The 72,089-nt window shown below is 41.2% G+C and overlaps 3 protein-coding genes and 1 long non-coding RNA gene across 6 annotated transcripts in view; 2 read left to right on the forward strand and 2 right to left on the reverse strand.

The window, feature by feature from the left end:
- The first annotated feature begins 12,643 nt into the window (after window positions 1-12,643).
- ppm1g (protein phosphatase, Mg2+/Mn2+ dependent, 1G) lies at window positions 12,644-28,180 on the forward strand. Of its 3 annotated transcripts, none has more exons than XM_084065804.1 (14): window positions 12,644-12,723; window positions 13,719-13,868; window positions 14,416-14,485; window positions 14,796-14,881; window positions 15,468-15,597; window positions 17,349-17,460; window positions 17,779-17,981; window positions 20,016-20,191; window positions 20,586-20,717; window positions 21,537-21,639; window positions 22,205-22,336; window positions 23,195-23,324; window positions 23,810-23,909; window positions 25,797-28,180. In XM_084065804.1, the coding sequence occupies exons 2-14, from the start codon at window positions 13,758-13,760 to the stop codon at window positions 25,995-25,997; spliced, it is 1,686 nt and encodes a 561-aa protein (XP_083921930.1). In that variant the 5' UTR covers window positions 12,644-12,723; window positions 13,719-13,757; the 3' UTR covers window positions 25,998-28,180. The 3 variants fall into 3 exon arrangements, with proteins under 3 accessions (XP_083921930.1, XP_083921931.1, XP_083921932.1); XM_084065805.1 differs by having other exon boundaries at window positions 12,658-12,787; XM_084065806.1 differs by lacking the exon at window positions 12,644-12,723 and adding an exon at window positions 13,402-13,616.
- Window positions 28,181-31,806: 3,626 nt separating this feature from the next.
- On the forward strand, window positions 31,807-34,763 carry mis12 (MIS12 kinetochore complex component). The gene is made up of 3 exons (XM_084056319.1): window positions 31,807-32,027; window positions 32,790-33,015; window positions 34,339-34,763. Exons 1-3 carry the CDS (start codon window positions 31,813-31,815, stop codon window positions 34,639-34,641), a joined length of 744 nt encoding a protein of 247 aa, XP_083912445.1. The 5' UTR covers window positions 31,807-31,812; the 3' UTR covers window positions 34,642-34,763.
- Window positions 34,764-36,883: 2,120 nt separating this feature from the next.
- Window positions 36,884-38,622, reverse strand: LOC311046301. The gene is made up of 3 exons (XR_014600863.1): window positions 38,538-38,622; window positions 37,768-37,861; window positions 36,884-37,282 (listed from the first exon to the last, which is right to left on the reverse strand). It is a non-coding gene; the product is annotated as an uncharacterized lncRNA (long non-coding RNA).
- Window positions 38,623-70,419: 31,797 nt separating this feature from the next.
- LOC311052205 (delta-like protein D) overlaps window positions 70,420-72,089 on the reverse strand; it is a 10,588-nt gene continuing 8,918 nt past the window's right edge. Inside the window, exon 12 of the mRNA XM_084067051.1 lies at window positions 70,420-72,089. This exon is cut by the window's right edge and continues 260 nt beyond it. The gene's annotated coding sequence lies outside the window, so the exon portion shown is untranslated.

Consider the following 72,089-nt stretch of genomic DNA (forward strand, 5'->3'; position numbering starts at 1 on the left):
GTTGCCTCAAGGCTCAATTTTGGCCTACCTTCTTTTGGCATACATACAATCTTTTCCAAACGTCACATCTTTCTACTGTTTTACTGACAAAGTCCAGATCTACTTGCTTGATTGACTAAAATATGTAAAATCCTGTATGGACCTATATCCTGAAAGTGGACCCAAATTCAGACACAGCGACAATGGAATTAATATAAAGGGGTTTTGCAGGGATAAAGGTACATGAGGGTGGCATGTAGGGCAGAGGGTAGAGGGGCTGAACTGGGTGGCTGAACTGAACAGGATAGGGGATAAATAACTGAGCTGAGTGTGTCTGGCTGGTTGGGGATAAGCTCTGGGATTTGGGAGGTGAGGTGAGGTGGCAGGCAGGGAGACCGGGGATCAGTGTTTACCACATAGAGCCCGCAACCCATTTTTGTCTTGTGGGTACTGAGTAAATGTAAATGTTTTTGCCCTTTCCCCAATTAAAAAAAATAAAATAATAATCATTCAACAAATTGAAATGAAAATGAAAATAGGGCTTACATGGTTAATTCATAATGTATTTTTGTAAGTTTGGGTTCCGAGGAGCGAGGACTAAGACACCAAATTTCTCTTTTGGGTCTTGAGCTGACAAAGTTTGGGAACCGCCGCTGAAGAGTATTATGAACTAAATATATAACAATATATAATAATGAAAATATTTGTTGAGCACAAAAGTTAAAGTTACAAAGTGCTTTACTTAAAAGGAAACAGAACAAAAACATGACAATGTGTGCAAAAAGTGTAGTGTGAAATAAAACCATTAAGATCATCAACAATAAAAGGTAAACTAAATTATGGAAAGGCCCTTTGATAAAAAAAAATAAGCAAGATTTACAACAGTAACCAAACAACACTCCTTGTGGAACCTCAATCGGGCTCACAAGAAAAACCCTTAATGGGGGAAAAAAAAGAGTAAGAAACCTTGGGAAGGCTCACAAAAGTTGTCCCTCAGGCAGACATCTGCTGCAAGAAAACATTAGAGGGGCTTCAAGCATTGGTAGAAACAAAGAAATGGAAATGGAGAAAACATTTTGTATATTTTATGCTTTGCTCAATTAATTTGACTTAGCCCGGATTGCATTTGCTTCCCTGCCAGTCATCAAGCTAGTCTTAAAAGGATGGAGTTCTATAAGACAAGGCTTTCACTTCTTATCACTTCAAATTAATTGCCCAATTTGCATTTTAACAATGACAGTATTTCAATATTGTGCCTCTGTTATGCCAACAAAGTTCAATTTTAAACAGATCAATCTCATGGGAACAGTTCTCCAGTCTGCCTCAGAGCCTTTTTATGAACAGGAAGCCTACAAAAAATAGAATCGTTTCTGTGTAAATCTGGTGAATAAGGCACAGGTGTCTGTGTATATTAATTAGCTCAGGCATTACTATGTAGAAAGACAGAGAAAGGCCAAGTTATTCCAACTAATTACCATATTATCTTCCTCACTCTTCTCTTATTGTTTCCTCAAATTGTCTCTAGTTTATTTTCTCCCCCTGTCACTCCCTCACTCTCTTTTTTTGTATCCCGCTCTTTCTTTGTGTCTCAATGCTCTTCTCTGTTAATCTTTCTATAACCTTTATAGGAGGCAGGGGGAAGATAAATACAGATAGTGGCAAATGCTTCACCCTCTGTGGTGTAATCATCACTGCCCAGAGGGAGAGCTCTGGCTCTCCAATATCTCCCTTTATAAACTCATCATGGGCCACTAGATGTCCAGATATTTCCAGAATGCCACTGTGTCACCACACCAATACAGTATAGTTACTGAAGGATACAGTTATTTCCATTGTTGTGTGTGCACCTGATTTTCCAGCCTACTGCTAAGGCATTCTTCCGGGTTAGCACCTCTTACACTTACAGCCTAACAAAGACACACGTGCGTCTTGCCAGTAAAAAAGAGAGAGAGATTCAACTCTGGTGGCATGGAGGCATGTGTCATGATAACATGACATACGAGGTTTACATGTCATCACTGGTCTGCTTTCTGTTCTCTGTGTGTGTGTGTGTGTGTGTGTGTGTGTGTGTGTGTGTGTGTGGGGGGGGGGGGGGTGGGGGTGTGGGTGCGCGTGTGCACGTGTTTCGGGCCCCTCATTGGTATGTCACCTTCTGTCCTTACCAAAACAATGGATGTGTCAGAAGCCATATATGGAACCAACGGTTCCATATATGGCTGAAAAAAATATTCTTTAAAGAACTCATGTATGTACATTGGTACATGTACATACAAAAGGAAGGGAACTGTGTTATTATCATTATGTGCCTCTAAGATAAGAGTAGAACCCAGTGGTGGAAAAAGTAAGTATTTTTTACTTCAGTAAAGTAGTCATGCAGTATGTCCCATTTCACAAGTTTGTCATGTATAAAAATCTTTTGAAAATAGCAGATCTACAAAATCCTACAATGCTAGTAGAGCTAGTAGATCTGTTATTTTCAAATAGCCAAAGTATATATACAGTAGGGTAGAAGTGGTTAATGTATGTTTTGTAATAATCTTCAAAATCTTCAAAATTACCATTAACTAAAGTGTTCAAATAATTGTAGTGGAGTAAAAAGTACAATATTTGTCTCTGAGATGTAATTGAGTAGAAGTAAGAGTAGCCTATTGAAAATTGGAAATACTTGTATTGTACTTAAGTACAGTAGGCCAGTGGTTCTCAACCTGTGGGTGGGGACCACCAGGGGGGTCCCCACATGATTTTGAGAGGTGTCCCAGATGACAGTGAAGAGACAATTTAAGAACTTTTAATACCCCAAAAGAAAGAAAAGAATAAGTCTGAATAGCTTTTGGTTCATGTAGGCCTGTTTTTTTCTCTTTTTTTTTCAACAAACTAGTATACAGGCTATGAAAATGGCATATTATCATCGTATCTGCTGCCATCTTCTGGACAAAAAGTATCATAACACCTAACAACAGAATAGTACGTATGCCTAGGTTTTCAGCCCAAGGTGCTTAAAAATGCAAGAGAGGAAATGTAATCAATTTACTTCTTCTAGTTTGTTTCCCCCTGTCTGTGATTATGGTGTGTGATGGTCTGTGATATAGTCTGTGATGGTCTGTGATGGTCTGTGATGGTCAGACAGTCACAGTGATGGTCTGTGGTGGTGTGTGATGGTCTGTGATGGTCAGACAGTGATGGTCTGTGACGGTGTGTGGTGGTGTGTGATGGTGTGATGGTGTGTGACGGTGTGTGGTGGTGTGTGATGGTGTTTTTCTTTTTCATGTCAAGGACCCCCAAATTGACACTTATTAGCCCGCGGACTCCCTTCAAAAGATATGCCAGGGACCCCCATAAGAGAAGATTTTTTACGGCTCTAGCAGTGATTCTCAACCATTTTAATTTCAAGGACCCCCAGTTTGACGTGCATTAGGGCTACAGACCTCCATTTAATGGCATTTGTATCTCTGGGACCTCAATTCATATTGTAAAATCAATGTTAATTGAACTCTGAGAGTGTACAAATGGAACCAAATGGACATGTTAGGGTCCATTTGGTTCCATTTGTACACTCTCAGAGTTACAGACCCATAAGGGTCCATTTGGTTCCTATAAATCATTTAGCTGGGGACCCCCTGGTATCCCCTCAAGTACCCCTGGGGGTCCCCGAACCCCACTTTGAGAAGGAGGCTGCTGAGGAGATATTTGGTCTCTTTGAAAGAGCTCTAGTTGACTATGAGGAAGAAGTGTCCCGTTCTAAACGGGAGATTGAACGCCAACGCAAGCTGCTGGCTGGAGGGAGAGGTAAAAGAAAAGTGTATTCTGTCCTTTTGTGTTCTGATTCTGAACAGTAGCGTTATGTTTATATGTTAGCTTCGAATTCAATGGTCACCAGTAGTCCCCCTACAAAGTATTTATCTATTTGGGAGGGTCAAGCCTGAGCTTGATATCTACATGCTCATTTGAAGCGTTGTAAGCTTGTAGATCTGCTGCTATTTTTTGAGCGATACTACACCATAATGACAGGTAAGCATCAAGGATGCTAAATGGCTGCTATAGTATTAGGTTTGAGAGGATTACATTACACAATAATGTTGCTTATTCTCTAACCTTACATACATGTGAACCTCTTAATATCAGTAAGTATAATTTGATTCCCAATCAAAATCTGATCTCCTTTTATAAAAGTTGAACCAAAAGGTTCAGTTGTCATTCAAACAATATAGATAGATAGATAGATAGATAGATAGATAGATAGATAGATAGATAGATAGATAGATAGATAGATAGATAGATAGATAGATAGATAGATAGATAGATAGATAGATATAGATATAGATATACTTTTAGCTGCTGTCTGAGACATACCAGCCCCTCCTCCCTGTACAAGAGTTACATTTGTTGTATCGAGACATGTTCCCCCCCAAACATAATAATTTCATTTAACATCAATAGTCGTATACAGAATAGTGGTATTGTGCAGAGCTTTTTCTGAAATAAAGTAATAAGTAGTCAATATTGCTGTATCCTTGTTGTTTCAGCATTCTACTCTTATGTATATGACTATAAAATTAAATGACTAGCCTATGGTTGGGGGTGAACACATCTCGATAAAACACCTGCAGGCAGTGAATGCCATCAGCAGCAGAGAGGAGGACAGGACAGCAGGAATGACTGATGTGTTCTTCACTCAGGAATATATTTATATTTTTTATTTACATTTATAGTAACTGCTGCTGTAAACATAATTGTTGCTGTTTTAGAAACATTTAGTTATGTTTGTATTATATTCCTGTTCTGAATTTATATACAGTATATGTTTTTAAATATACTTTTTAAAAGTAGATATGTAGTAATGAACAATAACTCATAAGAGTGTTGATAAAGGGCAGATAAGGAGTTTTAGGAGTAGTACTATCAATAAAATCATAATGATACCCATCCCTATTTCTGTCAAATGATGAAAAAGCAGTAGGCTGAAGGTCAGTTTTGTTTTGTTTTTTTGCTTTAAGGTATGCGATATCTGCAGAAGAATGCTGACACAGGTGTCCTGGAACGTGGCCTAAAGAACAAGTGGAGGTGGCAGTGGCTAGAAGAGACAGATTCACAAGAGCAGAGATATGATGTGTGGTTAGCAAAGGTAGACATCCCAGGTATGGCCTGGTGTAAGCTTTGTAATAGGAACATCGTGTATGCACAGAACGGCAAGAAGGTCTTTGCCAGGCATAATGGAGACCACCACCACAAAGAGATGGTCAACCAACCACAGCACACACAAACTCTGCCGTCCTAAAGGTTTGCAGGATTAAAATTAAATTAATTGAATTGATTATGCATTCTTGCTATAGAAGCAGCAAAAACCTTGGACACCAGCATAAATAAAAGAAGTTTGTTCAAAAATATTTGGAGGTGTATACCATCTGCTATACTAGACACCTGGCAGTGTGAAATCTCTCTAATTATTGCACCAATCTTTTATCTGAATCTGATAGCGCCACAGTGTCCTTTCGTTCACCTAAAGTCCTCTGGTCAATTTGGTTGCATTTGCACACACAAGAGTTAGACATGTATAAATTAACATTGAGCATTGAGGATTTTACTATCGTTAAGAAACCGACTTTGATACATTCTTTGGATTCTAGGTGTAAGTCAGTTTTACTTCAATAGAGCAGCTTTCTGCTGTCAATCAATGTTGACACACACAGCATTTGTAATTTCTTGCTAAGCTGCCAAGCACACAGCTAGTAAAATCCAGTCTGTCACTCAATTGGTCTGTCTGTCCAAGATTTCCATACATAAACCGAGAGCCGGCGGCAGCTGTTTATTTGTTCCTGTCACTTCCTTATTCAAAAGTTTAACTGTTAAACTTGAATTTCAGAGAGTGAAAGTGAAAAGCTTTTCGCCATGGCTTATTTTGCACATAATGCAAGTCTGCATGCCTTGACAGGGTGTCTACCTATATAAATCAATAGGAACAGGCATGCACATGCAATTTAGGAACATTTGGCATTCATCTTCCTCTGGTACACCTGTGGCATGTGCAAACATTGAGGGATGCTTCATGCTAGCCTGGTAAACCCTCCCTCCGGAAATCTCATTTGTCATTATGGAAATGAGATTTTCCGGAGGGAGGGGCTTTACCGGGCTAGCTTCATGCAACCCATACTGATTTTGTGTATGCTGTTTTCAACCAAATTAAGAAGAATTAAGAAATGTTTTGTGGATGAGGCCCAATAATTCTATGGTAGAATATTACAAAATTGTAATACATCTAACATATCCATGCCAAGTCAAAAGTTTTGCTCATCTTATCTTTACAAAGAGTTAAGAGATTAGAGCCTTTCTGTGGCTTTATAGTGACTATTTGAAACCTGTCAGTTACGGTTTAGGTTGGTATTTATTTTCATTGCTATGTAATGCTTCCCCCCCCCTAAATGGCCTATTGGCCTAATGCTTCATGTGTTTGATACTATGGTTACCAATGTTTTTGTAAACTTGGATTCAAATTACGAAATTCTAGGCCTGGGGCCTATTACACGAAAAGAGAATTAAATATGCCTGGATTTAAGTCAAATCTAGGTTTGACAAAGTCTGGTCCGTACAGCCTGGTTTATTCCGTTCCATGAACGCCAAGCCAGGCTGAAAATGAGCGACTTTGCCAGGATGGTAAAGCCAGGATTCACGTATTCCTATAAAAGACCATGAAAGTCGATAATCCTTGAATTTGACCAATCATGGAGCCCAAAACCAGAGCAGCGTTCCCAGGAATTACAGATTCTACTCCATACTCAGGGAAAAGTCTCGGGGGAAACAAGTTAACAACAACACTACACACACTGACTACAAAACTTAAAAACGTTAATAAAAACAATATGCAAGTATAATCAATCAATCAATTCTTCGGCGGTGGTCTCTTCATGTTGTAGTTTAGTAATGAATGGCTCAAGCTGCTCTCAAGAGCCCCTTTTATGCCAGGTGAGTACAGGTGATGGCCCACACCCCCACCCCTGGCACTCCTGGTACCCCAGGAAGACAAAGGCATACATTTGCATCACTATATAGGCGAGGGTCGCTCTGCTGAATGGATACGGTGGTGATTAGCTGTGTGCCCGTCTGAATGATAGTAATGATATCCTTACTACCATGAAAGTCAGAGACAAAAAGTGTTCTGACTATCATAAAAGTAGGATCAAACTTGCCAAAAGCTTCAATAAAGGTCTCGAATCCCACGTAGCGAAACTCAAAAAAGAGAAAAACATGCTAAGAAACAAGGTTAATGGCATGCTGTTGTTAGCAGAAAAAAGCTACCTCGATGGCAAAATTGAGGAAAATCAAAACAAACCACGTGAGCTCTGGAAGCTATTCAACAACCTACTAGGCTGCAGCAAGAAATTGAAAACCAGGTTTACAAACATAAACCTCAAGGTGAATGACACTCTCATTTCATCCAAACGGGAAGTGAGTAAAATCCTCAACATATTCTTCACGACCGTGGCCTCAGAGTTAGTTGAAAAACTACCCCCTCACTCTGGGAGTCATGGTGGAGAGTATGTCGATTCATTTTACGATAAACAGGGTGTACGCAAAGATGATTTTAAACTCTCCCCTGTGTCAACAGATGAGGTGTTTAAAAAATTGAGTGCACTCCAACAACACAGAGCCACAGGTCCCGACAACATCCCCGCTAAATTTATAAAAGACTCAGCCGCCTCCATTGCCCCAATCATTACCCACATAATAAACCTCTCCATCATACAGGGACGGGTCCCTAACGACTTCAAAAAAGCAAGAGTGACCCCTCTGTACAAAAAACCAATTAGACCCTGGCAACTACCGCCCTATTTCTATTCTTAGCTCCATCTCGAAAGTCATGGAAAAAATAGTCTATGAACAGGTTGAGAAGTACCTTGCCGAAAAAAATCTAATTTACGAATTCTAATCTGGTTTCAGAACAAACCACTCCACTGACACATGCCTTCTCTATTTGAACGACTCTATCAAACAAGATGTCGACAAGGGCAAATATTGCGGCATGGTCATGCTGGACCTCCAGAAGGCTTTTGACACCGTTAATCACCCAATTATGATCAATAAGCTCAAAGCAATAGGCTTTGATGACACGTCGGTGAACTGGATGAGATCCTACCTGGAAGGGAGGGAGCAAGTGGTGGAAGTAAACGGCACCCAGTCCCCTCCCCTCCCAGTGACTTGTGGTGTTCCTCAAGGAAGCATACTAGGACCACTACTGTTCCTGATATATGTGAATGATATGTCTTCAGCTTGCGACTGCAAACTGTTCCTGTTCGCAGATGACTCGGCTCTGCTGGTCTCGGACAGGGACAGGCTGCAGGTTGAGAAAACTCTCAGCACTGAACTCAACAAGATCTGCATCTGGCTCTCCGACAACAAACTCTCATTACACCTGGGTAAAACTGAATCCATCCTCTTTGGGTCCAACCCTAACCTTAGAAAGGCTGAGAGTTTCACGATCAAAGTGGGTGAAAATGTTTTCACAAGAAAGGAGGAAATTACCTACCTGGGTTCCATCTTGGAGGCAAACCTCTCAGGTGACAAAAACGCTGAAAAGACGATCAAAAAGGTCCACAAAATAACACGGAGGATGTGGAGACTTGTTCGTAAAGTCAGTAAGAATACTCTGAAGATTCTTGTAGGGGCCCTCATACAAGGTCATTATGATTATGCATGTACTTCATGGTATCACAACACCTCCAAGGCCCTAAAAACAAGGCTCCAAACATCCCAAAACAAACTTGTAAGGCTACTTCTTGGCCTCAATTACAAAACCCATCTAACCCCTGATCATTTTACTAGGCTTGGATGGCTTAGGGTTGAGGACAGAGTACAGCAACTTGCTATGGGCCTGGTCTTCAAGATACACCACAACATTGGGATCCCCCTGTATTTGTCAAAATACTTCCAAAATGTTAATCAAGTCCATGATCATAACACCAGAGGCAGCTCCACAAACCATGTTCAACCCAGATTTGGCACAACAAAGGGAATGAACTCTTTATCATGCTATTCATCTAAAATGTGGAATGCCCTACCAAAAAGAGTAAAGGAGTGTAAAACCCTACTCACTTTCAGAAATGCCCTAAAGATACACCTTCAGGAGGCTGCAATTCAAAAATGGCCCCTGTCCAAGTCCTAACCTACCCCATGTCCTAACCTAACCTACCCCCCCCCCCCCCCCTCTCTTTCTTTTTTGTACATATTTTTCACCCTTCATACCAGTAACCTGTAAACTGATTGTATGACATTCTGTATAGTAGTGTGTATATCTGTCTGTCTCTTATATGTCAACATGATTTGTGTGCATGGGGATCTCATCTTAAACAAGCTAAGTGCTTAATGAGCTATCCAGTTTAGTAGACCTTGTATTGCGAATTTGTACTTCCATGTACTGTTATGTACTGTCATGTACTGTTCTCATGTCTTACTAAATAAAGTACATCAATCAATCAATCAATCAATCAATCAATCAATCAATCAATGGACGAGGAGGCGGGCTAAAGTTCGACGGCCACTATTCTGTTTGGATTTTTTTCACTGTCTGTTTTTCAGTCAGTCTTTTACTTCATTTTCTAGAGGAGGCGAGAAAATCTTGAAAAGGTGTGCATATCTTTGAAATATATACATTTTTAAAGCCAACATTTTTAACTCAAATCTTTGCTTCTGGGGGTCCCTGGCACAAAACATGTCTCCCAGGGAGACATAAAATGTCTCTTTTGGGTCTTGAGTCCCAAAAGAGAAATTTGATGTACGGGAGCCGGGGTCTTGACTCTTTTTTCATGACTTTCAAAAAGCGTTAAGCATTAAGCCCAAAAAAACCGCAAAGCGCAACGACCAATATTTACAAGCAACTTTATAGAAAAACAAGCCCAAAGTCGCTTATAATAAGCGGACATGGCAACACTGTCTTCAGCGCGCAAAAGTGACGCATAACGTCATGACGTTGCATTAAGTACGTACGCCACGAACGCCCACCCCTCCCTCCCTTCTTCTACCCAAAATGTTGTTTCTTTCTGATATGAATAAGCAAACATAATTCGTTTTATCTAATGAGTTATATCAGTAATATGTTTTGCTAAATGTAATGTACAAAAATCTAAACTCATCGTCAATGAAAATGTAACTGTAAACAGACAGTAGGCCTACATTTAAACCAAAGTATTTGTAACTCAAAAAATAAGAAAGGTGCAAAAGCTGTCCATCATTAAGTTGTTTAATTTTTTTCTCAAATGTCGTATTATTTTGCCCTTGTCGTATTATTTACAAGTTTGTAGATCTGCTAATTTAGCTACATGTAAGAAAATAAATACATGTTTTACAAAATAGGGATTGGTTGAAAGTGGTTTAATTGTTGTTTAATGCTCTTTTCATAGCTGTATGGTTTAATGCAGTATATATGTATACATATACTAAGTACATTTACTCAAGTAGCCTACTGTACTTAGTACAATTTTGCGTTGTTTTTTACTTTACATGGAGTATTTACAATTTTCAATACTTTTACTTCTACTCCACTACATCTCAGAGACAAATATTGTACTTTTTACTCCACTACAATTGTTTGAAAACTTTAGTCACTAGTTACTTTGAAGATGTTATTATTATTATTACAAAACATACTAACCACTTCATCCCTATATACTTGGCTATTGATAGCCAATCTAAAAGCCATGTAGTTGTAGACCTGCTATTTTCAAAATATAGTCTCTATATGCCACACTTGTGACATAGGACATACATAATGATACTGCATAATGAATACTTTTTTGGTACGTTTGCTCAAGTAAACTTTTAATACCAAACTTGTACTTGTAACAGACTATGTATTGATAAGTACTTCTTCCATCACTGGTTTAATGTCTTCTTATGTTTGTAAGTGTTTTCCTTATTGTCAATAAAGATGTATTTAAAAAGAAGAAAAAAAGAGGCATGCGCGCGCGTTCTTCAAGCCTGTAGATTTATGAGAATAGCAGCAGATCTACAAGCTCACAACCCGTAGTGGACGCAACGCGAAATGAGCTTGTAGATCTGCTATTCTCGTCGCGCGAGACGAACATAGTTGAATCGGGCTTCACTTCACATACGGTGTTGCCATGTCCGCTTATTATAAGCGACTTTGGGCTTGTTTTTCTGTAAAGTTGCTTGTAAAATATTATAGTTGCGGGTTTGTGTTTTTTTAGGCTTCTTTCTAAAGTGTAGTAGCTTATTTGGGCTACTTTCCTAAATGCTGTGGTTCTCAAACATGTTCATTAAGGAAACCCCAAAATGAATGTATTTGTCCACGGACCCCCATCTGAAAACATTTTGTGCCAGGGACCCTCGTACCAGATGTGTTGTTAAAATATTCCACTTTTTCTTTAAGATTTTTTTTTTAAATGGCAGATCTACAAGCAACGCACGCGACACATTGTGAGTTTGTAGATCTGCCATTTTCAAAAAGCTGATAAAGGGCTCATGTAGGCTAGTCGCTTCTTTTGGGCTTGTTTTCATACACCTGGTTGCTTATTGTTTCCAGTAACTAAAGTACAATTTTGACACTTTACTGGAGTATTTCCAATTTGCAATACTTTTACTTCTACTCCACTACATCTCAGAGGCAAATATTATAATATTACTCCACTACAATTATATGAAAGATGCATTGTGAGCTTGTAGATCTGCTATTTTCGAAAGATTTGAAATGAGCCAAAAAAAGAAGTACATTTTGATACCAACACTTTTGTACTTTTACTCAAGTACATTTTTAATTCTGGACTTTTACTTGTAACAGAGTATTTCTACATTACAGTATTGATATTTTACTTACCGTAAGTAAAACAAAACATGTCACAGTGTCACTGAAGACTAAACTTCAAACCTCCCAAAACAAACTGATTTGACTACTTCTCGGACTGGGGCCCATGTCCACCTCTCTCCCACTCACTTTGCCAGCCTAGGCTGGCTCAGGGTGAAAGACAGGGTTAAACAACTAAAAATGGGACTGGTCTTCAAAATTGTAAATGCAGATTTGCCCGAAATGCCCCCTATACCCGCATATCTGTATAAATACCTCGAAAAAGTTAGTGACACCCACAGTCACGAAACTAGAAGGAGCGTAAACAACAATCTGGTACCACCCACCCATAAAACAAACATGGGCAAATTCTCCTCCTACAGCACAGCCACCAAGGTATGGAATAGTCTAACCCCATCCCTCAAAAAATGCAGTTCGCTGGGCCCATTCAAAACAGCCCTAAAAACTCATCTTTCTGGAGGCCAAAAGAGGAGCTAGTACCAGTACCAGTTTCCCTGTAGACAGACGACCCCGCCCCCCTACCCTTTTTGTATATATATTTTTATTTTTCATGCTTTTTTTTTTTGTACATAGTGGTATTTTCTCTCTGTATTTTTATGTTGATATTTGAACTGTTTGGTTGCTACTATATATGTCTATGAAATTAATTCAAGGACCCCAACGGAAACAAGTCCGCAAGAACTTTTTTGGTCGGACCTTTTACACAAAAGTATTATAAATTTAACTGTGTTGTTTTACATTCTTTTGCCTAATAAACATTTCAATCAATCAATCAATCAATGTGAGTACTTTTCCCACCACTGCCTGGTTGCTTGTTTCTCTCGCAAAATCTGGCAACACTGTTCACTTCCTCCTCCTCCTCTAGGGGCTCCGAGGTTCTGTTTTAGAAGCTCAGTGTGTTGAACCGCTGCTTTCACACGTGCAACCGTGTCTAGGTAATAATATCACACTCGGGAACTATACATCTATAAACTCTGGGGCCGGTGGTTCGTTACATTGGTAAAGTAACGGCCTGGGTTATTATTATCGACGTATTTTTATTTATTTATTTATTTAACAATAACATTGTGATCCGTGGCGCACGCGCTTTTTTCTTTTTGCATGAGAGGAGGAGGAGGGAACGACTTGGAACTTTAGCCTGTACCGGGTTAGCATTTTTTTAAGCTAGCTTGGTAGTTGGCTAGCCTAGGATCGATACCATTTTCTGGTTCCTGATCCGGTCTGGATCGGAAACAACTGAACGTCATCAGGTGGCCGGAAACTTTCAACCGGAATTTCTGGTGCCGTGCACCTCCTAAATAATTCCCCTAGTTTAAAATTGGTGTAAATCGGTACAATCGTTTCGTTTCTTTTGGTATAACAATGGTTTGGTGTGTCCATCTTTTATTTTAACTCGTGGCGCGACTAGCGAGGCTAAACTAATGCATTCGCATTATGTGGGGGAACGAAAACAATGCGACGCCAACCGGTACCAACCACCGGATCCACCATGATTTAGTTGTTTTTTTAAACCGGATCACACGGCTCAGTTTAGAATGAAAAGCAGGCTTTCCTCCGCGATGGAAAGTCTGGTGATGATGCGAGGTTAGTAGTTAGCTAGTAGTCACTGTCTGCTCTGCCGCGTCCACTTTGTTGATGTGTCGCTAACAACGCCATTTAGCAGCAACACTGTGCTAAAGCTAACGAAACGCAGTCCATTGTCAAAACAATACTGAGCTAGTATAAAGGGTGATTTGGTACTTTAGGTGTTCGCCGGTGTCGCGCAAACTAAAGTATAACGGGGGGCTTTTTATGTAAGCAACGTTTAGCGTGGAAGGAAGATAGAAAGGTGGGCTGCTGCTGGTGGTGTTGTTGTCTGTCTCTGCCTCTTTGTGGAAAGAAGATTAAAAGTCCAGTGTTTTTCCTTTTCTTGTCACCTCCTCCTTGCCAGGTTGAAAGCCATAGAAGCCGGACCACCACCACCACCACCATGGGGGCTTATCTGTCGCAACCCAACACGGCCAAAACATCTGCCGATGGTGCCGGCAGCCACATGAGCTACGGCTTCTCTGCTATGCAGGGCTGGAGGGTCTCCATGGAGGTGAATGAATGAGCTGATCTGATGATCTAAAGCAGTGGTTCTCAAACTTTTTATATTTAAGGACCCCTATAACTCTTGAGAGTGTACAAATGGAACCAAATGGACCCGTAAGGGTCCATTTGGTTCCATTTGTACACTCTCAGAGGTACAGACCTGTAAGGGTCCATTTGGAACCCCCTCAAGGAACCCAGATAGTCCCAGGACCCCACTTTGAGAACCACTGATCTAAAGTGACTCATGAAACATCGCTGCAGACATTGTTGATTGATTGTTTGTGCACAAGTTAAGTTACTACACATCAAGGCATGTGCACTTTTTTTGTCAGGAGTGAATGACGTATGTTTGTTAATTTTTAATTCTCATAACAGAATAATAACCGCATGGTTACAGTGGGAGGTTATTTCCGAAAATGCAACCAAAGGCATTTTTAGACGTCTGCAGTAACACAAGGCTCATGAGCATTACTGTTATACTGTTATATATATATATAGTTACAACTAACTTGACTGTACGTTAAAGTTAACAGATTTGTGTTTGTGTCCAACAGGATGCTCATAACTGTATCCCAGAGCTTGATGAGGAGACGGCTATGTTTTCTGTGTATGATGGCCATGGAGGTAAAATAGCCACACATGCACGTGTCTTGTGTTATATTGTACTTAAAAAATGTTCCATTAACTGCATTCTAAAAGTTGTTCCGACTAAACCTAACACTAACCCTGGTCTCTGACGTAACCCTTTCCAATAAGTGGGGAGGAAATGATCAATATTTTATAAAAAGGATATGATACAATCTGTCCATTTCAATGATGGGTTAGAATCGGCCTACATTTAGTGTCCAACATATACGCAACACTGGTCCACAGAAATACAAGTTCACATGTACTGGGGGTTCACTACTACAACTTTTGTTTCTGCCCTCTAAAGGCGAGGAGGTGGCTTTGTACTGTTCCAAGTACCTTCCTGACATCATCAAGGAGCAGAAGACCTACAAGGATGGCAAACTGCAAAAGGTGAAATGCCATTGAAGGCAATCTGAGTTTGACACGGGTGGCTGTTTTCCTTATGCACACATGTGCTTGCGTGTTTGTTGTGGCTGTGTGTAGGATTGGGAATCGGGAGGAACCGGACACAACATTGAGGAGCCGGAATCGGTTCCATCACATTCGGAACCGTTTCCGGAACCGAAATTATTATTAATTATTATCACACTGTCAGAGCTGGTATGTGGGATTCACGTCTGCTATACAATTACAATACCTGTGGTTCTCAAACTTTTTAATTTCAAGGACCACCATAACTCTGAGAGTGTACAAATGGAATTGGTACTCTCAGAGTTACAGACCTGTAAGGGTCAATTTGGAACCCCCTATAGGAATCGTTAAAGGGAACCGTTAAGGAATCGGACCGTTAAGAGGGAATCCTTAAAATCCTTAAGGATCCCAACCATATTCAGGAGATGGGAAGGTGTGTAGTTGTAGCATGCCATGGTTACTGCTTCTATGGGTCTGTATTTCTTCTGTATGTTTGTGTGGTCACTGGTCAGCTGTCTGTATATAATAAGTATGTATGTTTATCTCTTGTTTATTTTATTTTCAGGCTCTGGAGGACGCCTTCCTTTGCATCGATCACAAAATGACCACAGAGGAAGTGATCAAAGAGCTGGTCCTGATTGCTGGACGACCCACTGAAGAGCCAGCCAATGAGAAGGTGGCAGAGGAGGACGACTGTGAGTGGACCCATACAGTAGCCCAATGGTTCGCAACCTTTTCAGGCCGCGACCCCCGCCCCAAAATAATCATATTTGAACTGGGGACCCCCCAAAATAATCATATTTGAACTGGGGACCCCCCCATCCTGACAAGCACTTGGAATTGTTTAGTTTAGTTTGACTCGGTTCCGCAGATAAATATTGTCGAAAATAGCAGATCTACAAGCTCACAACGTCGTCGATCGGTTCTTTTTTTTCTTATATTATTTGACAATTTACAATTTGGCCAATGTTTGACCAGTTTTTATAGTATAGTTTGTTGATTACTTTTGATGCAGTAATGGGCTTTTCTTTTCTTTCCTTTTTTTTGGGTATTAAAGGGGTCTTAAAAGTCCTTAAATTGTCACTTCACTGTCATCTGGGGACCCCCCCAAAATCAAGTGGGAACAGGTTGAGAACCACTGCAGTAGCCCGTGTTGCCGAGTGTAGACAATGATGATGGTTATTGGTCAATTGTTTATAAGGTGAAGGAAAGTTAAAGGTATGGCTGAAAACCTATGTACAGTATTACCCATAAATATGCAGCTATGCATTATTTGATCAGAGGAATGTTTTTCAGAGAAGCACCCAATTTCTAAAAAACGTTTGGCTTATCCGATTGCAGTAATACAATGAATTTCATTTTTGTCTAAAATTCCTAATGCTAACATTATGGCACTCAAACAAAAGAACATGAAAGTCGTCCCCAACTCGGTTGTCGTTACATACATTGCACAACCTCTGACTTCTTTCCAGCCCTTTATATCTGCCAGTAACCTTTTGCAATTCTCGTATATTCACATAATAACGGATGATATTTTTTGTCAAAAAAGGTCTAAAAAACAACCAGGAATGGGTTAACTAATGTAGGCCGGACCAACCTGGAGGTAGGTGAAATGGCTAGACTGGGATCAAGTCACTTTGCAGATTGCTGATCCGGTCTGGGTCAAGCCGATACGCAAACAGTGCGTGCAATTATGTGGTGTGCAAATTACCAATGTGGAAAGCGGGCTGTAGACGAGATCAGACTGGTCAATTTGAAAGAAAGCCACCATGTGGAAAAGCCTGATGACACAAGATTAAAAATGGCAGAGTTCGCGACTGACACTGATAGGCTGTTTACAAATGAGCTGTTATCTGATTGGATAAACCCCCAGCTTGCTTTTCTGAGCTGGCGATGTGGTTTGACTTCAGTAACAACGCGACTGCTTTCTTGCAGTGGTGGTGGGAGTCTTTCTTTCTCTTTCTGTATTTTTGCTGCGCCCCACACTGACTGCAACGTGTTAAAGTCGCGCATGACAACTATAACTTGTCAAATGTCTGCTGTAGATGCATTGCCACTGCTTTATAACTGCTCTGTGCTGATGAAACCACAGATGGAACGATTAGTCTACGATGCACGGTGTCGCCTAGTGGATTTGAGAGTCGACAATTCTGTGAAACCTCCACCATCAACACCCATACGATATCAAGTTGGGACAGAAGCAATCATTAAGACTTTGTCAAACCTTGATTTTTGATGGCAACATGAGAACAGACGGCCTAAAGAAATAAGGCTCAACACATTCTGTTGTACATGTGATTAAAACATTTTTAATTAGGCTTAAACTTTTCAGTTCATTGTTCATCTTCAGGGAAAACTAAGAACTAATTATCATAAAACCATAACATGTCTAACATTACACCTTTCTGACTCGCAACCCTCCTTCCCCTCTTCTTTCCCTCTGCAGTGGACACGGAGGAAGCGGCTTTGCTTCATGAGGAGGCCACCATGACAATCGAGGAACTGCTGGTGCGCTACGGCCAGAACCTCAATGCTGTCAAACACGCTGCTGCAGCCAGGTAATTCAGAGCCTGTCTCAATAAACTGCTATGACAAGTGATGTTTATTTTTGGAAAACATAACATGCAGTCTGTCCCTGTACTGTTCTATATTTACTGTGGGGTGTCATCTGTTGGAAAACGGTTGCCTTGGTACTGGCTTTGTTTACATAACGATTTATGGGATCTAATGGTTAAGTCTATCTGGGTGGCAGACATTTTTAGAAGTTGTATTATTATTATGTTTAATCCAAGAAGGTTTTGGACACTGATCACATCCCTGCTGCTGTTGAGCAGGCACTGTTAGTTCTGCTAAGTCTCATTGCTTTCTGCTCCTAGTGCGGCTGCCAAGAAGGCCTCCTGCCCTCACTCGGAAGCCACAGGGGATATAGGGGGAGGAGAGAAGAAACCAGGGCTGAACGGAGAAGTGGAGGAAGAGAGCAATGGGAAGGTGAAGGAAGGAGGGAGGGGATACTCCAAGTTGCGAGCCTGCCGCAGAACTGCATCTGGAGGGGGTGCTGGCAGTGGAGACTCCTCCTCAGGTAGGCTGTCCAATGGAAACCTGGCATCTGTAAAAACCGAAAGACAGCCCTGCTTTCATGTTATATAAGCTGATTTCTCTTTTTAACACTGGAAAATGTCTGGGGAATCAGGTCGGGACATTGTCCGGTGTTGGCCTTTCACACATGTAGCATGCAACAGGAGAATATCCGTTTCAGATGTGTTCACACATGAAGGTAAATAGCCTGTTTGATAAGGTGAGGGGTCTGGGTAGTAGAGGCACACATTAGCCACTCCCACATTACTATAACAGTGTGAGCAAGGTGCAAGGATCAAATGCAATCTTTTTGGTTTCCACAGAACATGACAGATACATTGAATTGCTTGACATGCGGTCTCCCATTGATGCAGCCATACAAAACCCAAACGAAACATCTATCCTACCGTAGTAGGCCTAATGTAGAAAACGAGCTATAACCTACTTTTCATCAAAACGAGTGTCCTCCGAGCTGGGAAAATAACGTTGGTCTCTACGTACAGATGAGTGCACTCTGCGCAGGTGTAGCTTGTTGTCTACAATTACTAAAGAGACATTTATGCTTTGTTAGCTTTATGAGCTATTTCATGGAAGTTCGATTGGTGAATATTTCCAACTCAAACGCTAGTCAACTACTGTATCGCTCTCTCCAAACACCTCGGGAGGAGGGGAGGCCTCACTCGTCCACAATAGAAGTGTCATCAACGTGTCCACTCGCTGAATGTAAATTCACCGGCCAATCAACGCATCCATTCAGCATTCACACATTGAGCCATTTTGGGCTCAATCGGACATTACCCAGATTTAACTCAAAGGTCCTGCCAGTATAAAGTCTGTGGCATGTCCGATCCTACTGATCCGGAATGTTGCGTTCATTCTGTTTAAAGTCTGGAAAACTTCCAGAATATAGTGCATGTGTGAAAGTGACTATAGAGGAGGGGTCGTCAACGTTTTTCAGGCCAAGGACCCCCTAGCTGAGAGAGAGATGAAGCAGGGATCCCCCACTACATATTGTATACAATTGTGTTGCATATTAAACTTTTTCACAGATTTCATAGATACTAGTTTCATAGACCTATTTGACAGCACTGTCATCAGTGTGTCAGTTAGTGTATTTTCAGACATTTAACCACTTAAACCGTCAATAATTAAACTTCGCATTTGGCCCTGTACTCGGTAGCCGATCTACAAGCTCGTTTGAGCTCCTCAGAATAGGGATGATGGGGTTCAAGTGGTTAATGGAAAAAAAGGTTCCTATCACACAAAGATTTGGCGGCCCCCCTGTAGTAACTGTGAGCACCCCCTGTCAAAGACTCCTGTTATATTTTCATGTTTGGTAGTAACCTTTTGACCATATGACAGTCTTTTAGACTATCTCATATGGTTTGTGGTGTCCCGTTTTGAAGCCTCGAGTTCAGCATTTTGAACGTTGCAATATTGAGCCAGAAGTGACCTATTTGGGTGGAGATCGCCATGGTAACAAGTCCAACTAGTCAATCACAACACACCCTAAGCAAACCCTGCTTTATCATCTGATGTACTCTAAAAGGGACAATCATTTACAAAATGAACATAATGCAGTATTGAAGAAGACTTGAAACTATTGTGATTGAGAACATGCACTCATTAGGGCAGTGTTTACTTATTTCCTCATAGACCTATATGTAATCAACTTAATTTTGCAACCAGGGGAGTTTCCCCCTGCTGGCAAGTATGAGAGAATTCATGTTTGAGACAGCAATTCTTTAGACCCTCATAGCCAGACGATCATGAATCTCCAATCCAATGAACGGGCTAAAACAGTGTGGAAACAATTCAATGCAAAAACTTCAGGTCGGTCCTTCATCTTGGGACGGTATCACATTGAATTTAGATTTCCCCAGACATCGGTAGGCGTTGATTGTTTTGGCGACCTGAAACTACTAACGCTTTGGCTTTATTTTTCAGACAGGGAGCTTCCTGCTTCTTGTAAACCTTATTTGTATAGTGTTAACACCATTCCCTCTCTCTAAAACGTGTCCATCTCATGCTTCTCCAGGAGGAGCCGCTGGTCCAGGAAGCTCCAGCGACGGGGCGAAGGCCGGCAAGGTGGAGGGAGACGCAGGTCCCTCCTGCTCCTCCTCCTCCAAGGCTCCAGCAGACGACAAGTCCAGGTTCTTTGATGATAGTGAGGAGTCAGAGGAAGGAGAGGAGGAAGAGGGCAGTGATGAAGAGGTGAGGGGAGGAGAGGGGTGGCATTTCTGTAGTTGTTGAGATATTTGTGTAAGCTAATGGTTTAGGCAAGGTACACAGCAGGAAAGGCTGGATACATTAAACAAATGCTGTATCTCATGTCACTTTGGGTAGTGCATTTGGATACCCCACCCCCCCCCTCAAATAGATATCCATTCAGTTCCTACTTTCTCATGTGCTGTCTGGTGATTGAAACAGAATAAAGTCAGAAATATTGTTAACCTATTATTTTCATTCATAAGCGAAAAATAAATAAACTGTCTGGTTCCATTGTCTCAAAGATAATTTTGCCCAACATCACCAACCATCCAGTCTCGAGCAGGACACCAGAACCACCAAGCTAAGTGTGTGTGTGTGTGTGTGTTTTTGTCATCAGGACGGTAGTGAGGAGGAGGAGGGTGATAGCAGTGACTTAGAGGAAGAGGAGGATACAGAAGAGGGTGAGGAAGACTCGGAGGATGAAGATGAAGAAGAAATGTGCCTACCCGGGATGGACGGCAAGGAGGAGGTATGTGTGAGAGAGGGAGCAGTTCCATGGATGGTCTGCCATTCATAACTCAGGGTTCCCACGGGGTTCCCCATGAAATATTCCTGGAAATATTTGAATTAGGAAAACAGTTTTCCAGTCCTGGAAAAGGTTTGGAATTAATCAAATGTTTTGGGAAATGTTTTGGTATTGATTGTGTTCATAAAAACATGTCCCAAAGCGTGTACTGTGTAACATTACGGGAAATGTGTAACATGGTAAAATGTAGTGCTGTACAGTACAAATAACATTTATTATTATCCAGGGCTTATTATCCAGGGCGTTTTAGAGAGAGGGAATGGTGTTAACACTATACAAATAAGGTTTACAAGAAGCAGGAAGCTCCCTGTCTGAAAAATAAAGCCAAAGCGTTAGCCATCCAGGGTCCTGGTGAATCATAACCATAAAACATTTTTTTCTGTGATTTTATTTTATATTTAATGATATGATATACTATATAAATACCCTTTGTTTTGCCGTTTTCAAAAAGTTTTTTTTTCACAGAACCAAACGTTTTATGGTCATGATTCACCAGGACCCTGGATTGCTTGATTCAAGGCTTAAAATAATTGATATAAATATCTTTGGAAATGTCAATGGGAAAAATGCATTGACTATTTTGAAGTGGAACCAGAAAATGGCCGCCACTGCTATGCCCTATATAGGGTTTATAAGTAGTTAACCTCTCTTCTCTCTCGTGTGTGTGTGTGTGTGTGTGTGTGTGTGTGTGTGTGTGTGTGTGTGTGTGTGTGTGTGTGTGTGTGTGTGTGTGTGTGTGTGTGTGTGTGTGTGTGTGTGTAGCCTGGTTCAGACAGTGGAACCACAGCAGTAGTTGCCCTTATCCGAGGGAAGCAGCTGATTGTGGCAAACGCTGGAGACTCTCGCTGCGTGGTGTCTGAGCGAGGTAAGACCACACTGCTTTGCAGTAACGGTTAACCTTCCAAAAAATGGTGCTGAGAAAAATAACGGTCGCCGGGGCGTGGACTTTACTTACAAGTCGGTGGCATTTAAACGTACTACTGGTGCTCATCCCACTAACGGTGGTATGAGTGAGCATGAACAAACAAGCTTAACATCATAATTATATTTCTGCTCTACATTATGATTCTAGAATGAGTTAAATAGTTTCATGTTAACTCAGAGCTAATGTCTCTCCTTCTTAGATATTTTTTTTTAATGGGGGGTTCAATGTTTTTCTTGGTGATGTTTAATGAGGATAGCATGTGTTAGTATGTTTTACCACCCATAGTTCTGATAAGCGATGAACATTTCTAGTATTAATATTGAAGCGAGTAGGGGCCACGTCAAAGTCACTCCTATGCCCCCTTTAATACCATTTAAATATTCATACATTTTACAGTTGTATTGAGAAGGGCAACACTTATGAATGTGCCCTAACCTATGTCATGAGATGAGAGCTGGAATGTCTGAAATGTGATCATAAACACATTTTGTGACTGTTCCTGTAGGCAAGGCAGTTGACATGTCATATGACCACAAGCCCGAAGACGAGCTGGAACTGGCTCGCATCAAGAATGCTGGAGGGAAGGTTACAATGGATGGACGGGTCAATGGTGGACTCAACCTCTCCAGGGCTATTGGTATGTCTGCATATGTACTGTATAAGATACTACATCTTTTGGCAGTTTTACGCTTTTATTTCAGATCGGTGTGGAGTAGTGGTTCTCAAAGTGGATTCCAGGGACTCTCAGGGTTCCTTTAGGGGGGGGGGGGGGGGGGTCTAAATTGACCCTTACAAGTCTGTAACATTTGATTCCATTTGTATACTGTCAGAGTTAAGGGGAGACCTTGAAATGTAAAAGTTTGAGAACCATTGGTGTAGAGAGACAGAACTGAGATGTGGTTGACCTCTTTCCTTTGTGGTGGAATCTCTCGAGGAGCAAGGCACTTTGAGCAAAGATGACAGACCAGTCTGCAAATTTATGCAGCACGAAGTACATTCAGTTTCAGGCAGCTTGTATATATCCTCTTTCTTTCGCTATCCAAGCAGACAGAATCAAATCTATTTCTAACTACCAATCACAAGGTGTTTCAATCATATGCACATCCTTTATCCAGCATCAGCATCCTTGTTGATATCCTAATATGTCCTAGTGTGTCCTGTCTTCTCAACTTTATTTAAGCAGAGACCTTTAGTGACCAGTATACAAGTGTCCATATAGCTGGTCATTGACCCTTCCAGATATCATGTGTTCATCATCATGTTACATCATCCTTAATATAGCAGTTCAAGCAGACATGAAGCAATCTACTAGTCTGTAGTCTGTCTGACTAATAAACATATGTCTGAGTATTTACTCAAATACCTACACACATTGTACAATATGAATGTTGAATATCACTGCATATTATAGACATTCCCTAACACCCTCTTTCAAGATGACCAGTGTCAGAAAAAAACAAGGTTGAGCATTTCTCTTTTCCTGTCCATCATGCAGGTGACCACTTCTATAAGAGAAACAAGGCACTGCCCCCAGAGGAGCAGATGATCTCATCGATGCCGGACGTCAAAGTGCTGACGCTCCACGAGGACCATGACTTCATGGTCATTGCCTGCGATGGCATCTGGTGAGTAGCGCGCGGCCATACGGCTGGTGGTGGATAGCAATTTGTGATGCCATCCATTATTAAAAATCCATGATTGACTTTCAAATCTGGCCCGTGATTAGTCTTGTAGTAGACTGGGAGACAGAATGTTTCAATGTTTGCTTTAAACAAGAACTTAACTGTTTTTCAACTATGGTTAAGGTTTCAATTCAGGTTAAAGCTCTTGAGTCTGTATGGAATAGGGCTGGAATCTGAGCTCAGAAATTACATTCAAACTTCTGTCTTAAAAAATGGACGATTTGTTGCTATTGTTTAAGCAACTTGGGCACCTCAAATACAGCTTGTAAAGTGACAGAACGCTCGAGAGCATGGACGCTGTAGGCTGGTTGAAAAGGCTAGAATGAAAATACAAAGGTTATGACATTGACGTCATTGTCATGCTGAAGTGTTTCAGACTTTTGGAGTCTGAAACTCTAAATGTTCACCCTGTCTCTGTCTGGTTACAGGAATGTGTTAAGTAGCCAGGAGGTGGTGGACTTCATCAGTGAGAGGATCAAACCAGACCACAGTGGTAAACCCAGACCCCTCTCGTCCATCGTGGAAGAGGTGAGGCACCCCATGTTATAGAGCAGCCACGGGACTGGGCCATTTCCACCGTCAGGTTCCAGGATCAAAAGCCTCCAAATCTCTTGAGTTTTCAGTGACTCAAGGGGCTTACTTGGCACTTGAAATTATATTTGTGTACTTTTATTTATTTAGTATGATGCAATGTTTGGGACTCTTCAATGCACTGTGATCAAATGTCAATATAAGGCTTATCTATACTTAGTCACACAACCATTTAACATAAACATATTTTCTGCTGAAATAATGCACCTTTTTCAGTAAACAATATATTGACTTTAGATGGATTTAGTTGGAAATTAAGCCTCCAGCATAACCTTGTTGGCTTGTTGGACATGGGCAAAGCAATTTATTGCACAATTACATGTATTCATGTTGAGCATTTTTCTGAAAACGGATCAAAGTCCTCTTATGAATTCATTGATAGACATTATCCTGCAATCATATATACAGCAATGTTCTATTTAAAGTCAAAACAGCATCATAATGAATAAATACTTTAATACGTAAGCACTGACATAATTGTTGACATTAAAACTTGGTACATTTGCATTTGGGTACCTGCTCTACACTTCCCCTCTGCAATGACCACTTAAAACCACTTAAATCCTATATACTTAGTTGTAGAATAGCTATATTCGTCAAATGTTTACCCCACAATAGGGACGCTTGGGTTCATGTTGTTAGTTCTTCACCACTCTGTTAACATGGGAGACTCAGTGTTTGTTAATTGACTGAAAGTGAGACACAAATAAACCCACATCACTCATAGGAAAAACTAAGTTCTTCCTGAGCGGAATGAGCCTAACATTACATCTCTACAGAATCAAAAATGAATGCCACTCTGTAATACCATCAGTTTTATTTAGCCAGCCTTCATGGGGGGGACATGGGAGAGATTCATTGTTAATGTATTTTGATGAAAAAAAATCTTAATATATGGTCACATGGGTGTGTGGCATTCGCCGAGAGAACTTTACACCTGCATAGGGAGAGCAGCTTGTGCTAAACAGACTATTAGTGTTTTTGTTTTCATTGCTTGAATGATTACAATCTAAAATTAGTTGAAAGATGATATGAAATTGCTACACCCACCAGTGCAAATTGCGCAATCTTTGTGGCATATCACGACTGAGTGATCTTAACTTCCACTTCCAGAGTAAATAAATAAATAAATAAAGCCCAGACTGCCAGCCATTTTTTGATTTTCTTACCTTTTTCAAGTAGTCACAGAATATTTATCTCCAGTATGATCAATCCCCTGATGGTTGCTAATCATGGAGGGTTTCACTGTGCTTCCGCAAAAAAAAATAATGTCATGGCGACCTCCGTTCGCTTGTTATACGCCGTTGAAAATATCATGTAAAAAAAAAAAAGACATAGTAAAACACAGGAGCCGAGATGCAGGTTATTTCCCAAATAAATGAACCAGGAAGTGAATGGAGCAGTAAATCTTCGGATCACGTTATCTCCTGGTTCTGTGTGAAAAAACGGAAAAAAGGCAGTGAGGGCGTTTGACGATGTCTCGTCATAAGTCGTCCATTTTAACCCTCAAGCTGAAAATGCAAGACCTACAATCTCGAAGCAAGTCGCATTGTGAGTTTGTAGATGGGCTATTTTTCAAGTCTATGAAGCTATCTATAAAATCTGTGAAAAAGTTAAATCTGCAACACAATTATATCCAATATGTATTGAGTGGGGTCCCTGCTTCATCTCTCTCTCAGCTAAAGGGTCCATGGCCCCCTGCTACAGTTTACACAAGGCTGCATGTTTGCTCTCTAATATTGCCCCTCCTTCCCCCTCTTATAGATACAGTTTACACAAGGCTGCATGGTTGCTCTCTAACATTGCCCCTCCTTCACCCAACAGCTGCTGGACCACTGTTTAGCCCCTGACACGTCCGGAGACGGAACAGGATGTGACAACATGACCTGCATGATCGTCACCTTCCGGCCACACCCCTCTGCAGCTCCAAGCCAATCGGATGACAACAGGAAGAGGAAGCAGGAGGACGAAGCGATAGAGCCAGAGAAAAATGGAAATGACAACAAAAAGGCTAAATGTGACTAAAAGAAACTGTTCCAGATGGAGCTGCTTAGCCTCGCGTTGCCCCAGAAACACCAGAGACGTGTTCTGTTCATGTTAAATCTTTGCCTCTTCAGGATAAATCCACCTTAAAAAATATATAATTATCACTTATGCTGTTCTTATGAATACCGAATCAATTGAGGTTATAGAAATGAATCTAAGTTAATTTCTCTTTTAGGGTGCATTTTCACTTAAGAGGCCTCATCTGTTTTTTGTTTTGTAGTTTTTTGTTCTCTTCTTTTTGGTGTTATATTGGGAAGAAGCTGGACTCGATTTTACTTTCTGTAAAGAGAGACCAAAAAAAGAGAGACCAGGTAGACCTGCCACTCATTTGCTAGTATTGAATAGGCCCACTACGCATTGGCCGGTTCAATATACCAAATTGGAATGACTAAAACATCTCCTCATGTGTATGTAAGGAAGCTGAAAACGCTAAGAAAACCAGTGTTACCTGCATGTTTGTAAACACATTGTGGAGACTGCTAGTCATTAGGCATTTGCTATGACATTTACAAAGTTACAGGTAATGTGATTTTAAGTAACGTTCCAGCAATGAATGTCTCCAGTTGCTGTTTACATTTCACAAAGTGACATGCATTTCTTTTGGATACTTGGGGCATGGCGTGCGTGCACAGTGCAGACTAGTGACATCTTGCCAATTCAAAACTGCACAAGTTGGAGTAACCTCACTGTGCTTATGTCGCGTCCTCTTTTCTCTATTTGTATTTGGGTGTTCATTTTGTCAGGGACTAAGGAACAAAAGGACACCATCTACCTTTTTAACCCATGTTTTTTCTTCTTTTCTTGTGCCTGCCACTTTGCATCCCCAAATGAATGTTTAACACATGGAACACAAGATGTCTGAAGCTGTGACCTGAGCTAAAGGCAGTAGGCAGACGGATCTGTGTCATTACAGGGAAAGAGCAGAACTAAATGCGACCCAATGTTCGTGTGCAACATGCAGTACGCAGTGCATTTGTGTACATTCTTGCGGACCAAGACATTGCACTCTGATTGTGTTCGAATTTAAAATTTCTACCCAGATATCCAACGCTGTGTCCTACACATGGTATGAAACGAAGCTGAAGGATTTTGTGTACTAGCCCATGCAGGTATAGTTTGTTGACATTTCTTTGGTTTTCATTGAAATCATAAAAATGTGGGAGTAGGGGATGTGAAACTCATACACATAGCTCCCATCCACTTACAAGAGATTATTATTAATATGCTTATTTCCTGCTTTGTGCTGTCCTGCCAATTTTTCCTATAGCCAGAGGTTAGCAGGCTACAATGATTTTCCTCCCTCCAATTCGGAAAATTTGACATGAAGGAGACGAGCGATAAGCCTGTAAATTCGATGCCCAGTGTTGTGTGATCTTGTAAACGTGTTCATTCATGAAACCACTGCCTCCCAGCCATAGCTAGCCTGTCACCCAGGCTGGTACCTTCTCCCTCCTTGTCTCCTTTTTCCCTCCTCTGTTTAAAGATTCACTTAAAAAAACTAAATCTGTAAAGGGAATTCCACTCAAATATATTTGTATGCAGTCTTCTGTTGAGTCAGTGCTTTAGGGTGCAGTCACACCGAACTTTGATTCTGCCTATGTGGGCGGATTCTGATTATGTTTTTCAATTGGAACGGAGCGGTTTGTTGCCATTTGAGGATTTCCGCAAAAAAACGCTCCGTTCCCATTGAACAGCATTGGCAGAATCCGCCCAATTAAAGTTTGTTGTGACTGCACTCTTAGACATGTTTTAATAAATCCCATTTTTTGTAAACATGTTGAAAATAGCTTCTGATGTATAGGAATCTCATACAATTTGTTATCTGGACAATGGAAAAGGTGTACAAAATGTATGTTTGAGTGGAACTACTCTTAAAGTCAAGCGCACTAAGGCAGCGTAACTGTTAAAAACAGCTCCCCCCCCAAAAAAAAACCATTTAAATCATGTGTGACTGAGTCTGTTTCAAATGTACCGTCTCATTGCCATGCCATTCTTTCTGTACATAGTTTTTTTTTTTTTTTTTCAGTACTTGTAGTTGAAGAGAAAGAAAATGCATTTTCTTTGTAATTGTGAATTGTGACATTTTTGGTGCGTACACTTTTGACACCAGTATGTAAGTACATACAAATAACATTTTTTTTAAAATAATGAAACACCCGAAATCTTGTCTGCTTCTTTAAAGATGACAATCCCAGTAAGATGACCAAGCTAGTACAGAGATGAGATTATGCTGGCATGCCTGTGAATTTAAATTAATGTATTTTTCCTGAAAGCACTTACCTCGTTGCCTTTTCGCTTTTGAGACATCGAAAATAGATTAGGGAGTTTGTATATAATTAAAATTATGTTGAACATTGACTACAAAGCGAGATGTACAAGACAGATAAAACCCCTGGCTTTTCTATCACCATTTATCTTCAGGGGTTAATGCGTTTCAAGCTGGTAGATCTGCTATTTTTGCTGAATGTTCGCCTAATTCTACGGAATGTTTGGGACTCATGCGGTTTAATGTCGTGTATCCAGTTGGCTTGTATGTAGGGTTGCCAACTACCTGAAATTCAAATGAGGGACTCATGGCCAGGCATCCCTTATTCCTACGAAAAATAAGGGACACCCAGAAAAAGTACAGTATAATCTCACAGTACATGTGAGTTTTTGTATAGTATAACCACTTGAACCCCAGCATCCATATTCTGGGGGAACATTGGCCTAAAATAGCAGATCTACAATCTCACAATGTGTTTTGTTGTGTCCATATGGTTTAGTAGTTCATAGAGATAACATTTGAAAATAAACTAAACCTAAGTTACTTGCATACTTAATTCTTGTTTAGGACCTGGTCTAAAATGTCTAGTTTAATTCAATATTGATAGATTTGTATTTGGAGGAATGATGAAAAAAAAAAGGTCAATTGGTGTAACAGAAAAACTTTGTATCCAATAATTAACCTGATTCTCAATAAAACACTAGTCAAATCAACTAGTTGGGCATAATCTTACATTAGACCTATTGAATAGCCATTGAAAGAAATGGATCACCAAAGCTCTGAATATAATAATTCATTTGGAGAATAATGTCAGTAAAGTCAACTGAATTGTCAAGGTGGTGTAACCACCATTCAAGAGCCATTTTGTATATTTGGCAAGAAGACCATGGTTGCATCCAAAACCACAAACTAACATAATACATACTACACAGTATGCTATTTTCTACTAAACAGTAGTCACTTATAATAATAAAAAGTAATTTGGCATACTGTGTGTTAGTATGTGATTTCGGACAGGGCTTTTTTGGGCCACCGCCCCATATCCAATATCCAGGTTCCTTAACCCCCACCACATCCACTTAAAATGTAATCGATTTCTAAATATCAGATTGTACATTAAGTCATGCGGTAAGTACTGGGTGCTGATGGTAGGTGTTGTGCTCCACCTCAGCAATCCATCTCCCTGGGGTCTAGCGCATTGAGAAACGGGTATAGACTCCCGCGCTCTGGCTGATACCGATTATTATGTAATTTTTAGCCTACTTCCCAGGGAGAGAAAAAAAAGCCTGTTAAGATTATAAGTAGAATTGTATTTGAATGTCAGGCCCTGTCACATCAAGCCTATCTCACAGCACTGAATGCCATACCATGTTGCCATGGTAACATGTTACAATGTTACCAGCCCTGTCACAGGGATGTCATGTCAGGCCCTGTCACATGGCTTTCAGGCCCTGTAACAAGGCCTTACTACTGACTGTGATACTGACAAGATACTGACATGATACTGACATGATATTGACAAGATACTGACATGATACTGACATGATGTCAGCTCCCCTTACTTTTTTACTTACACAGAACAGCACACATACGTCTCCTCTGAGGAAGAACAAAGGATGTAACAATGTAAGTCAATGAGGAGTATATTTTAAATGATCAATTTCTAGTCAATGGAGAAATTATTTTTGATTTCTTGTCCACCTTTGGAGTTACATCATGATGGCAAGGTAACTACACAACCCAAACCTCCAGTAAATCTGATCACAAACCAATGAGTTTCCCCACACTTATTCAATTCTTATGCGAAAACCAAAGATCTACAAGCCGGGACTACAAGCTGTTACCGTCGCCGGGACCCCCGTTACCACCGCCCCCATTACCGCCACCGGGACCCCGTGGACGGCACTGCAGATATATAAATAGATGGATTCCATGTAATCTCTACATTGCATGCATACCTGCCAACCTCTTCACCACGCTGGAGGACATTTTTAACAGAGTAGATGTAATTTCCAGTATTCTGGTGGATTTTGGGAATTTGACACTTTTATCAGGCTTTACTTAGGATCCATTCAAAAGTTAAAAGTAGCAATAAAAGAGCCATATTTAATAATACATTTATGCTGGGGACCCCCTGGAACCCCCCCAAGGACCCCTGGGGGTTCCCGGACCCCACTTTGAGAACCAAGGACCTTTACTGTTCCTGATATATGTGTCATCAGCTTGCGACTGCAACCTGTTCCTGTTCGCAGATGACTCGGCTCTGCTGGTCTCGGACAGGGACAGGCTGCAGGTTGAAAAAACTCTCAGCTCTGAACTCGATACCGTCCGCATCTGGCTCTCTGACAACAAACTATCATTACACCTGGGTAAAACAGAATCCATTCTCTTTGGGTCCAGCGTTAACCTTAGCAAGGCTGAGAGCTTCACAATCAAAGCAGGTGACGATGTTATCACAAGAAAGGAGGAAATGACCTACGTGGGTTCCATCTTGGAGGCAAACCTCTCCAGTGATAAAATGGCAGAAAGAGTCATCAAAAAGGTCAATCAAATAACACGTTTTCTGTATAGGATCAACTCTTTAGTCAGTAAGAATACCTTGAGGATTCTCACAGGGGCCCTCATCCAAGGTCATTTCGACTATGCATGCTTCTCGGTATCACAACACCACTATAAGGCCTTAAAAACAAAGCTCCAGACATCCCAAAACAAACTGGTAAGGCTACTGGCCTCAAACATACAACCCATCTAACCCCTGCTCATTTTGCTAGGGTTGGATGGCTCAGGGTTGAGGACAGAGTAAGGCAACTTGCAATGGGCCTGGTCTACAGGATACACGGTACACCACAACATTGACCCATGTACCTGTCAAAATACTTCCAAAACGTAAATGAAGTCCACAATCAAAACACCAGAGGCAGCTCCACTGATCATGTTCAACCCAGATTTTGCACAGGGGAAGGAACTCTTTCTCATGCTATACAATAAAAATGTGGAATGCCCTACAAAGGAGTAAAGGAGTGTAAAATCCTACTCACTTTCAAAACTGCCCTAAAAAGAACACCTTCAGGAGGCTGCAATTCCAAACGGGCCCCTGTCAAAGTCTTAACCTACCCACCCCCCCACCCTCCTCGAACTGTCTATTCTATTTTTCTTTACAGTTTACTTGTTTTTCATACCAGTAAACTGTAAGCTGATTGTATGACGTTCTGCATAGTAGTGTATATTTGTCTGTTTTCTTAAATATCATCATGATTTGAGTGTGTGGGGATCTCATTTTAAATAAGCCATTGTGCTTTTATGAGCGATCCATTTTAGAGGACCTTGTATTGTGAATTGTACTTCCATGTACTGTTTCCATGTCTTTTCTAAATAAAGTATTCGACAATCAATCAATCAATGGCCTAAGTTTCTTTTTTTGGGATTGTTTTCGTAGACACGTGGTTGCTTGTTTCTCTCGCAGAATCTGGCAACACTAGTCATGAGGTTCTACGTCACTTTTGCGCGCTGAAGAGGAGAAGATTCAACATGGCGCGGGAAACAAATATGGAAACAACACGGGAGGTTGCAGCTGAAATGACTACTGCTGGCCGTCAAGTCAGAGACCAGGAGGACAGGGACGTTATGGACGACATGAAGCTGTACGAGGCCCAGTTCTTCAACTTCACCCCGGAGACATGCATGCTGAGGATCTGTGGAGCCTTCCGCGAGAGTCTGTACGAGATCCTACTGGCCGTGGAGAAGGTCTGTGTGCACTGTGCAGTGGTGTAAAGTAACTAAGTACATTTACTTAAGTACAATTTTGAGGTATTTTGTTTACTTAACTGGAGTATTTCCAGACAGTTTTCAGTACTTTTACTTCTACTACACTACTACATCTTAGAGGCAAATATATATTGTGCTTTTTACTCCTCTACAATTATTTGAAAACTTAAGTTTCTAGTTACTTTGTAGATTTTGACTATTATTACAAAACATAGCCTACATTAACCACTTCAGCCGATACATTTTGGCCTTTTGAAAATAGCCGATCTACAAGCTCACAACGTGTCGCATCGCAACGCCTTGTGAGCTTGTAGATTGCTATTTTCAAAAGATTTTATACATTTGAAAACTTGTGAAATGGGACATTCTGCTTGATGAGTAATTTCTACTTTTGGTAGCCTACTTTAAGAACATTTTGATACCAATTATTTTGTTCTTTTACTCAAGTACATTTGCAAGTTACAAAACATGCATTAACCACTTCAGCCCATTCGGCTATTTGAAAATAGCCACACACAACACATTGTGAGCTTGTAGATCTACAATTTACACATTTGAAAAGACATTCTGCATAATGAGTACTTTCTACTTTTGGTACTTTAAGTACATTTTGATACCAATACCTTTTTACTGAAGTAAATTTAGAATTCTGGACTTTTACTTTTTAACAGAGTATTTCTACATTGCAGTATTGATACTTTTACTTAAGTAAAAAAATGTGAATACTTTTTCCACCACTGGGTGTGTGTGAGGCGGACCACCAAAGGCACTGAGCCGGACGGCGAGGAGGTGCGTCTGCGGAGGGCGAGGGAGTGCAGCCAGAACCTCCAGCAGTTCCTAGAGAAACGATTTCAGCGTCTGGCGGAGAGGATGAAGAAGCTGCTGGTGAACGAATGCCTTACAATACCACCCAACGTCCTGTTGGCTGAAGACCAGCAACACAGACAGTACCCCCAAGACATACAGGTAAGTTTTGATGACCACATGACCTGTGGGTCGTTCCCACATGACTTTGGGGAGGTCCCCAGATGATGGTGAGGTGACAATTTAAGGACTTTTAGGATCTTTTTAAAACCTCAAGAAAAGACAAAAAGACCATTACTGCCTCAAAAGTAATCATCAAACTTAACTATAAAAACTGGTCAAACATTGGCCACATTTTCAAATAATATAAAAAATAGGCAAAAATTGTGAAAATATCCAATCTACAAGCTCACAACACCTCGCGCTACGAGGCGTTGTGAGCTTGTAGATCGGCGTTAAAAGCTACAGCGGGGTAAAAACATGGCATGCTGCATACGACTGACCTTACAGTACACCATGATGTACGGCACGCTCTAAACTCTAAAGGGTGTCATGTCATTTATACAATATTTGTCACATTCTCATTTAAATCTGCTGTGTTCAAAAAGTGTGTCAGTCTTTATGCTCTAGACTGTTGTGTACCTCCCTACAACCACAGACGATGAACCCCAGCAACAATTGGTTGGTGTATGTATGTAAATAATATTTACATCTAACAAATACATATAACATTTGTTTCTTAAAAGGGACACAACACATTGCGTAAATGTCAAAGGTGACATGGCTATGTACTGTGTCGTTTAGAATAACATACATGAGCAAGACAATTATATACCGTAACCACACATATGCATAAATAACCTCCTTATGCAAAAGAAAATAATGCGTACATCAAAACGCATCAACTCCATGTTATACAAAATAGGCTAATCCTACTATAATTCTAGTAACCTCTGTCTGTAGTGGTAGGTGAGTGAGTGAAGCTACCCGGTTCTCCTCAGTGGCTGGACCAATTGCTCTGATTTTGCACACAGCCATTGACCATTACCATCTGAACTTAACAGTGAAGCCCATTTTTCAATTTCATCAAATCTCAGCTTCTTATTAGCGTTTATGTGTCAAACAATGGTGGGCTCTTGATCAAACTGCGCATGCGTCGCGCCTGTGTGTGTCTACAGCGCGGACTTTTTACCCCCGGTCGCAGTAGCGGGGGGCGGGGCGGGTGCGGGGAGAGACAGGCGAGTTGAGTGAAACGACTTGGGGAAGCACACTGCTCACGCGACAGGACATGCAATAACCCCACGATTGCAACTACTTTCGCCTGCACACTTCACCGGGTATGGTCTAGTTACATGAACACTGATATCCGGACCTTCTATTAATTCACAATCTCTGTGTGTGTGCGTGTATCTGTCCTGTCCTATTGACCGTATTTTAAGTAACAGAATCTGATATGTTGTTTGACTTTGGTCCTATTCCATACAGGAGGTGCTGAGGCTGGAGTCTTCCATTGCAGAGCTCCATAGGGCCTATGAGGCAGAAGTGTGTTGCAGACAGGCCCTCCTGGCGGAGCTGGAGGAGCAGAAGGAGACACAGGAGCTCCTGGATGGAATTCTGAAGTGGATGGCTGAGACGACCAAGATGACCAAGGATGGAACGGGAAGGTTCCAGGGCAGCATCCAACAGGTGAAGGACGCTGTTAAAAAACTTGAGGACTGTGTAGCGGAGATCTACCACAAGGCTCCACATTGTGTGTTTCAAGAGGTGCAAAATAAAATGAGTCAATAGGTTGATGTGGCTATTCTGGTGTGGAGGGGGTTTGGAGTTGAGGAATTGTTGATTTCAGTGCTGAATTTATTATGTAAAATGTACAGTTCATCATTAAATGCATTGCTTAATTCAGTTGCATATATGGAAAACTGAAAATAAACCTTGTTTATAAAAATATTTGTTAAAACATAAATAAAACTTTTTTCAAACATTATTTTCTTGTCCAAATAGCCGATGTACCATATTCATACAGTCAGGGGTTAAACTAATTTAGCTGGGGACCCCCAAGAACCCCTGGGGGTCCCTAGACCCTACTTCAAGAGCCACGTGCTGTACATAACTTGTTGTGACTGTGATTACATCCCTGGTGGAGCAGTCCATCTGTTCTGTTCTGAGGTAGACGGATTACCACTGCATTCTGAGACTGGATTTGCATCCACTTCATACTTCGCTCAGCTCCACTGTCTCTGTGCATCCAAGAAAGTGTGCCTATCGTTGCTATCGGGCAGAAACGTATCTCCGTATGTCAACTTTTTATGTTTTATCGTAAAATAAAGCCCCACTTTGTCTTTGTCAAACTACAGTGCCACACAAAAGTAGCGTAGATCATCAATTTCTTTACTATGTTTGAAAAGAAATTACAGCGAAAGTGGTTAAGTCTGTCTGTGGGTTTTATCAATATTGAACCAATGAAAAGTATTAAGAGCTTGTGTCAATAACATTGGATACATTTTGGTATCTTTTTTCCATTTCCTGAAAAGTAATGCTTTTGGACTCGGTTTCCACTCGACCCTACAGGGATGTGGTATGCAGGAGGTATAGTTGTGGTCTGGTTTTCTCTTGAGACCGCACTCAAATTCTTCAAACTCCTTGAAACAACTTGACCTCTGGATGGCTGGGTGCGAAAATGTGCACAGTTCCTCACACTGATGATCAAGATTTCTTTATTTGCCATTTCCGTCTGCACGCATCAGAAAACGAAATCGCATTTTAAGAGACAGTGAAAGAATGAATAGCGCAAAACTCAATATATAAATCTTTAAAAAAATGTTCAAAGCAAGCATAACCAGATAAAAAAAATAGTATAAGCATACTGTAAAAAAAAAAAGCATATTCAGAGTTCATAATGGCAATGTTTATCTGTTGCCATCTTGATGGGCTGGCAGACATGCATGAACCATACTCCTCCATTTCTTTAGAACAACATATCCTGAATTATCAGTTAGAAGTTGGTAACAAATATACTGACTGGTATCCATTTTGCTGTTTTTGTTACCCTGTCTTGCGGGCAATGTTTGAGCCCTAACCCACTTGTTGAGATACACTGCAAGACATATCTGACAGCAAATAATCTCCAGCAGAGGGCCCTCTCTGCATGTTGATATAGATGGTCTACTGCTGTTGTGTGTGTGTGTGTGTGTGTGTGTGTGTGTGTGTGTGTGTGTGTGTGTAATTTTCTAAATGAGAACTATTTTTGAATTATAGTGTATGGTGTATTTTAACTTAATAGAAAGTATAACCTCTAGTGTCGGTTTATTTTATTTTAGTTCCCTGCATTGTAAGACCCGGTTGCAGGTTCATTTCCAATTTACAACAGTAGCTTATTGTATCTAAAGAGTTGTGCGTGAAAAAGTGTAAAGGAGCTGGTAGTTGTGGGACTTTACAGCATGGATGGGGTTAACCCCACAAATAAAATCTCATGCATTATTTTGTCCTATTAAATGTAATGACTTTAAGGTTACCAATTACTTTCCACAAGCAGCACTTGAGAATTATTGCACAAGGGAGTTAGTTCCTTGCATTGTATGCTTTAGTTACATTTAATTCATTGTTTTATGTTAATACTTTGGAGGATAATTTAGCTACTTTTTTTGTCCATGTGATGTGATCTACTACAGTGGTTCTCAACCTGTGGGTCGGGACCCCGCAGGTGGGTCTCCACATGATTTTGGCAGGGTCCCTAGATGACAGTGAAGTGACAATTTAAGGACTTAAGACCTTTTTTAATACCTCAAAAAAAGAAAAAAGACCATTACTGCACCAAAATAATCAAACTATACCATAAAAACTGGTAAAACATTGACTAAATTGTTAAATAATATAAGAAATAGGCAAACATTTGGAAAATAACGTTGTGAGCTTGTAGATCTGCATTGACTACTGTAAACTTTTACGTAGCTAAATGACTGGTTAAATGGCTGATTTTTTATTGTTTGTCAAATTAAGCGTACATAATTGCTGATAGAAACTGTACAACAAGTAACCATTGCATTTCTTTATTTCCTAAGTTCACCCAAAAGGTAACTCTGGTAAACTTTACTAAGTATATAGGGTTTACATGGTTAATATTGCCGGCAGTATCATCTGTGACTCATGAGAATTTGATGCCATTTGAAGTGGCAGAGGTCCAGATGTTCAACCCGTCCTTGTCGACCTCCAGATGACCTTGGTTGGTGAGAGTAAGCCGCATCCTTTGGGATAGTGGTTCACCAGCTTTCTGCTCAGTGGCCCAAACTGGTCTGCTGTCCGCTGTGTACATCACCAGATTCATGTCATCTTGCATAATGATGCGTATCCCAAGGGTATGGGCTGTGTCTGTCTGCCAGCAAGGCTTCTGGTCAGGCTTCTTGTCTTCATAGATGACCAAGTTACTATCAGTCTGTGGGTTAAGGACATGTTCTTTGTATGAGTATCTTTCAAACTTAACTACTTCCACCCTGGTGTCCCTATTTTAGGTATGTCATTATAGTAAAAACTGATTTAAAATTATTATTATTTTTGAATAGGACTAAAGTGTATAGTTACTACATTGTGCGACGGTGTTGCTTGCTGACATGTGTTCAAGCTGACTACTAACTTGAAAAACACTTGAACCATCATACTATGGAGTATGAATTAAGCTTTAGTTCAAAGTGTCTAATGGGATTTGTGGGGGGGTGGGGTCAAACACTAGTATATACCTCCAAGTTACAGTTCATTTAAAATTACAGTTGATTCGCTCAAATTAAAAACAGGAAATATTTATTGCCTATCTGTCATTCTCATTCATTCCTGTAATTTATTGAAAATGTGTACAAGTTCATCTTCCTTTTTCTTGAATGAAGCCAACCCTGTTAATTACACCTTGATAGTTTTATATCTCACCTGGAAGATAGCCTTGTATTGCCCGTTGACACTGGTGAGGACTTCCCCCTGACGAAGCTCCTCATTAGTGCTCAAAGAGTTCTTGTACATTACTCTGTGATCAAAAATATTATAATATTTGTTAAAAACTGGAAAATAATATAGGAATATTAGAGTTTACTAGATGGAAAAAACCTACACCCATAATTGTCAGTCTGGGTTGAAATCTCTAAAATGGGACAGGGTAAACAAAGCTACATCTCTTTGATATTGCCAAGAACCCATATCCAACTACTTGCAACATTGTATAGAACAGTGGTTCTCAAACATTTGTAAAGGACCCCTTTACAAATGATTTTTTTCCTGGAAGCCCCCATAGGAGATGATTTGTGTTAAGATATCTTATACATTTATCAAGATTTGTTTTCCTCAAAATAGCTTAAGTATAAAATTGGATGGGAAAAATGGGATTAGTTCAACTTTTCCTCTCTCTTTCTTTTGCTGGAGACCCCCTGGAGACCCCCTGGAGCCCCCTCAAGGACCCCTGAGGGACCCGGACCTCACTTTGAGAACCACTATGGAATACAACTTCCAAGAAGGGTACAAAAAGCATTGTTTGTGTATATTGTATCATTTTTCTGTTGTGTATTCTGTTATATTGTACAGGAATTGGCTTCAGGGTATTTATTAGTTCTACATAAGCTATGTATGCATTATTAGATTATCTTTACTTTAATTAAATTATGGATTTCAGGGCCATGAGAGAACAATGTGATAAACAGACTACTTACTCACTTGCAGGTTATGAGGTTATGTCGTCGGTGGTGTTTTGACTTCTGCCTGTCACTCCTGTTTATCGTGTCTTCGTTGGACTTCCCCACCGTGACCATACAGGATGTACAGTAAGTACAGAAGTAGCAATGGGTTTCAGAGAAGGGTTGTGAAACACAAGGTTATGAAACACCCCCCCCATTTCCCGAATTTAGGGATTACACATAATTCGCACCAACTGGGAGCTACCCGGTACTGTGACTGACTTCAACTGTTTCACTTGAACAGAGGTGGGGTTGCTCAAGGTCATCTTAACTATTACACTATACTTGTGCGTGCGTGCGTGCATGTGTGTGTGTTTGGGGGGTTCTTACTGAAGTTTCAAAATTAACTGTTAAAAGTTTGGAGATTGGCACATTATAGTCAAGAGGTTGGATCACATATTTGGAGAATTGTACAATACTGTCCTTTCAATAAATGTGTACATTTCAACCCCAAATGTAACAATGGTGCCAGGATATTAACTCTAACTTTAAATGCTGTGCATGGAAACTGATTTCCTCCTGCGGGATCAATAAATGTCTATATTTAGAACATTTGACTTCATAAGGATTGATAGCTAAATTGCATACAGATTTGGAATTCGCTCCTTGTATTGTGGAATAGATAAATGTGCTCTGTCATTGAAACCACATAGTGACTTATCTTTCTAAACATTTTAATGGTTTTGTAATCAATGTATTTCAGGATATGGATGAAATTACTCTCTGCTCTAGTTTCATATCAATCATATAGGTGATTTTTATTTATTCATTGAATGATTTGAACCTTTTATCTAACCAGTCTCATTGAGACAAAAACAATATTTTACAAGAGAGACCTGGCTAGAAATACATTAGGCTACATATGATTAATACAGACTTCTGTAAACAAGTTCCTTACAAACACGATAGCTTGTTGCCTTTCAATTTGTTCACTTCTAAAATGTCCCCCTAGATTTACAATTTACATTTCTCATTTAAGTCAGGCAACACTATTCACAAATTCTGACCACCAAGACTTTGTTTTATTGTAATCTGAGGTAACAGTCAGAAATGAAGTTGCTTACCTAAAGACTCAAATAAGTCAAAGTGATTAAGGTAACTATAGCCATACAGCATGGTACAAATAAGTGAATTATGTTTGCTCTGGGACCCAGGCTCCATCAAAGACATACTGAGTTGTCATGTGGGGACCAACCAAAAGTAGGCCTGCAACTAATTTTGTATTCCAAATAATAGTTTGAGGAGTCAAAATGTACAGTGTACAATCCACATGGAAAACCACAACATATTTTCCAAGTCCCAGACAGAGTCATTTCTTTAGTCTGGAAAAAGACTTTGATGTATAGTTAGTAATGACTGCCCTCATTTGAACACTCCATTGATGAAGCAATCATTATATTGATGTTGTTATGCAGACCTGACAGCAACTGCCGCCACAGTTGTCATTCAGATTATTAAATTAACTTATTTTTGAATATCCTCAGATCAATTGATCAAGTTTCCATCGAGAGTAAAAATATGATTTATATGGGGTGGCTCTGAAAGAGGTAGCCGTCTAAGTCTGTCTGGAGCTAATCTCACAAACCGCTGAACAGATCAGTGCCAACTTTCTTGTGCACACTATAGGCTAACACAGTTATCACCAAGGACTTTTAAGACCGTTTTAATACCTAAAAAAAGTAAAAGAAAAGACCATTACTGTGTTAAAAGTAATCAACAAAACTATGCTATAAGAACTGGTGAAACATTGGCCAAATTGTCAAATAATATAAGAAATATATTTTAAAATAGCTGATCTACAGGCTCACAACGCCTCGCAACGCAGAACTGAGTCAAACTAAATGTAATGCCTCAATTCCAAGTGCTTGTCAGGGTGGGTGATCCCCAGTTCAAATATGAATATTTTGGGAGGTCCCCAGTTCAAATACGATTATTTGGGGGGGGGGGGGGGGGTCCCCAGTTCAAATATGATTATTTTGGGGGTATGAAGTATGAACTATATTCTAGCCCTGTGTTTAAAGAGAAATACAGTGCATAATGAGTGTCTCTTCAAAGAAGGAGCAGTACAATATTTGAAACAGGCATTGTTTGAATTTCACATCAGAATTTCACATCAGAATTTCACATCAGTCACATTAGTGTTTCATATCTCTGAAAAAAGCAACTCAGTTGACACAGATTCAGCTGTCACCAACTCATAACATATGTTGCAAGCAAATCATTGATTGTGTCTAAAAACAGCCCTTACAATCTATTAAACAGTATGAAGTAAGACTTAAGCAAAAACGTGTTCATCTGAGTTTAAGGATACACCACATCTCATCTGTAAATTGGGCTTTGTGCAATATGAAGCATGTGGTGAAATGATGTCTCAACAACACTATTTGGCTGGTGTCCTTTTGCTGCTGTAAGTCCTGAGTGTTCAACTGTGCAAGTGTAACAATGTTTTTGTTTTGTTTTTGACAGTGGTGGAAAAAGTACACAAATGTTTTACTTAGGTAAAAGTATCAATACTGCAATGTAGAAGTACTCTGTTACAAATAAAAGTCTGGAATTAAAAAAGATGACTTGAGTAAAAGTACAAAAGTATTGGTATCAAAATGTACTTTAAGTACCAAAAGTAAAAGTACTAAAATGTTTGAAAATAGCAGACCTACAAGCTCACAACGTGCCGCGATGCAACACGTTGTTAGCTTGTAGATCGGCTATTTTCAAATAGCCTAGGTATAGAATAGGGCTAAAGTGGTTTTATAATGTAATCATTTATATCTGCAAAGTAACTAGTAACTCAAGTTTTCAAATAATTGTAGTGGAGTAAAAGTACAATATTTGCCTCTGAGATGTAGTGGAGTAGAAGTAAAAGTATTGGAAATTCAAAATACTCCAGTAAAGTACAAATACCTAAAAAAAATTACTGAAGTACAGTACTTGAGTAAATGTACTTAATTACTTTACACCACTGTTTTTTTATATCATTTTGTAGCAGTGATGTGTTCAAACCTGAGACACACAGGCTCCCACTAATAGGCTCTGTGCATAACTGTGCATAACTGCTGTAGTCCCAGTTTTCAGAAGGTCGGTCAGACAGACAGGCTTTATTCAACACAGATTCCCAAGGGAAATTCAACTGTCATTGCAGCACATGTAGGAATGAAACAATGTAGTCAAAATTCAAGTCTCAGTTTCACATACAGACTGCTTAAACATAGGAATCGAACCAGATGTCTTTTAGTAGTATTGTCATCATTCTTAATTGAAACTGATGGCCATTATTAGTTGCAAGTGTTTCTCATTGTAACAAGTAGGGGGCAGCATCTGCGTGCCCGAACTGAATATTGGTGGTCTTTAAAAACTGCCTCTGGGAATCCACATCATTCACAGTAGGATGATTTACACAGTAGGTTGTTGCAAACTGGAAACACACATTTATTCAGCATACCTGAATGGTGACATATTGAATTTGGAAAATGTTTTGACAACAGAGTCAAATGACATTTGTTATTTAATAATAAATAATAAGCCAATTTAGATAGACCTTTATTGATCCCACTGGGGAAATCAGTTGTCATGGCAGTACTGCAGTTATGAAATGTAGGACATAATAATAATAATAATAATAATAATAATAATAATAATAATTCATATTAAAACGTTCTCAATACTGACTGACTGGGTCTTCGGTGTCCTAAAAATGGCTACTTCAGATTATAATTTAATTAAAAAAACGTTGGTTAGGATCAGGGGGATGCATGATGGAGAAATACACTTTTTCCATGCAGTTAAAATGTTTTGTTACCAGATGCAAATAAAGACATTTTGCAATGTAGTCCTTTAAAGAAATAATTAAGGAAAAAGTCCTTCTTTGAAACTATAATTGTATTACCTAAATGAGGTAGAGACATCATAATAGTGAAGCGAGAAGAGTTTATTTAGCTGGAGACAGAATCATCAGAATCAATCAACTGATGTCAGCGATGTCAGATTTACAACTTTAACAACAACACAAACAATTCAGAGAAAGTAAGACAGCATAAACAGCAACAATAACGTATCCAAAACAAACACTCAACATTTGCTTTTAGCAGCAACATTCCTTTTGGAGTGCTGGAATGTTTGTGTGTGTGTGTGTGTGTGTGTGTGTGTGTGTGTGTGTGTGTGTGTGTGTGTGTGTGTGTGTGTGTGTGTGTGTGTGTGTGTGTGTGTGTGTGTGTGTGTGTGTGTGTGTGTGTGTGTGTGTGTGTGTGTGTGTGTGTGTGTGTGTGTGTGCGCGCACTCACTGCCCTGCTGTGATTGACATGTGGAATGACCAGTCCAGATGGGGAAGTGTGAAAACAACAAGACAGTGGTGTGTGTGTGTGTGTGTGTGTGTGTGTCTCTGATTTGGGAATCAGACCAGCATACCAAGACTCCTCCCATATGAAGTAAAGTAAAAAAAAATTTTTTAACACTAAATATTGCAAGTATTTGCAAGAATTTGAATTTCACAATATGAGGAAAGCAAACACATAGGTTTTATGTTTCCTTACTGGAAAAAACTCTTTGTAAACGTTCTCCGACAATTTTACATCCTGTTTTGATCCTGTTGGCAAGATTAGCCAATGCTTTTTTTATTTTATTTGTTTTACTGTGAGCTAAATGCATTGGTGCCCCAATAATGCTTTTTATTGCAGAACTGTGTGAGTGGGCTACTGTATATCTGGCATATTATAAGAGTTATGGTTAGATTCTTTATAGACAGCAGCACATAGTGATAATTGGGCAGTACTAAAACAAGACTATTCTAACAGCCTCTGTTGCTTATACTATACATCTGACTGTAAATTGGTCAAAGGGTGCTTGTGTGATGGAGGATGGCTGATCTAAGAAGTCACACATGCACAGCTGGGTGTACACAGGATAAATCACCCATCTCCACATATATTCATAGAGAGCAACAACATGACAAGCAGCATAATTATGTGTATAGATACTTGAAAGTAAAGTGTGTTTTGATATCGAAACCTTGGTTGTCGTCTGTCCTGCAACTGAGCTTGTTACAGTGCTGTTAAAGGGAAAACAATGTGATATCTTGTGTGAGAAGATGATATTTTGGCCCAAGAGGATATGTCAGGGGGTCACTCAAAGAGATATAATTCATCTTACAGGGAGCATGAATGTGCTAAGCAAGTTTTACGGCCATGGGTATTTTACTGCCCATTAGATTGTGAGATATCATGTGTGCAACTGGCCATTTTGGTCTATGGCTGGCATTAGAGGAAAGGCCAGTGGTTCACCAAATTCTGTAGGGGCCATCCTCTAGGGAGCATGAAGGTACACAACATGTTTCATGGCAATCTGCATGTTAGAAATTAAGATAATCAACTTAACTCCCACTGCCTGTCTGTCTCAGCAGCATTGCAGCTGTTTTTGGTGGGAAGAGGCTTAAAGTGGACATAACACTTATTAGGCCACTGGGTCAGCTAAGTACACATTGTAGTGATATACAAGCAACGTGAGCGTATAGTATTATGTTTCTTAGTCTTATTAATTTGCTAATTTATTAAACTGTCTTAACTTTCAGAGATACGTTTTTTATGTGAAATCTTCACTAGCAATTATATTGACAGGAAAGAAGCAGAGGAGAAAACTGTGAAATCAACTGGGGCAGTACAGGCATATCATTTTTTACCGTGTGGCTCCTCAGAGGCGAGCAGTCTAAAAGAGGGGTCTGTCTGTGTGTCCGGTGCTAATCTTGAAAACTGCTTGACTGCTTTGCATATTTTATATCTAAAATATTTAACTTTCATTTGATAATGGAAGTCAATGGGCTCTGATCGGGCTGAATTCTTGCCCAAATTTGAGATCATACATCATATATATGTCATAAATCACTGGTTCCCAAACTTTTAAGCTCAAGACCCAAAAGAGAAAAGTCTCCCTGGGACCCAAACTAGTGATCTACAAGCTCACAACACATCTGCGTTGTGAGCTTGTAGATCGACTATCTTTTCTTTTCTTTTCTTTTCTTTTTTTTAACTTTTCAGAATGTTTCTGTGGAAATTGTTTTGTGGACATTTTTGAAAATCTCATGTAAAAATAATTGAAAACAAAATGTGGTAAACAAAAAATAAAGGGATATTTACTTAAAAACATTTACTTACATAAAAATCGGTCCGCGACCCACCAATGGGTCCCTACCCACTGTTTGGGAAACAGTGTCATAGAAGACTGACATTACAGGCTGGTCACATGAAGTGTGAGATCCACATCGGAGCCACGCCAGCTTTGGGAATGTAGTGCGTTTGTGTACCCGGAAGTTGAGACGCACTGTGATTGGCCAGTAGTCACTTTGAGTGGCAGTTGGGGCAAACGCAGTCAGTGGGGCAGACGCAGTCCTCACCAATAATATTTACTATTCTGTCCCTATCGGTACATAACTCGGACGGCGCTTAGTCGACTAGCAGACCATTGGCTGGTCGTCGCGGGCACTCGCGCCTGGAGATGCTCGGGCGCGACTCCTCAGCCTCAAGGTCTGCTGAGTCGGCGCGCCTCCGTCATGGTCCAAAACTATACTTTATCGGCGAAAAAAAGTAGTCCGCGGATGACAGAAAAAGTTTCTCCCCAAGCGGGAGTCGAACCCAGACTCCCAGTGGTAGTGGGTTGGGGGTCTAATGATTAGCGAGGTGCGCCACTGAGGCCGAGATTGGGTATTTTGGTTGTATTAGAATGTGACGTCCTAACTCTTCTATTGTAGAAGAAAGAAGTCCCCGCCCGCGCCCCCGCCCAATAGGGGGCGCCTCGCCCCTTTGGGGCGAGGCTCCCCATATACGCACTACACTTAGATAGCTGGCCGGAGGCACGCTGTTCTCATGTGGGTCCCATGATGTACATGATTCCATTTCTGAGGGACATGAGGCCAAAACTGATGGGGCATGGCCCTATGGCCCTATGGGTATAGAGGCCGAGCTCCTGGCAAACAGAAGGTCCCAGGTTTGATTCCCAGTGCCGGCTATGTGTCGAGGTGTCCATGATGAACAAGACAAATCCCTAACTGCTCTCCCCTGCATGAGCGCTCAATATGACCACTTGAGCAGCCATCAGCTGGGTGAAGCTGAAGCTGAATTTCCCCTGTGGGATTATGGTATACATTATCATTTTAATTATTATTATTTATTAATAACTGCCCTGATTTCACAATTTTGTGTGTGTGTGTGTGTGTGTGTGTGTGTGTGTGTGTGTGTGTACACCCTGACCAGGTGTAGTCTTTGGTGTGTGTGTGTGTGTGTGTGTGTGTGTGTGTGTGTGTGTGTGTGTGTGTGTGTGTGTGTGTGTGTGTGTGTGTGTGTGTGTGTGTGTGTGTGTGTGTGTGTGTGTGTGTGTGTGTGTGTGTGTGTGTGTGTGTAGCGCGCCTATAAAAGACATTGTGGAATTACTACAAGGACACAGCAGCTGTATGCAGCTGTCTGACAGTTACATACACGCCAGCTGTTGTCCAGCCGCTGGCTTCATGAGCTTGCCTGCAGCTGGAGACTGCTGGCATGGAAACAGGCCAGAGACAAAAGAGAGAAGGGAAAAGAAAATGATGACAGCTCCAGGAAGGTGAATTTAGAACGGTAAAGAATGGCTTGAATGGTCAAGTCAGTTCCATACACTCTGCTCCCACTCTCATGAAAGAGAGAGAGAGAGAGAGAGAGAGAGAGAGAGAGAGAGAGAGAGAGAGAGAGAGAGAATAGAGTAGACAGTGGTGGCAAGTAATGAAGTACATTTAGTCAAGTACAATTTTGAGGTTAGGGTTATAGTTACTTTACTGTAGTGGAGTATGTCCATTTTGTTGTCCACTACAATTATTTAAAAACGTTTTTTACAAGTTACTTTGTAGATTTATATTATTTGTAGTAATTATTATCAATATTATTTATTATTACTTTTGTACTGTAATTATATTTTGGTGCCAATACCTGTACGTTTACTCGAGTAAAATATTGAATACAGGCCTTTTACTTACAACACAGTATTTTTATATTATGTTATTACTACTTTTACTTAAGTAAAAAAATCAGAGTACTTCTTCCACCACTTGAGAGTAGACTGCATTTTATAGCCTTTGTGAAACCATTAACACTCCTGTTCTACTGAGCTGCTGTCCCTCAATGGGTGATAAAGTGTCTATGCGTATGAGCCTGTTCATGAGACTGTGTGTGTGTGTGTGTGTGTGTGTGTATCCACATGGGGGTAAATCGCTACGCACGTAACTTTAATGTATGTATTTGGTTTTATATGAGGGTTTGTGTGTGATTGTATTTGTAATTGTTTAAGATGCAAGGTGTGTCGCAGTGCAATGTATGTATGTCTGTGTTTATAAGAGGAAGTGTGTGTGTGTGTGTGTGTGTGTGTGTGTGTGTGTGTGTGTGTGTGTGTGTGTGTGTGTGTGTGTGTGTGTGTGTGTGTGTGTGTGTGTGTGTGTGTGTGTGTGTGTGTGTGTGTGTGTGTGTGTGTGTGTGTGTGTGAGTGAGTGTGTGTCCGTGTGTGTGCGTGCGCACACGCATTATGCGCACGCCACACACATTTAAGTTTGTGCGTTTGTGTGTAGGTGTGTGTATGTGAGTGAAGACAGCATATGGACAATGCCCTCCCTTCCTGTTGGGAGGGGAACAACGTGGAACTCTGGGAACCACAGGTTGACCCCTGACCCTGTTAGGATCTCACACATAGAGAGAGAGAGAGAGGAGCAGAGAAAAAGACATACTACAGTATGAAAACACACACACACACACACACACACACACACACACACACACACACACACACACACACACACACACACACACACACACACACACATACACACATACGCACATACGCACACATGCACGCACAGCCAACCAGACATGCCTACTAAGCACCAGGCCCAGGTAAAGAGAGAGAAGGTGAGAAGATAGACAGACAGACAGACAGACCCAGGTAGGGAGAGAGAAGATGAGAGGGCAGATAGACAGAGAGACGAAAGTTGTTTTCTCAGGCTGTGTGTGTGTGCTTGGAACACCCTGTGAGGTTTTCTTTTTTTTAAACTAACGTGACAAGCAGCAGTGAGAGGAATAACCATTAACAACCATTAGCTCTCTCTTGCTTTTTTTTGAAGGAATATTGCTTTCTCCTTTTGTCAAATGGACAGTTTGTGCTAAACCTCCCAGCGTGTCAGTTAATTTCTTTAACCAGGTGAACCCTAGCATCCCTATTCTGGGCATGACATTATAGGGGAAAATCTGTGTTCTGTGAACATCTACAAGCTCATTGACTATTTGTACTAAACTATTTGTTTAAATTGGCGAATACATTTGGTGTAGTGGGAAAAAAGGAAGGGGCCAAGGATAGACTGTCAATGAAGATAATGGGTTTAAGTTGTTAACTAATTGGTAAGCTCTGTTATGGTCAAGAAGGTTGTTGTTTTTTGGACAGTGAAGGCTGATACTGTATGTTCTCTATTTCAGCAGTGCCCTGCTTCACACTTGATTCTAGACACACATTCACACCATATATCAAGCATAAATGCACATCATTTCAAAACCAGTCACCAACCATGCTGACCCAGCACATGGCTTGATCTGTGACTACTGTGGCTTCATACACACATACTGTGACTTTTTAATTGTCTGTTTTTCAGTTTCTCTTGTTTTTTTATTTTATTACTTCACTTTTGATAATTCTATTTTAATATTTATTGTGCTAAATGTGTTTTCAAATTTTAGACATACTTTTTATGGATTATGATTTATCATGTTTTCTGCCTTGATTGGAAAGCACATTGGATCAACCCCTGTTGTTTTTAAATGTGCTACATAGATTAAGGTGACTTGACTTGACACTCTGTGGTAACCTCTATGATGACCACTTGACCACTGGCAGGCATGGTATGTTCCACACTTCAGGCTTCAGACTGGAGTCACGCTGTGAAGCCTAAACTCACCAACTCCACAAAACAGAACGTTACATCCATTCCACCACTTGGGAAAAGGATACAATTCAAGCTGTGAAGTGGGGGTGTTTCAATTCAGGAGTGGTTTTACACTAAGTCAACCATCATGTTGTTTTAAGATACAAATTAACATGAATGACCATATGAATGAATTTTGAAAAGCTTCACCCATGCTGTAGATAAGGGTTATGGATATAATATATCCCGCCCAGGATTTCAATCCCAGTATCCATGGTGGTGGGCAGGAAGTTTACCCCTGCACCACCCATACTATTAGTATTTATTTTTAGATTTTTTTTTTCCTATTCATTATTTATTAATATTTTTTGTTTTCAATAAAATAAATTGGCATGTAAACAAAGCCAGCAGTGTTTCAACAGGGGACACCATACAGCATCTACAAATAGTGTCTGTGAGGTCCTTAGGCTTCACAATAAAATCCTGAGAGTGTAAAATTACCCAGAAGATAAAAAGGTAAAAAGAGTGTAGTATTAAATTAATACTTTGTTTTAACACTGAATATGTCATGCCACACATAAGGTTTCTACTCATTTCTTTAATGCGTTTAATTTGCAAATTGTTTATGTCCAGAGTACATTCACACAGAATGCAAACATTCTGTGGCGATCAAGCAACATATTTTTGATTTGGAACAAGGTGATTTTTTTTTCACCGAGCTTCCTCACCGCAAATAAAATGAATAGTTTTGATGCAAAATATTCACTGGCAAGTATTTCACATTTCTGTATTGTTTATTTGTCATGCCCCCTGGTGTTTAAAGGCTTTATTTACACTGTCATACCAAGGTGTCATGAGCTGAAAATAGCAAATAGCATCTACAAGCTCACAATGTGTCGCAATGTGACACATTGTGAACTTGTAGATCTGTTATTTTTGGCACAGACACTGTTCTGTGGACGGGTCCTGTCAACAGATTCTGTTGTACTGATACAACCAAATGTTTTTTATTGGGGCGGGAGGGGGAAAGAAGGGGAAAGGAGATGGGTCTTAAAAAGAAGATAAAAAATAAGAAAGGAGGAGAGGTGAGAAGAGAGGAAAGGGGGGAAAGAGGAGAGGAGAAAAGAGGAGAGAAGAAGAGCAGGGCAGCAGCTGGCAGGTGTCAGGAGTCACAAAGGACCATCTGTCCACTGAGTACCATCTCCACGACACACACACACACACACACACACACACACACACACACACACACACACACACACACACACACACACACACACACACACACACACACACACACACAAGCTACTTCATTAAACTTTCCACTTCATAGAGCAACATGCCTGGACAGACTGGAGCCTCTCTCTCTCTCTCTCTCTCTCTCTCTCTCTCTCTCTCTCTCTCTCTCTCTCTCTCTCTCTCTCTCTCTCTCTCTCTCTCTCTCTCTCTCTCTCTCTCTCTCTCCTCTCCCAAGTGCTTACAGTCAGACCGCACAACATTCTGTGAGACGCACAGAATTATTTTCTTTGTCAGAAAGCAAAGGGAGAGAGATGAAGCAGGGAGAACAGCTCATGTTGTGGTTCAACAGAACACCCTTATGTTTCATATAGATCTAATGAGTTTCCAAAAGCTGCACGACTCATGGATCTGTAAGTTATTAACTCCTCAGTAAATCAACATTTCACATCCTGGAACTAAATATTTTTGCCATGCAACATTAGCTCAGCATGGAGCACTGTTTCTCAACGTCGGGTCCTGGGACCACCGGGGGTCCAAATGGGCCCTTATGGGTCTGTAACTGAGAGTGTACAAATGGAACCGGGTCCATTGGTACACTCTCAGAGTTAACTTAACACAGAGGATTTTACAGTGTAGATTGGGGTCCCAGAGATTAAAAAACCAACACATTTTTTTATCAAATGGGGGTCCGTGGCCTCTGGGGTTTTCTTCTTTTTTTTTTTAAGTTGAGAATCACTGGTAGAGACGAACCAACGTGAGCAGCGTTGTCTTGTTGAACAAATTTATTATGAAAAACTGGGAGCAAATTGTACAGTACACCTTGGAGCTGCAATCTGGAACTTACTTTAATTAACGTGATTTTAACTAATCTGTATCGTAGAGTATGATAATACGATATAACTCATCTGCAGTGGTTGGAGGGGATCTCCCTATACTCTTCCATTGAGAAATGTAACGACCCTGGTTGACAAGTGCTGCCTCAAGCCCATAAGTGTAATATCTCCCCTGGCCAAGTGGGGATTTGATTTGATGACCTTATTAGTCCCGCAGGGAAATTCAGTTTTCAGGTGCACCCAGCTGATGCTCAGATGGTCATGATCAGCCGGGGTGGACCGTTTTGTGCTCACCGACACATAGACTGGGTCTGGGAGGTGAACCTGTGACCTTCTTATTACCGGACGGCCTCTCTACACCATTGGTTCTCAAAGTGGGGTCCGGGGACCCCCAGGGGTACTTGAGGGGGTTCCATGGGGTCCCCAGCTAAATGATGGATAGGAACCAAATGGACCCTTAATGGTCTGTAACTCTGAGAGTGTCCAAATGGAACCAAATGGACCCTAATGGGTCCATTTGGTTCCATTTGGACACTCTCAGAGTTACATTAACATTGATTTTACAATATAAATTGGGGTCCCATAGATATAAATGCCATTACATGGGGGTCTGTAGCCCTAATGCATGTCAAACTGGGGGTACTTGAAATTAAAATGGTTGAGAATCAATGCTAGAGCCGTAAAAAACGTCTCTTATGGGGGGTCCCTGGCATATCTTTTCAATTGGGGGTCCGCGGGCTAATAAGTGTCAATTTGGGGGTCCTTGACATGAAAAAGTTTGAGAACCACTGCTCTACACCACCAAGCCTGTGGTTCTCAAACTTTTTCATGTCAAGGACCCCCAAATGGATATGTATTTGGTTATGGACTCCCATGAACCTGGAAAGATTTTGTGCCAGGGATCACCATATAACCTATGATCACCATAAGATTTGTGCAAAAATTATTCAACATTTGTCCACCTTTTTGTGGTTGATTTTGATGCTATATTAACTCATTTACCTAATAACCTCATGGAACCCTCTCGAGGACTTCTGGGGGTCCCCAGACCACCGCTGCACTAAGCTACGGCTGCCCCTAAAGACTCTGTCTTGGATGAGTAGAAGATAATTGTCTCCTGCGCAGAAGACTAGGATTCAAATATCAGTTGAAACATAAAACTTACACATTGCCGCTTTTTTAGTATATACCGTACATGCATACTTACATATGGTTATGCATTTATTACGTAGCCTACTGGGAGGAAAATGAGTTAATATTGGAAAAACATTTTAGGCATGATTATATTTTTTGGCATAGGCTTACTTAAGCACAGCCAAGCTGTCACACCACACCTCGACTGATGTGTGTATGCGTATGTGCACATTTGCACGTGCAGTGGATTTGGATGAAACACGTTTTAATGAGAACAGACTCACTTTCCTCTCTTTCCCTTTACTTTCTTTGCTCCCTTCCTTCCTCTTTTCCTTCCTGCATTCGCATTCTATATCTCTTCATCGCTCGTTTTCCTCTTCCCAATCTTACTTTTTTCTTGCAGCACCTGGTCAACTCAACTGGTCAACTCAACATTTGGATTCATAGAGCAGTGGTTCTCAAAGTGGGGTCTGGGGACCCCCAGGGGTCCAGGGGGTCCCCAGCAAAATTATTTGGTACAGCATCTCGATCACTTTAAGCACTTTATCCATTTATATGTTGGCTATTCAAAAATAAGCTCACAGCGCATCCCTTCGTGCCATGCTGCAAGCTTGTACATCTGCTATGTTAGAAGAAAAAAAAAATTAAAAGCATTTTTTTTAACACAAATCTTCTCTTCTGGGGGTCCCTGGCACAAAACCTTTTCAGATGGGGGTCCACGACCAAATACATTTTGTTTGTCAACCACTGCCATAGAGTTCAGGAAATGAGGTCTCAGAGAATAAATCATGAATTTCATTCACCTTGCATATCGTCGCTGTCTCATAGAAACCTTGTATTGCCATATTCCATCTTTTTATATTTTTTCGCATGACAGTGTCACACAAATGTAGTGAAAATAGCAGATCCACAAAGCTCACAATGCATCACATCGCAACGCATTGAGCTTAGCTTGAAGTAGATCTTAGCTTGCAGTATTTAAATTTTACATTTAGGTTTTTTAGAAACTTCCATTTGGGTCCATTTGGTTACATTCTCTCAGGGCACAAGTACTTCGCGATGAGAGGGCATGCATGTGTGATTTCTTGTATACGGTATGCTGGTATGTCAGCCCTATGTGTAAATGTACAAAGGAGTGAGCAGAGAATTTCCACACACACACACACACACACACACACACACACACACACACACACACACACACACACACACACACACACACACACACACACACACACACACACACACACACACACACTGAGACCTCACATCATACCTCCAAAATCTTTTTACCTTTTTACCCCCCCCCCCCATTAATGCAGAGCAAAAGTAGTGAAAATAGCCAATCTCATGTGACAAGCTCATGGCGTGTCACAACGTGACGCCTTGTGAGTTTGTAGAACTGCTATTTGTGAAAATTTGTGGGGAAAGTTTGAAAACTTTTGTCTATAATGACATGCCCAAAATAGGGACGCCAGGTTGAAAGTGTGTCTGCGGGTTTTGCAAATATTTACACAATGAAAAGTATACAAGAGCTTGTGACTAAATTATAACTACATTGGATCCACTGGAACACATGGTATTCTTTCCATGTCCTGAAAAGTAATGGTTTTGGACATACATGATTTCCACCCAAAATTGATGACATACACCAAATCCCATACGACCTGTAGAAATTAGTGACTTGAAGATTCAAGACGATGTATTATTTTTTATCAGATAAAACCCCACACACTATTATTGTCTCTTTCTACCCCCCCTCTCTCTCTCTCTCTCTCTCTCTCTCTCTCTCTCTCTCTCTCTCTCTCTCTCTCTCTCTCTTTCTCTCTCTCTCTCTTGCTCTCTCACTCCATCTCTCTCCCTGACTCTCTCTCTCGTCCCTCACTCTCTCCTTCCTTCCCCATGCAGCAGAGAGAGGGCGGATGCTGGCAAACACTTCCTCCCTCTGCAAAGTCACTTCCTGTCTCTCCAGTTTCTGCTCACAGCACCAGCAGCATTCCTCAGGAACACACACACATTTACACACACACTGACCCACACGAATATTCCAAAACAGATACATACACTGACACACTAACTGATAAACACAAACACACACAGACACAGAGAGACACACACACGCACACACACACACACACACACGCACACGCACACGCACACGCACACACAGTTGTACTGAATGAAAGTTTGAGCCGCAAGGCTGCACGTAACTCAAGTTGTGCGTGTGTGTGTGTGTGTGTGTGTGTGTGTGTGTGTGTGTGTGTGTGTGTGTGTGTGTGTGTGTGTGTGTGTGTGTGTGTGTGTGTGTGTGTGTGTGTGTGTGTGTGTGTGTGTGTGTGTGTGTGTGTGTGTGTGTGTGCGCGCGCGTGCGTGTGGGTGATATCTGTCTGTGTTCCTTTGACTTGGCCCACTGGGCTCATTAGAGCTTGTTGGTGAAGGGTCACCTTGTCAGCAAACCTCTCTCTCTCTCTCTCTCTCTCTCCCTCTCTCTCTCTCCCTCTCTGTCTGTCTGTCTCTGTCTCTGTCTCTCTCTCTATCTCCCTCTCTCTCTGTCTTTTTCTCCCTTGTGTCTCTTTTATCCATTCTCTCTTTGCTTTACTCTGTCTTCCTCAACCATCTTAATGGGAATGACTTGGAGTAAAGTGATAAACAGTGGCTTGAAGGTCTTGCAACACAACAGTTTGAACAGTTGCGCTTAAAACCTGAACGCCAGTCAAACATAGTGAGAGGCGAAAGAGATAAGACTGAAATACTACCATAGTAAACTCAAAAATATTTCGAATGCAGTAGAACAGCCTGTTCAAGGACCGAAACTACACACATGCAATCTCTCTTCTCTCTCTTTCTCGCTCTCTATTTCTCTCTCTCTCGCGCGCGCGCACGCACACACACACACACACACACACACACACACACACACACACACACACACACACACACACACACACACACACACACACACACACACACACACACACACACACACACACACACACACACACACACACACACACACACACACACACACACACACACACAATTCCACTTCACTTCCAGCACACTGCTCACAGCAGGACACTATACATGGAAGTGGGCCAGGTCACTACAAAACAGTGCAGAGACAGTGATGTGAGCAGACAGCAGGCCGAGGGACACCAGAGAAAGATGGGGGAACATTTATGCCTGATTTATACTTGGTTGTGTGCTGGTGTCGTGCACCCAAAATAGTGTTGGGATGCAAAGTATAAATCTGGGCTTAGCGTTATGGGTCCATTTGGTTTGATTTTTACACTCCCTGAGTTCTACTGCGTAGAACTTGATAAGTATTTCATTTATATAGTGCCTTTCTCCAAAGCACTTTTTACAATGTGCATTACATTCACACACCAATAGTGGAGACAGCCATGCAAGGCACCAACCTGTTCATCGGTTAAGTCTCTTGCTCAAGGACACTACGACACAGAGTCAGGAGGAGCCCGGGATCGAGCCGAGTTTCGAACCACCTTTCTGATTCCTAGACAGCCATTCGTACACTTCCTGAGCCAGTGCTGCCCAACTTAACGCACTTCAATATATATATAATATAATACAAGATCAATATAATAAGACCAAAGATATTTACTCTTCACAACAAATACCTCAAATGCCAAACTGATGGAAGGTGTCTGCTGTTTAGTCACTGTCCTGCATATGAAATGCAATCAGCCCATTTTTACACACATGGAGTGTAAAATAATCACTGTAGACCAAACTGATGGAAGCTGTCTGGTGTTCGATCACTGTCCTGCATATGAAGATGCAATCTTTTCCTCCGTCTACACATTACCTTGCTGGAAATGCCAGGGCAGATGCCAGGATTCATACAAAAATAAAATACATGAAATTGAAGACCCTTCCAGCAGGCTCACTTTGGGTCCCAATCCTATATTGGCAAAAGTGTGATAAAATGGAGATCTATCCTCACATGTTTGAGTGCATAGGATATACTGTATATGAATGATACTGTAGGTAACAGAAAAAGACAGGCAGACAGGCAGGCAGACAGACAGGCAGACAGGCAGGCAGGCAGACAGGCAGGCAGGCAGGCAGGCAGGCAGACAGACAGACAGACAGACAGACAGACAGACAGACAGGCAGGCAGGCAGGCAGGCAGGCAGGCAGACAGACAGACAGACAGACAGACAGACAGACAGACAGACAGACAGAAAGATGGAGACAAAGAGAGAAAGAGACTGGGCTCTTGGCAGGAAACAGGCATGGTTTCACCGGCTTCGAATGCTATCAATGCATTGAATGGGAGATTATCACGTTTTATCAGACCATTGAATGGGCGAAGTAGGCGAGCTACCGTCTACCCCGCGATTTGTCAGACCATTCATTGGGCGTAATCAGGAGCTACTGACCTACCGACGGAGGCGGAGCAGTCCCCACAACAATATTTACGATTCTGTCCATATCGGTACATAACTCGAACGGCGCTGAGTAGGCACAGGCGAGGGTCGCACCGCTCCGGACGGCAACTCAGTCGCCTTAGCTCCTTCGGTGGCCCGTCGCGGGGCTCCACCTCGCCTGAGACTGCGCGCCTCCGTCATGGTCCGAAACCGAAACAACCAAAACCAAAACCGAAACTAAAGTATTTAAGTCATCTCCGTCGGTAGGTCAGTAGCTCCTGATTACGCCCACTGAATGGTCTGATAAATCGCGGGGTAGACGGTAGGTCGCCTACTTCGCCCATTCAATGGTCTGATAGAACGTGATAATCTCCCATTCTATGCATTGATAGCATCCGAATCAGGTGATGGTTTCCTGTGGTGTTAACTCTACAAGCCTGTGTGACACACACACACACACACACACACACAGTCTCGTTCCTAATCAGTAGCTGTATTATCTGGCCTACCGAGGAAGTGTTTCTGTTTGTGTAGAAGGTTGGACGGCTACTCTGTACTGGGGGGAACTACACGGCTCATGGACAAACACACACACACACACACACACACAAACATACTAGTGTACATAGACCCACAGAGACACCACTGAATGCACGTACAACATGGGTACATAGATACATATCACACACACACACACACGCACGCACGCACGCACGCACGCACGCACGCACGCACGCACGCACGCACGCACGCACGCACGCACGCACGCACACACACACACACACACACACACACACACACACACACACACACACACACACACACACACACACACACACACACACACAATGGAGCTTGTACGACAAAGAATCTCACCCACTTTTTCTACACCTGGTTGTAAACCTGTGATGTGACAATAAAGTTGAATTGACACACTGACACACATATACAAACTAGCAAATGTGGACACACACATTCCGGTACACACAGATAAATAGGCTACATACACACGCATGCATTAACAAACTGTTCATGAACACATCACAGACTCACTGTCTCTCATGTCTGTCTGTCTGTCTCTCTCTATGTTTTTCTCCCTCAGTTTCTCCATCTCTCTCTTTCTCTCTCAGGTTTGAATGTAATTGACGCATTGTGAGTATGACGAAGTAGGAATTGGGTTTAAAGCTCTGCTGAAGCTCTGAGACTGAAAGGAAAATGTCTCCTGTAGGATCTATTATTCGTATCTCGTGTGTGTGTGTGTGTATATGTGTGTGTGTGTGTGTGTGTGTGTGTGTGTGTGTGTGTGTGTGTGTGTGTGTGTGTGTGTGTGTGTGTGTGTGTGTGCGCGTGCGTGCGTGCGTGCGTGCGTGCGTGCGTGCGTGCGTGCGTGCGTGTGTGCGTGCGTGCGTGTTTGTGGGTGGGCGGGGGTGGAGGGGTTTTGGGGTCAGGACACAATGTCATGGTTTCAAATCCAGCTCATGACCTTTGACGCATGTCATCCACTTTCACTTTCCTTTTTTTCCTGTCACTCTACTGTGCATTGTCTAATGGAGCAGGAAGGCCATTATACTAGAAAGAAAAAGTTCATAAATAAGCAGAGCTTTCAGGGAGAGAACAACCTACTTTTTTTAATAGTCAGTTTTCTGCTTTTCCTTTAGTTCTCTCCATTAAAGGGCTACCACGTAAACAGACAAACTTTAATAATGTGTCAGACAAAAGAGATCAATCACAATGTAAACAAAGCAGTTAGTTGGGCGACAACTTATGATATTTGTTATAGGATGGATGTAATGGTGTGCTGTTTTGTCAATATTTAAAAAAATACCGTAAATACATCTAATACAGCTATGTAATCTTGGAAGAAGACAGAAAATTCTAAACTGACAGTGGTGGAAAAAGTACCATTACTTAAGTAAAAGTATCAATACCACAAAGTAGAAATACTCTGTTACAAGTAAAGGTCCGGAATTCAAAATCTACTTGAATAAAAGTACAGAAGTATTGGTATCAAAATGTACTTAAAGTACCAAAAGTAGAAAGTACTCGTTATGCAGAATGTCCCATTTCACAAGTTTTCTAATGTATAAAAATCTTTGCAGATACAAGCTGACAATGCGACGCACATAATGCGACGGACATAAAATGTCAGTGGAGTAAAAGTACAATATGTTCCTCTGAGATGTAGTGGAGTAGAAGTAAAAGTACTGAAAATTGGAAATACTCCAGTAAAGTAAAAAATACCTCCGAATTGTACTTAAGTACAGTACTTGAGTAAATGTACTTAGTTACTTTACACCACTGTAAACTGATGTAGAAGACAATGGAACACTCCCGTTTTAAAGCAGCGTATCTGTCTCTTGGTTTTAAGTTCTGTATGACCACAGCATGTCTTCGCTCTCGCCTTCTTTCTTTGGTCCACATTTTGGCAGATCTCTTCCTCTGTCTTTTTCATGCCTAATATATGCTCCTTTGTATGACAGTGTCGCGAGATGAAAATAGCTGATCTGCAAGCTCACAACGCGTCGCAGATACAACTCGTTGTTAGCTTGTAGAGTGGCTATTTTCAGCATGCGACACCATTTTTAATCTCTCTCTCTTTCAGACTCCATCTCTCTCTATCTCTCTCCACCTCCCTCAGTCTCCCTTCCTGTCCCTACTCATATTTATCTTTACTCAGGTCTATATCCATGACGATGTATCAAAAAGCAAAAGACAAATTGAAAAGGTTGTCTTTCTGGAAAATCTGGGATTAGTCAAAATATTTTTGTCGTATAGAATTGTCTAATTTGTATATGAAAACTATATATTTTTTATATCGTACCAATCAAATGAAGACTGTGTGAACTCAAACTGGCAGTGTTTTGACATTAAGCTAATCTTGAACCTAATCCAATTCCAGATCCTAACCACTGTTAGTTAACCAAACCAACAGTGCCGCCCTCAACATAAAAAACTCATATAACCCCAAAGGGTTATATGAGTATTCTAGGCAATTTTAATATAGTTTCCTGCTCCTGTGTACACCGGACCTGCCTGAACCTGATAACACTGGACCATTAACTTGAATGGAAGCTACTCTATGATAGAGCAGGAAGAGGGCTGGTACGATCCTTTCAAGTTCGCTGCCTACTGGTGCGCTTGTTCATTGTTGGCCCAGCCTCCTCTCTCCCATCTGCTGCTGCTCATTAGCATGGAAACAGAACTGGGAGCATTCTCTCACTCCCTTTACACACACACACACACACACACACACACACACACACACACACACACACACACACACACACACACACACACATACGGAGCCATTAATCAACAAGTCACTCCGGGGTCCATTCCCACACATACACACCATGCACAGCAATGAAGACAAAGGCCATGCTCATACACATCCCCTAATCATTGACACACCCTTTATTAGATGTTGCCACACCTCCCTCTCGCCTCACTGGACCTGACAAGCCAAACGTCTGACGATCAAACCTGGCAATTAGATTTATTAGGATAAGGCAATGTATGCAATGTACTGTAAACTCCGTCATTAACTCTCAGAGGAACATTGGTTCACTGTCTTTAGCTGCTTATGCTTCTTTTCTTCCCGAGTTGAGCTTGTCAGTATTCTTGCTTGCTCACTTGCTGTCATATCACAGCTGGACCCTTATCAGTTTGCTTATAGGGCCAAGCGGGGGACGGAGGATGCTGTGCATGCCTCCTTGACTCCCTTCTCCAACACCTGGATTCATATTCGACCATTGCCACTTCTTTTTGTTGATTATAGTCCTGCTTTTAATAGCATTCAGCGTCATCACATGATCAACTAACTGCATCATCTCAGCATCCCTCCACTCCTCATCCACTGGATTCAAACCTTTTTGAGTAATAGACCACAAACAGTTAAAATAGGTTACTGTTATTACGAACACAGGTGCCCCTCAGGGTTGAGTCCTCAGTCCCTTACTCACACTATACACAAATGACTGTATTAGCCCTTCACCCACTAACATCACATACTTTAAATACTCTGATGACACTGCCATTCTCGAACTGCTTCATGACAATAACTCTGTTAGAGACTACCAAAACACTGTTTCTCATTTTAAACAGTGGTGCACTGACAACTATCTAGAGTTGAATGTGGTCAAAACAAAAGAACAACCCACATCGGACTGAAGCACTGAATCCACTCTTCATTCATGGTAAAACAGTGGAACAGGTTGACAATTTCTCTTTATCTTGGACTCACTTTGGACAATAGACTCAGTTTTGATCAACAAATTATATCTATCCATTCCCAGCAAAGAAGACGTCATGTTATCAGTAAGTTAAGAGCATTGTCTGTTTCCCCTCACCTTCTGTTATTACTGTACAAAAGCATTATTCAACCTGTTCTGTTTTATTGTTCCCCATGTTTTTTCAATATATTGACCATGTATAACAAAAAAAAAAGTTTCAGTATTACCCGTATTGCTTCTAAGATTATTGGTCTTCCCACACCCACACCCACACGTTCTTCTGATATGAACGATAAAGCCATCACACGTTTAGCACTCACAATAGTAAATGACATTGATCATCCCCTCAATCGTCACTTTTCACTCATGCCATCCCGACGAAGATACTGAACATTGAAATGGCAAAAAGTTTTAGTTTTATCCATTTAGCCATTACTGACAGCCTCGCTGATATGCTGGTTTGTGTATCCTGGGGACTTCATGTATTGTCTTGGTGTTGTGTTGTATTGTGTTATATTGTTGTGTGTCTTTCTGTTGAACAGACTGTGAGACTGAATATCCCTATGGGACAATAAAGACTGATTATGATCTTTAATCCTGTATTTTTCAGATTCATGGATAGACTGACCTTCATTCCTTTAGGTAAAAGCACAACTTTGCATTGTGTGTAGTGGCATCTGCATCACATAAAACTATCCACCAGGGTGAAGTATGAATTATGACTGTCACTGAGATGAATGCACTTGCTGTGTCATGGATTGGAATCTGGCTCATGACCTTTGCCCTATGATGTCAGCTCTCTCTATCCCATCACTCCTCCGACTCAACTGTATATTTTCTCAAAACAAACAAAAAAACAAGAAAAGGGACCCAAAGCCTACCTTAGCCTGTCAACTCCACTCAAAGAATCGTAAGATTCTCACTGAATTTAAGGTTATGCATGGATTTGAATGCATACTGCAACTTTTGTCAAGTAACCTGAAGTAAATTCGCTACACCTTTGATAGCTAACATAAATTGGTTGTCTGGAAGACAGGGGTAAAATCCATGGGGGATGGTAGAGATAAATTGCTATTTTCCCCCATAAAAAATACCAACCAAGTGAAAAATATTGCATTCCACCACAGTAAAGAGACTGGAGGACACACATAAGTGGGAACTACAGAAATGTCAGTCTGGAAAACTTGAAGTTCACCAGATGTAACTTTGATAAACCAAACGGTGACATAACGCTGTTAATGGAAACAACCGTTAAGTGTGTGGTCACCTCTTCTCACCTAGTGTGGTGGAATAGAATACTAGCCAGGCCATCAGATAGACAGATAGACATCTGCTCCTCTGTCTGTGTGTCTGTCTGTCTGTCTGTCTGTCTGTCTCTCTCCTTCTGTCTCACTCTCTGTTACAACATCTGCTCTCTTCCCTACTCTTTCCCATCATGAAGTGGGCGTGTCCTTTGTGTTGCCCCAAGCGCCATTGTTCTAGCCAATCATTGTCCTCGGCTGGTCGTTCCCACGATGCACCAGTAATGACCAGAAGGTGCTGACGGGACTTGGGTCTCTGAAGGAATGACTCTGTCTTTTTTACAACCACTCTGCCCCTAGGGAGAAATACTAAACACATCATCGGAATTCAAATCCAGTCATCTGTCATCTTCTACCTACTATATATTAGCTATAATATATTTTCATTAATATAACTTTGCATATGATAAATTACTCTACAGTCTCCTCAGAATCTATTATTTATAGTCTCATTCAATGAAAAGAATATTGATTTTCTGGTTAAGCTGAATCAGGGGCCAAATTTTGGTGGCCCGGCAACACTCAGCGTTTTTTGACAGACCGAGATGAAGGAATGGAAAGATGGAGAGAAGGGTGAAAGAAAGAGAGATTAGATAGATAGAGGGAGAGACATGGAGCTCTGGGAAAAGATCAGAGCCTGGTCCCTGGGGAGCTGCGACAGATGAACTGGCTGAATAAGCTGTCTGTCATTGTGTGACTTGGGTTTGCTGTGGTCACTGCTACATTTGTTCAAAGTTAACAATGGGGGATGGTAGAGAGATAAATTGCTGTTTTCCCACAATGTTTTTCCCCATAAAAAAATGAATGCAGAGCTACATGTACCATGTGTAACAATGCTAAGTATAGGGAACTTGTTATGAGTATATACGTAGCTGTAGAACGGCCATAATTACAGTAAAAAGAAAAAGAAAATTAATGTCACCCATACAAACAGCAAGGTTAATATAAATATTTGTCCATGGTCCATGCTTTCATTTGATCCAGTTCGGGGGCTCCCAGTGTTTTATACAGCAAAACAAATGACTTTGTAGGCTACAGAAACAAAGCACCAATTCATTAGGCAGTGTGCAATCTGGGAACCCATTAGGTTAAAACATTTATAATACTCTTGAATGAATGAATGTTTATATTAGAGGATCTGTCTTGAAATTATTGACATAATCTGATTATTCCCAATAATCTGGGAATTATGTGCATTATGTAATGTATGAATACATTCATTATCCAGATCTTAACCACTTGAACCCTACCATCCCTATTCTAGAGGGAACATTCGCCGACAATAGCAGATCTACAAGCATGTAGATCTGATATTTTTGGCAAAGAGATTTTGTGTAAGGGGAAACAAATAGCAGACCAACTACAGAGCCGACCACGGTCAACAAAGTATTAGTTTACTAAGTACTCTTTCTACAGTGATGTCACGCCCTGGTACATGCGAATAGGAGAAGGGAATCAACGTCACGTGAGTGTATTGGAGGTGCAAGCAAAGGTACTTCTTCTTGCTTGGCTTTGGAGATTGAAAGCTGAACATTTGGACATCCTGGCTTCATTTTTCATATTGCAGGTTTTGCATTATGATGCTTGACTATAATTTTGCGCTAAGAAAAAAAAAAAAATCACTGTATACGATTCGTCTCACAAACTCAGTGCTGATACCTGTGTTGTTTGCGCCTTCAAGACATTAGTTAAATTAGTTAGTCTCTGATTAGAGGGTTGGAGAGAGTGACAGCACACAGGCTGGTGCAAGTCAAAAGATCTCAGAATTTACTTGATTGATTGATTGATTGATTGATTGATTGATTGATTTAATACTTTATTAGACAGAAATGTAAACAGCACGGGGTACAGTCAGACATTTGAGCTAAAAGGGGAACACAAAAAAGTCCTGGGGACTGGTTTCCATTGTGGACCTATGTATTAACAACAACAATAACAAACATTATTCCGTTTGTTACTGCTTGTTAGGTTAAACCTACTGATTAGATGATACTCGCAGTGTAAGCTGTAGGTTTATGGTTTGTGTCCTGTGGTCTTGGCAGAAGTTGTTATGGTCTGTTCTCTTAAATTTTAGCTTCTGGCTTGAGGTTAAATACAGCCTGTTATAAGGCACCATTTAAAGGCTGGAAGGCCTCAATGTCTGCTAGCAGCTAGAAGCTGATTTATAGTAAATTAAGCAATGAGACCATTAAGTCCTGTTTGAACAGAAATAGCTAACTGTGCCTAACATTAGCTGTTAAATAGTTGTGCTTGTGTGTGAGCTCCAAAAACAATAAAGGCTCATGACATGAAGTTCTTGCTCGGAACTTGTCGGAAGCCTTTCTCAATCACATTCTTTTCCAGGTACCTCCACTCAAAATGCTTGCCGTCGAAGCAGTGGTGGATACAGCATGTTTCTGTGCCAGTGGTTCTGCCCTGGAAAAATCTGGATGGGCCTGAGTGTTTTTTTAAGTTTAAATATTGTATTGTAAGGACCGGTGAATGATGTGAATATGACACATTTTCACAGTCTCTTTGGATGCTTTCTGCCAGAAGAGCACACATGCTCACCACTTCTGGGAATCACACAATGCTTCCACAATGCTTATGGAATCGCAATTGTTTAGAGCGGCCACGATCAACTGTGGCATGAGAGGACGTTTTCATAGACCTCATAGGGTGGGGCAAGCTGTCAATCTGGGTGGGCATGTGCACATCCGGGCCCATCCGTTCCTGCTTCTAAGACAGAAATGGAGTCCCCTCCCATTTGGCTGCCTCCTTGTCCTTCAAATCATTCAACATCAAACAGAAGTTTGGACCCATCTGGCTGGTGCAGGGGTAAAGTCGAACAATCTGGACCAGCCCGCGGAAGATTATATATATATATATGTTTTTACTTTTATCAAACTTATTTGACTTATTACACCCAAATGGTTGGAACAACCACAGACGTTAGCCATCTGAACAGAGACATCATCATAATCTATATCTGACATGTTCGGCAAAGCGCTGGTAAAATAGCATGTTATACATCCTCCGGGAAGGTAGGTGGCGGTATGCACTCAAAAGGCACAAGAAAAAGAAGAACAAGAACAAGAAGGAAGCAGATCTCTAACAAACAATGGGCTCGCATCCTACTAGACATGCTTTCTTGTTTAGAACCTAGCTAGCTACATTACATCACACATCTCCTCAAAACCATTTAAAAGACGTCTAAGTGCATGAAGTGCATCTGGCCCTCTCCATCATCAAAGTTGCCCACCCCTGTACGAGACACTTATAAACGTGTTTGTGTTGTGGGTGTTTGTGATACATACTGACAGACAGACAGACGGACGGATGGATGGATGGATGGATGGATGTGCATGTTCTTCCACCCATGCGTTGTCATTTTGAATTGTTCCCCTGTGATTGTTCCACGGGCAGCAGTTTGGTTTCCCAAGCCTCATTTAGCGAAGCCTGCAGTGTGTGCGTGCGTGCGCGCGTGCGTGCTTGTGTGTGACAGGTGACCAGTGTATGGACAAAAGAAAGGTCAGTGGCCGAGCGTGAGCTCCTTTCTTCCCCTCATGTCGCCCTCTTCCCGCAATCTGTCACACGCACATGCACATACACACATGCACAGAAATGGGTGAGAGAGATGGGTAAGGAACAAGTGAGGCTGTTAATCTCACACAATAGGCATAGGTTCACACACACACACACACACACACACGCACACGCACACGCACACACGAGCACGGACACAGGCACACACGCACACAGGTGGAAACATTGAAATTAAGTGCTAGCTAATAAAATCCTGCAGTGATCATTTATTCTTTGTAATTCAGAGAGTGCACTAATGAGCAAATAATTGATTGACATTTGAACACTTTGAGTTAAATTAACGCTGAGGATAAAGACCAAAAGGAGAGAACCACAGAGAAGGAAGAGATGAGAGGAGCAGAGTAGTGAAGAGAGGAGAGACAGACATGAGAAGAGGAGAATAGAGGAAGGAGGAGTCTGGAAGAGGGAGGATGCTGGTATGAATGGACAGATTAATCAGATTATAGGAGAGAGACACTTAAACAGCCTGTTCTCTGGATTAGCTACGGTCCTGCCTACTCCCTGTCAGAATACAATCTGTGTGTGTGTGTGTGTGTGTGTGTGTGTGTGTGTGTGTGTGTGCGTGCGTGCGTGTGTGCGTGTGTGTGCGTGTGCGTGTGCGTTTGTGTGTGAGAGAGAGAGAGAGAGAGAGAGAGAGAGAGAGAGAGAGAGAGAGAGAGAGAGAGAGAGAGAGAGAGAGAGAGAGAGAGAGAGAGAGAGAGAGAGAGTGAGTGAGTGAGTGAGTTTGTGCACAATGTGCGTGTGAGAGACAGCAAGTGTTTGTATACTCTATTCTGTGTGTGTGTGTGTGTGTGTGTGTGTGCGCGCGTGTGTGCGCGCGTGTATGGATGATTGGGTGCTTGTGTGTGCGTCTGCGTGCTTGTGTGAGTATATATGTGTGTTGCACAAAGACAGATTTCACATTTCACATGCATTTAGTTTTTCTTGTGTTGTATTTGTATTGTATGTACTGTATTCCATGTCACCGATGTTGTCATGTCACCATTAGTGTTGTACAGTTGATATTGTCATCAATGCTGTCATTGCCGTTACTGTTGTTACTAACATATTATCATATGATTGCACTACCCTGTGGTAAGTTACATATTTGTGTGGGATACATTTATGTGTTTGTAACGGTTAAAGCCAATAGACCCTATGACCTGCGCTGGCAAAAATACCCTACATTTTATTTTGTGACTCATATGTTTGCCAGAAGGTGCAAAGGAGAAGCAGTGCCTAATGAACCCTAAGAAACACTTTAGGGGTCAATTGACACTAACACAGTCAAATCTGCAGTGTTCATTTAACTGAGAGAGTGTACAAATGTAACCAAATGGACCTGTACGGGTCCTTGTGGTTGTACATTCTCAGAGTAGCACTGGCTTGCTGTTTTTTTTTTTGCTCTGAAGGATCTTGCAGTATTTACTCTTACCGAATTCAGGTATGTTGTACTGTTTCTTTCATTTCTTACCCTGAAATAGGTTTATTTTCCCGTTCAAAAGTTCAAAGAACCATTGTTCTTTATGTGCAGCAGGGTAGCATATGGCGACTAGTGACCAGGGCTTTGTCTGTCTACTGACACCAGAGAGAGCGAGCGAGAGAGAGGGAGGGAGGGAGAAAAGATGCGAGTGTGTGTGGCTGTACGGGGCCAGAGGACGGCTCGACAACAAAGGGCCAGCTTTAAGCCTGTCTCCTATGATTTTCCAACTCAGCGAAAAGCTATTGAGCCATTGAAAAAAAGTTAAGTTAAAAAGCTTAGCATGGTATGTGCCAACAACTGCCCAGCGCTTGTGTAATACAAGCAAATACGTTTTACCGGACACAGTTGCCGTCTCTTGATGGATGACTGTCCCTGTGACTGTTAGCGAGCTTGTCAGTGAACTGGTTTGCAGCCTGTCTTTTAACCACTTAAAACCCTGCACACTTCATTGACCGGAGTCCCCTAGGGCTCTATACTAGGCCCATTCCTTCTTTCCCTCTACACCAAATCTCTTAATCGAAAATAGCAGATGTGTAAACTCATACCGTGTCACATCACAAGCTTGTAGATCTGCTATTGTTGCCAAATGTTAGGGACGCTAGGGTTCATGTGTTTAATCAGTCTCGGCCTAATCTGTGCATGTACAGTACACAGTAAAATAAAGTGTTAATTTAACTTGGAGGGTGAAAAGATTGACCCAACCCCTAACCCTCCAATTTGGGTCCATTCTTACACTCAGATTTAAATGAACACAGAGGATTTAACGGTATATGTAGTGTACATGTACTGTATTTACTTACATTTTTCCTGTGTGTACTGTATGACTTGTATATATGCACACCCATGCACGTGTGTGTGTGTGTGTGTGTGTGTGTGTGTGTGTGTGTGTGTGTGTGTGTGTGTGTGTGTGTGTGTGTGTGTGTGTGTGTGTGTGTGTGTGTGTGTGTGTGTGCGCGTGCGTGCGTGCGTGCGTGTGTGTGAGCATGAGGTTCAGATGAATTTATTTGATGACTACAACTGCACTCTCAGCAGTGATTAAATGCCTCTGACACACACACACACACACGCACGCACGCACGCACGCACGCACGCACGCACGCACGCACGCACGCACGCACGCACGCACCCACCCACACACCCACCCACGCACGCATGCACACATCGTCAGGCAGACTGTCGGGACTATATCCAGACCAGTGGTTTCACTCTATAGCTATAAATACCCCTCTACTTAAACCGAGAATACACACGCACGCACGCACGCACACACACACACACACACACACACACACACACACACACACACACACACACACACACACACACACACACACACACACACACACACACACACACACACACACACACACACACACACACACACACACACACAAACACACATGCACGCATGCATGCCCGCACAGACATACTGAGTCACAGGGACCAGCATGAATGCTCACACAGATACTCACAAGTTATAAGAAAGAAGAGAGAGAAAGAGGAATATGCACACTCTTTCTATCTCCCATGCGTGTGTGTGTGTAAGCGTACACACACGCACGCACGCACGCACGCGCGCGCACACACACACACACACACACACACACACACACACACACACACACACACACACACACACACACACACACACACACACACACACACACACACACACACACACACACACACACACACACACACACACACACAGACAGGCCTGGTCTCAGAGGAGGCTAGCTAAGCGGTCTGTGATTATGGGGTGTGTCTTTGTCTCATTTAGTGGTTCCACATGGAGACAGTCTTCTGCTGCGTCAGACCGACCAACACACACACACACGCACGCACGCACACACACACACACACACACACACACACACACATAAACATTTAACTTTGCCAAAATACTTGTTGGCTTGTTGGTAAATAAATGGTAAATGGTGAATGGTGCATTTATATAGCACCTTTATCAAAGGTGCTTTACAATTACATTCACACACCGACAGTCAAGGCAACCATGTAGGCAAGGCACAACTTGTTAGTTAGGGGTTCAGGGCTTAGGGGTTTAGTGTCTTGCTCAAGGACACTTCAACACTAACCCAAGGGGAGCCGGGATCTTCTGATTCCCAGGCTTTACCTCCTGTGCCAATGCTGCCGTGGTAGTAGAAACAAACTAAAATGTTCTGGATCCTTGGACCGTCGTTCTGTACCTGAATCAACCTGTTGGGTTAGGGTTCAGCTTTAATTGATTGATCGATTGAATACTTTATTAACAGGTTTGTTAACAGTACAGGTAGTACAGTCAAAGGTTATGCTAAAAGGATAACACAAAAAACCCAGGGGGCTTGTTTCCATTGTGGTCCATTGTACTGAATTAATCAGTGATACATAAATTCATACAATACAATAAAGTACATATTGGTAGAAAACTCAGTATGAACAGATATATTTACAGAGGAAGGAGGGGAGCAGAGGATGCTACTACCAAGGTGTTCACTGTTGAAGGAGTTGAACTATGCTCACTTGTATTTTAGCCATTGTTTTAGAACTTTAATGGGTTTTGGTGGTTTATTCCACATTATGGTGGCAGCATAGTAGAATGCATGTTCCGCCATGTTTGAGCCAAGTTTTGGGGGAACGAGGTCAGTTGATCGCCTTCTGGTGTTAAGCCCATGGGCATCACTCACTCTAGAGAAATATTTTCACAGGCATCTGGGCACTGATCCTCTGAGTATCTTGAAGACCAGACCCGTTTAGAGATGTTTTCTTTTACCTTGAGCCAACCCAGACTAGCAAAGTGAGCCGGGAGAGATCACTTTAGTTAAGAACAGGCCAACCCAGAACTTACTCCTGACATGGGTTTCCACCGCAATTTCCAACTGAATTTTTGCATTGGGTTTAAATTAAGAAAGTAGCCTAAGCTCTTTAGCAAACAAAGGCTTATGATATTAACAAATATTTTTCAGTAAGATGATCTTCACAAAAAAAACACACTTTTAATATTTTTGAACCACACAAAGAAGCACATAGCAGCTTTAAAAGTCATGGTTGAGATAACGGGTGTATGTGTAATTCATATCACTGAACACAGACAGAACTACAAACTGTAAAATCATAACATTATTATTGGTATGGATTATCTCTCGGTTATCACTCTCCAGTATTTTTGCATTATCATTGTTTTTTCCACAAATCCCTCACGGTCTGTGTGTTCTTGTTTAGCAATGTGTACAAAATGCTCTACTAATTGTAATCCCATATAGAGGCTATGAATGTTTCTTTATCTGTATTCATAACTTATATCCAATAACCACTGTCTTGATTTAATTAGACTTGAGCGGCTGCATAGAGGCTATCAATATGTTTATTCATCTGTGTTGATTACTTATATAACCACTGGCTTGATTTAATTTTACTTGAGAGGCTGCATGTAGCCTTGTCCTTGTGTGTCACAGTGCTTTGAGTTGATCCAAAAGTGGATCATCTATCTCCTTACCTACACTGTCTGCTAAGTTATTAGTGTATTGTAAAAAAATAAAATACTGAACAGAGGTGAAAAATCAGCAATTATTCTAGTAGTAGTCATTTCTTTTCAGTGATATCATCTTATCCGTGATTATGACCAACATGTCACAAATATGACAATTCAACAGTAAACTCTTTGTTTCATTCATCATTTATTTTGGAAACATTTTGCAGTTTTCCAGTAATAAAAACAACAGGCTCTGTACATACGACTCTTCTCTTAAATACAACAAAGTCACAGTGGTCACAAGTGCCTAACATACATACATGCATACGTACTTACATACATACCGTATCTGCCAAATAGAAACAACAATCAAACTTAAATTATATCAAACTGAACATAAAAATGAGCTGAACAAAAATAATTACACAACTTAAATTAAAAGAATACACCCTCTTTTTTTACATAAACATTAGCAAAACAAAAATATAAGGAAAACATGATGGGACAGTATTTCATAACCAATGGATGGGCATCATTGTACGTCCACTGGCCAATAGCAGAAGACTGGCAGTGATGGTGGGTGGGAATGGGCAGTGCATACATCAACACCACGCAGTCATGACCAAATCTGCACGCACACTCATACAAAACACATATACGCACGCTTACACAGACTCGCGCACGCACGCACACACGCACACACACACACACACTCACACACACACCAACACACACACCTCCATAGTGCAATGAGGTATTGGCAGTTGGACTAGTCCATTTCAGCAAAGTCCTCTGGGAAACACTACAGCAGGTTTGGGCAATGTTACACTCAACAACTTCTCAGACAATGCTAGCAAGCAACATTTGCCAAAGGAGCTGCATGTGTTGCACTCATTACATAAAATCAGAAAAATGTTTGGAATGTCAGGACAGAAGAAAAGCAGGAAATAGAAGGGAGGGAAGTCGGGTTTCCAAAAAGCCCTGAAATCCTGAAAAGAAAGGAAATATCCTGTTTCTAAGAATTTGATCGATTTGTTGCAGTTTTTCATTTCTTTCCCTGCTGAAAGGAATGTTGCCCAAGTTACACTGCCCAAAACATTGCCCTGTGTCTCAACAATTAGGGGTCAGGGGCCAGTATGGCCCAACAGATCCACATTGGATCAATCTGCAGTCACTACTGGAGTCCTCTATTCTTTTCTAGTCTATTTTATTCTTGACTGAGAGCCAGCTCAGCCAACACAGTCTCTGGCAGCATCGCAGAGCTACAGGTGTGTCTGTTGCAGAAGTCCATCCATTGTTCTCCATTCAGCCAGAAGATCACACAAGGAGTGGTCCGGCTAACAGCTGGGCAATGTGCGTTGTGTGTTCCTCCATGCATATCAAGGTTACTTTGCAGCATTTCTACACTGCAAGAATGGATCCTTATAGTGTTTTGCTGTGTACCATGGTTAACACTATACGCTCTGCAGCACTACACACAACACTAGACAGGTGACTGTCCAGTGTCCATGCCAGCATTTACACTACACTGTAAACCACAGCACATAACAGTACTATAACAGTACTTAAGTTCTCAGTACTCCAAAGGTACTACACAGTTTATTCAATCAGTACTTCAAAGTACTACAATAAAACTTGTCAACATCCAAGTCAGTATTCCATTCTTCAGAATGAAAGAGTTTGAAGATTATTTTTCATGGCCTTCGGAGCTCATCTTTGCACTAACTTCTGGGCTGAAGCAGTACAAGATAAGTACAAAGTCAGGACTGGTACAAGCGTTGAGTCCCCCTGTACTCCATCCTTGAGAGAGCACAATAGTTCTTCATCAGTTCTCCAGCATTCATCAATTGTACTGGTTGGGTAGTATTTCAGTACTAGTTCTGTGTTACGTTTATATAAGTACTAAGTCTTATAGTACTTAGGCCACCGTACTAGGTCAACATTAGACCTACGTCCCTCGGAGATCAAAACT

Source organism: Gymnoscopelus microlampas (genome assembly GCF_963454915.1).
Source record: "Gymnoscopelus microlampas genome assembly, chromosome: 1".
NCBI classification, from domain to species: domain Eukaryota; kingdom Metazoa; phylum Chordata; class Actinopteri; order Myctophiformes; family Myctophidae; genus Gymnoscopelus; species Gymnoscopelus microlampas.

Coding starts and splice junctions, on each gene's coding strand:
- ppm1g (XM_084065804.1), top strand. CDS start 13,758: ATGGGGGCTTATCTGTCGCAACCCAACACGGCCAAAACATCTGCCGAT. Junction 13,869..14,415: donor GCTGGAGGGTCTCCATGGAG/GTGAATGAATGA, acceptor TGTGTCCAACAG/GATGCTCATAACTGTATCCC. Junction 20,192..20,585: donor AAGAGGGCAGTGATGAAGAG/GTGAGGGGAGGA, acceptor TTTTGTCATCAG/GACGGTAGTGAGGAGGAGGA.
- mis12 (XM_084056319.1), top strand. CDS start 31,813: ATGGCGCGGGAAACAAATATGGAAACAACACGGGAGGTTGCAGCTGAA. Junction 32,028..32,789: donor ATCCTACTGGCCGTGGAGAA/GGTCTGTGTGCA, acceptor TTTCCACCACTG/GGTGTGTGTGAGGCGGACCA. Junction 33,016..34,338: donor AGTACCCCCAAGACATACAG/GTAAGTTTTGAT, acceptor TATTCCATACAG/GAGGTGCTGAGGCTGGAGTC.